We start from the raw sequence: 71,814 nt of genomic DNA on the forward strand, positions 1-71,814 counted from the left end.
GGACACTTGGTTGCAAGCAAATTTAGACAATGTTAATTTTGACCACGGCTTTGCTTGGAAGCACAATCGTCTCTATGTGCCTGATGCTTTGCGCAAAGACATTTTGGTCCGTTCCCATGATGACAAACTGGCTGGGCATTTTGGGCTTGTGAAAACACTCCATTTGGTTAGACGCCAATTCTGGTGGCCAACGCTAAGGCGTGATGTTAAAGACTATGTTGCATCCTGCCCTGTGTGCACTGGCTCCAAACGGAAGGTTGGTAAGCCCCAAGGGCTGCTGCAACCAGTGGCCAGTCCCTCTCACCCCTGGGAGGAGACCTCTATGGATTTTATCATGGATTTGCCTCCAAGCCAAAGAAAAACTGTAATTTGGGTTGTCAAAGACTATTTCTCAAAACAAGCCCATTTCATCCCATGCACTTCTATTCCCTCTGCACAGCAGTTAGCCCGCCTCTTTCTTGTACACGTGTACAGACTCCACGGGAGCCCCTCCCGTTTGGTGACTGACAGAGGCACACAGTTTACTTCGCAATTTTGGCGGGCTTTTATGAAATTGGTTGGCACTAAACAAGCGCTGTCCACTGCGTCGCATCCTGAGACTGACGGATCTACAGAGGCGCTTAATTCCACACTGGAGCAATATTTGCGTGCTTTTGTCAATTATCAGCAGGATAATTGGGTCGATCTACTACCCTTTGCTGAAGTCACCTACAACAATGCAGTGCATCAGAGCACTGGACAAGTGCCTTTTCGTACTGTCTTCGGTCGGGATTTTGTGCCCATTCCTGAACTGCCTCAACCAACTTCTCTGCCTTCCTCTTCTTCGGATTGGGCAGCGCATCTGGCTACCTCCTGGCCCAAAATACAACACGCTCTTACAGATGCCCAAGCTGCCTACAAACGCCACGCTGACACTAAACGTGCACCTCAGCCAACTTTCAAAGTTGGGGATAAAGTTTATCTCTCAACAAAGTTTATCAAATCCCCTCAACCCTCTAAGAAATTGGCACCTAAGTTCGTGGGTCCCTTTCCTATTGTGGCCCAAATTAATCCTGTTACTTTTAAGTTAGACTTGCCTCGTAATCTTAAACATTTGCATCCCATTTTTCATTGCAGCTTGCTCAAACCTTTCCACCAATCAGATCGCTGGCACCCACAACCATCACCTCCTGCACCCATTATGATTGATGGTCAGCAACACTTCAAAGTCAAGGAGATTCTTGACTCTCGACGCCTGCGTTCTACTCTTCAATACCTCGTTCGTTGGAAACATTTCCCTCATCCTGAGTGGGTCCCTGCCCATGTTCACTCATGTTCACTCCCATGTTCACTCCCCTGTTTTAGTTACCCATTTTCATGCTGCCTATCCTACTAAGCCTGCTCCTTAAATTCAGGTTTTTTAAGGGGGGCGGTATGTCATGTTCATCATTCCAATGTTCTGAATACATCGTAACATTTCGCATGTCACTTTCCTGATCCGTGTTTCACGGTTGTTGAGTGGAGATTTCCAGCTGTGCCAGGCTGTAATCTCCTTACTGTAACTGTGGAATGTATGTTTGGGTTATTGCCTGTGTTCAAGGTTACTTTCTCAGGCCGATGTGTGTGACGGTTGCCAACACCTGGGAGGGGGTGGTTGCTAAGTGGGAGCAAGGGCGGATCAGGTTTGAAGCGAGGGTTTTTAGTTTGTATTTGGTGCACTTTTGCTCATTCTCAGCTTTCTTCGTATTTGCACACTATTCTCTCAATAAATCAGTTTTCCTTAAGCACCTGCTTGTGAGACTGAGTCTGTCAGAATAGGCAACCATTACACACACACAGACAGATCTACAGAGATCCTAAACTCAACCCTTGAACAGTTCCTAAGGGCATTCATAAACTACCAACAGGACAACTGGGTGGACCTACTACCTTTTGCAGAGGTAGCCTACAACAATGCAGTACATCAGAGCACTGGCCACACCCCATTTAAGGTGGTCTACGGAAGGGACTTTGTACCAATACCAGAACTACCTCAACAAGATGCCCCACCCTGCTCACCAGACGACTGGGCGGTGCAGCTGGCGACAACCTGGCCAATCATCCAAACGGCCCTAGTGGACGCACAAACCACGTACAAGAAATTTGCGGACAATCACAGGGCGGAGACACCGAACTACAAAGTGGGAGATAGGGTCTACCTCTCCACTAAGTTCATAAAGACCCCACAACCCTCGAAGAAACTGGCACCGAAATTCATCGGACCCTTTAAAATCTCAGAAGTAATCAATCCGGTCACATTCAAACTGGAACTACCCCACAATTTATGACGGATCCACCCAGTATTCCACTGTGCCCTGCTGAAACCAACAAGCCCTTCCAAATGGCACACGGAAAACCCCCCGCCCCCACCCATCATGATAGACAAACAACAGCATTTTGAGGTACAGGAGTTACTGGACTCAAGAAAGCAAAGGGGCACACTACAATACCTCATCAAATGGAAGCATTTCCCACACCCAGAGTGTGTCCAGGCACAACATGTCTTAGCAAAACAACTGACTAGACGCTTCCACGAGGCATACCCAGGGAAACCAGCACCCTAAAGACATCTTCGGGGGGCAGCATGTCATGACCCCGTTGCAAGGCACACAGGAGCCTCACAACGTGGATCATGATCATCAGGAAAAGGAGGAAGGATATAATCAAATCAATGCTCAACTAAACACCCAAGCACCCACACCCATGAACTGATCTACAGCTTCATAGAAGGACATCACAAGGTAATTCAGATAAGCATCGATGACATAGAAGGACTCACGCCTTGTGTCCCAGAGGACGCACCTGCACCAATAGGACAAAGACGGCAGCCGGGAAAACACCCAAACAACCATCACAAATCCCATCAACATCTAAATCTCCCGTCCGGTCAGGAGAATGGGGACAATGGAGGGTGGAGGAGCACGGGGTCCGGCAAGGGGGTATAAACAGGACACCATGCCACCATGCCTCCATTCCCGTTTTTCTTTCTGTCGAGCATTCCGTTCCAATAAACCGGAAATCCTTAATCCCTATTAAGTGAGTCCGTGACTTATTTGGAGTGAGGCTGACCCTGACACCGCCTCACATTAGTCTGTCTCAAGTCTTCAGTTCTACCATCGATTCATCTTGTTAAATACTCAGATCACCAGATTCCTCTACCTCAGCTTCTGTGTTAATTCTACTCCCTCAGAACTGCCCTGTTTAACGCCTCAGAGTCAACGGCTTCTACAATCTTCAACCAATTGGTAAAACAGTTTTGTTGTTGTTTATTCGTTTAGTCGCTTCCGACTCTTCGTGACTTCATGGACCAGCCCACGCCAGAGCTTCCTGTCGGTCGTCAACACCCCCAGCTCCCCCAGGGACGAGTCCGTCACCTCTAGAATATCATCCATCCATCTTGCCCTTGGTCGGCCCCTCTTCCTTTTGCCTTCCACTCTCCCCAGCATCAGCATCTTCTCCAGGGTGTCCTGTCTTCTCATTATGTGGCCAAAGTATTTCAGTTTTGCCTTTAATATCATTCCCTCAAGTGAGCAGTCTGGCTTTATTTCCTGGAGGATGGACTGGTTGGATCTTCTTGCAGTCCAAGGCACTCTCAGAATTTTCCTCCAACACCACAGTTCAAAAGCATCAATCTTCCTTCGCTCAGCCTTCCTTATGGTCCAGCTCTCACAGCCATATGTTACTACAGGGAACACCATTGCTTTAACTATGCGGGCCTTTGTTGTCAGTGTGATGTCTCTGCTCTTAACTATTTTATCGAGATTTGTCATTGCTCTTCTCCCAAGGATTAAGCGTCTTCTGATTTCCTGACTGCAGTCAGCATCTGCAGTAATCTTTGCACCTAGGAATACAAAGTCTTTCACTGCTTCTACATTTTCTCCTTCTATTTGCCAGTTATCAATCAAGCTGGTTGCCATCATCTTGGTTTTTTTGAGGTTTAGCTGCAAGCCAGCTTTTGCACTTTCTTCTTTCACCTTCATCATAAGGCTCCTCAGTTCCTCTTCGCTTTCAGCCATCAAAGTGGTATCATCTGCGGTAAAACAGTACAGTGCAAATAATCCATTTATTCCTCAATTGTATTCTGTCTGTTGCCTATGACTTTCTTTGTTTATACCTTAACTTTAAGAATCAATTTTCCTCAGAGTTAATTACTTTGTACGTAAAATCCATTCTTTTCCTATTCAGAATTCTATACTGAATTCAGTTTCAAAAATGTAAATAATACATTTCTGTTAATTATTATTAGACATTCCACTGAGGTAAAATTAACTTAATAAAGAATTGTTATTAATTAATTCAGAGTCTATTGACTAAACAGGACAGATTGTCTCTGACCAGTAAACACTGCTTCATCAAGAAAAGTAAAAATGACAATGGAACAACTTGCATTAGAGAATGCCCAACTTTCCCAACAGGTTGCAGTATTAAGTGCACAACTAGCCCAATTACAAGCAACAGCAGTAGCTACTGCACCCTGGCCCAAATGTCTGGTGTCTGTACCTGAAAAATTTGATGGAACAGTGGCACAATTTCCAGCCTTCGTGTAGCAATGCCAGCTGTATATGAACCTTAGAGCAGGAGATTTTCCCTCCAATCGCCACAAGGTGGGTTTTATTATTAGCCTCCTTTCTGGTACTGCAGCCTGATGGGCCTCTCCACTAATCACCCAGCAGAGTCCTCTGCTGGATGATTTTGATGGGTTCTGTAGTCAAAATTTATGTATGAGGATCCGGTGAAGACCCAATCTGCCAGCAGACGGCTTCGTGCCTTGCGGCAAAGATGACAACCATTGGTTGATTACATTAGCACTTTTTGTGTATACTCCCAAGACCTAAATTGGGGAGAAGAGGCTTTAATTGTCCAATTCCAAGAAGGTTTGTCAGATAAAATACTAGACGAGTGTCTAGGACAGAATGCCCCCAGATGTTGCAAACACTGATGCACCTCTGTTTGAAATAGATGGGCGCCTGCAACAACAACATACCAGACGTCCCATTAATTCAGGGATTCCACACCACACCACGCAACTGGAAGTCATCAGAAGAACCCATGCAATTAGGGGGCGCTCAGTCCTGCCTAACACCAGAAGAGAAAGAACATAGACAACAGGAAGGCTTATGTTTATATTGTGCTGGTCCGGGACACATGGCCTTCAATTGTCCTGTTAAATCTCGATTGAACAAGGCATCGGGAAACAGGATTCGCCCAACCTAAAGGGGCACTTAGGTTGGGTAAAGCTGGCAAGAAGCCCGAATTCGGTGCCTCATCTAGTATCTCCTGAGCATTTTGCGGTACCAGTGAGCCTTCAAATTAAACAGTCTTCTTCGATGACAGTCCAGGCGATGGTAGACTCAGGGGCTTCCATGAGCTTCATGGATTCAAAATTCACTAGTAGGTGGAAAATTCCCCAAAATACAGTTGAGCCTCCTATGATGGTGGAGACAATTGATGGGAGACCACTACACTCTGGACCTGTGTCCATGGTCACCAAATGCTTAGCTATGAGGATTGGAGATCATTTTGAGTGGATTGAATTCTTTGTGGTGGATACACCTCGCTTCCCATTGGTCCTGGGATTAGATTGTCTGAGAATTCATGAAACTTGCATCACATGGTCCAGTGGAGAAATAGAATTTCCTAGCCCACAGTGTATTCAGCATGTAACTGGAAGTTTGTCTGCCAGTGAGGTAACTACGATGGAGTCGAACATTCCTATACACTACCAGGAATACATGGATGTCTTCAATGAGAAGGAAGTGGAACGGCTTCCTCCCCATCGAAGATATGATTGTCCTATTGACATAATACCTGGCACTAAACTTCCTGTGGGAAGGATCTATACAGTCTCTGAACCTGAAAGGTTGGTGCTTCGGATGTTTCTGGGCACTAATTTACAGGAAGGATTTATCAGACCTTCCACTTCACCTGTTGCAGCCCCTGTACTCTTCGTAAAAAAGAAAACAGGAGAATTACGACTCTGTTGTGACTATCATAAACTTAACGATATTACCATCAAGAACCGGTATCCCTTACCATTAATTTTGGAGTTGCTGGAAAAAGTTTGGGGTGCTCGGATGTTTACTAAATTGGACCTGAGAGGAGCTTATAACCTGATTCAAATTAGACGAGATGAGTGGGAGACAGCATTTTGCACATGTTATGGTCATTTTGAGTTCACTGTGATGCCGTTTGGTCTGACTAATGCCCCTGCAGTATTCATGCAATTCACGCATGAGATATTCTGAGATCTTTTAGATCAATTTTTGATCATTTACCTAAACGATATTCTGATTTATTCTACCTCTTTGAAAGAACATATTCAGCATGTGTGTATAGTACTACAACGGCTTTGTGAAAATCAACTTTACGACAAGTTGGAAAATGCCAATTTGATCAAATGATTATAGACTTTTTAGGACACCGAATTTTTGCCAATGGTATAGAGATGGAACCAGACGAAGTACAGGCAATCCAGTCTTGGCAACCACCACACAGAGCAAAGGATATTCAATGTCTACTGGGATTTGCAAACTATTATAGAAATTTCATACCACGATTTGCAGAAATTACAAACCCATTGACCAATTTATTAAGGAAACGGTCAACTTTCCATTGGGGAAAAGCAGAAAGTCATGCATTCGAGACGCTAAAAGAAGTCTTCATGTCCAAACCCACCTTGAAACATCCAAACCCCATGCAACCATTTGTAGTTGAGCCTGATGCTTCAGATGTAGCTGCTGGTGCAGTGCTGCTTCAAAAAGAACTTCATACTAATCAGCTGTGTCCATGTCCATATTATTCTAGGAAACTGACAGTAGCAGAACAAGCATATACTATATGGGATAAGGAGCTGTTAGCTATTAAAGTAGCCTTTGAAGTATGGAGACACCATCTAGAAGGAGCCCGACATACCATTGAAGTTAGAACAGAACATCGCAATTTAGAACATCTGAAAACAGCATGAAATCTAAATCAAAGAGAAATCCGATGGTCCTCATTCTTCTCTCATTTTGATTTTCGAATAACATATTCCAAGGGGCCAAAATCAATGGGAGGACGCCCTCTCAAGGAAACCAGAGTGTGATATATCAGCAACTACTTCCATGCTTAAATCTGTGATCCCCTTGGAACGTTTTGCAGACAACAGACAGGGAACATAATGCAACAATTGTGAAATCAACAACAATTAGATCCTTTTGCAATCAAAAAGAAGAAGGAAATGGCTCATATGGCAGACCAAGCAAAACAATGGAGTTGTAATCATGAGATACTATGTTTTAGAGGCCATTATTATGTACCACTGGGTGAACTGAGAGAACGAACTTTGAAGTTGTGTCATGACAATCCAGCAGCAGGGCATTTTGGATTTTTTAAAACCCTTAACCTGATATCCCAAGAATTCTGGTGACCATGCATCTTTAATGACACCAAACAATATGTGGCCTCTTGTGCAGAATGTCACAGAGCAAAAAGTCAAACCAGGAAACCTGCAGGACTATTATTGACATCACAGACTCCAGAACATCCTTGGGAAGCCATATCGATGGACTTCATCACAGAACTTCCTAGATCCAATGGAGCTACACTATATTAGTGGTTGTAGACACACTCACTAAAATGGCACATTTTATTGCTTGGTTTACCCACTTCACAAGAAACAGCAAGACTATATATCAAGTACATTTTTCGGATACATGGATTAGCCAAGAGAGTAATTTCAGATCACGGTTCTCAATTCTCTGCCAGGTTCTGGAGGGCGATATTAGAGAACTTAAAGATTCAAGGTCAATTATCATCATCACATCATCCACAGTCTGATGGCGAGACAGAAAGAGTTAACGCAATCTTAGAGCAATATTTGTGTTGTTACATCAATTAACAGGCAATTGGGCGGATCTGCTCGCAGTAGCAGTTTGCTTATAACAACTCACAGCACACCTCGATCAAAATGACACCATTTATGGCCAATTATGGATTCAATCCCAGAGCATTTCTGATGGATGTGCCCAACTCCATGGTTCCTGCCTTGGATCACTTTATACAAGAACTCAAAGCCTGTCACCATGTTCTTCGTGAGCAATTAGATAAGGCCAAAGAAGATTATAAGCATTATGCTGACCGTCATCGAAAGGAAGGATCACAATTATCAGTTTGGTTTGGCTATCCACTAAACATATGGTATTATCACATCCATCAAAAAAATTAGATTATTGTTACATAGGACCTTTTCCGATTGAGGCTATTATTAACCCAGTAGCATTTTGTCTAACTCTTCCAAAAAATATGCAAGTACACCCAGTTTTTCACCGTTCCCTGCTGATCCCTGCGGCTCCTGACAGTCCATTGAGACCTATTAAATCACCACCACCTCCAGTCATGGTGCAAGGCGAAAAACAATATGAAGTAGCGAGTATCCTTGATTCACATTTTCATCGCAGAAAATTGCAATATCTAATTGCTTGGAAAGGTTATAGACTGGAGGAAAACTCATGGGAAGATTCATCTTATGTACATGCACCCATAAAAATCTGACAGTTTCACCTATTGTACCCATTCAAACCTGGCCCTCAACTAAGGAGGAAGAGGGGTCCTGAGGAGGGGGATAGTGTTAATTTAGAGTCTATTGACTAAACAGGACATGGGGGCTCCTCTGTATCTGAGTACTTACCATCTTTGGTTCTGATTGGTGTTGCACTGCCCCAGACAGACCTGGTGCAGAACCTGGGGGTTCTCCTGGACTCATGACTCCTGCTGGAAGAGCAGGTGGCAGTCGTGGCTATGGGAGCCTTTGTACAACTTTGTGTTGTGTGCCAGCTACGCCCTTTCCTGGATCATGGGTCCCTCCGAATGGTCACTCATGCCCTGGTCATCTCCCGCATAGACTATTGCAATGTGTTCTACATGGGGTTACCCTTGAAGAGTATCCAGAAGCTACAGCTGGTGCAAAATGCGGCAGCGCGAGCAGTCTTAGAAGCCCCTAGAAGGGCATATATAACACTGTTGCTGCGTGAGCTGCATTGGGTGCCAGTTTGCTTTCAGGTCCAATTCAAGGTGTTGGTTATCATCTTTAAAGCCCTACATGGCATGGGTCCAAGTTACCTGAGGGACCACCTCACCCCCGTTACATCGACCTGTCCCACCCAGTCAGGCAGAGAGGGCATGTTACGGACCCTGTCTGTGAGGGATTGCCAATTGGCAGGGTTCAGGAAGAGGGCCTTCTCTGCTGTAGCACCTGCCCTTTGGGACAAGCTACCCCTGGGGTAAGACAGGCTCCCACTCTCCTGGCCTTTCAGAAGGGAGTAAAAACTTGGTTATGCCAGCTGGCCTGGGATGGGAGGGGGACAGTTATTCATGGGGGTGGTTGGCCCCATGAGGGTGCCAAGGTTAAGATCTTTCCATCTGGAATTTTATATTTTATATTTTATATTGTATATTGTATATTGTGTATTGTATATTTTATATTGTATACTTTGTATAGGGATGCGTTGGCGCTGCGGGTTAAACCGCTGAGCTGCTGAGCTTGCCGATTGGAAGGTTGGCGGTTCGAATCTGCATGACAGGGTGAGCTCCCGTTGCTAGTCCCAGCTCCTGCCAACCTAGCAGTTCGAAAACATGCCAATGTGAGTAGATTAATAGGTACCGCTTCGGCAGGCAGGTAACGGTGTTCCGTGTAGTCATGCTGGCCACATGACTACAGACGTGTCTACGGACAAACGCTGGCTCTTTGGCTTTGAAACAGAGATTAGCACCGCCCGCTAGAGTCGGACACAACTGGACTTAATGTCAAGGGAAACCTATACTTTGTATATGTATTTACATTTTTAGGTATTTATATGGTACTGTTTTGGGGTGAGCTCCCGTTGCTAGTCCCAGCTCCTGCCAACCTAGCAGTTCAAAAACATGCAAATGTGAGTAGATTAATAGGTACTGCTTTGGCAGGCAGGTAATGGTGTTCCATGTATTCATGCTGGCCACATGACCACGGAAGTGTCTATGGACAAACACTGGCTCTTCGGCTTTGAAACGGAGATGAGCACTGCCCCCTAGAGTTGGACATGACTGGACTTAATGTCAAGGGAAACCTTTACCTTTACCTATGGTACTGTTTTAGTGATTTGCTATTTTTACTATTTGTAAGCCGCCCAGAGTCATTGTACACAAGATGGGCAGCAAAGAAATTTAATAAATAAATAAATAAATAAATAAATAAATAAATAAATAATCTGGTACTGCAGAATGGGTGCAGCCAAATGCTGACTGGTGTCGAGAAGAGGCAGCACTGCAACTTCTATTTAGTCTCGTTCCTTTTGTAGACAAGATCTATAAGTAATAGTGTATACTAATGTTAACAATGGTCTCATTGAGTTGGTCATCTTGTACAGGTTTTCTGTATAGTCCTTCCATCTTTTTTCATGTTATGTTCCATCATTAAATCCTTTCCATATGCATTCCTTTTGACACTGATACAAGATTAGAATGTTCCTTGGTTACTCTAATTTTCCTAATTAGATCCCTTGTTCTTCCCATTTTGTTATGTTCTCTTATTTCTCTACTCTCTAAGTTCAGATATACCTACTTCTTTTCTCCTACTGTTGGAAGTTAGCATTAACTTAGTGTTCCCAGGATCTCCTCTGGCTTTCACCAACCTTCTTTCCTTAGCTGTTTCTATGGCTTTGTTTGATAGCCAGTGTGTCCTTCTTTCTGGCTCTTGTTATGCATGTTCTGTCTTCCTTTTTTACAATAACTTTAACTTCTTCCCACAAGTCCTCAGGCTGTCTGCCCGCAAGATCTAGGCATTTGAATCTCTTTTTAACTTCAGTCTCATATTCTTTAGCAGAGAGCTTGAAATTATATCTCCTTGGAGTTGGATCCTTTCTAGCCTGATGCATATTTCTGGGATTAGTAGCTGATGATCTGATCTGCAATCTGCACCCAGCAGTGTTTGCAATTCAACAGAGAGCTTTTTTCCATTTGTTTCTACATAAGAAGTAATCTACTTGATTATGGTGTCATCCATTTGGAGACTTCCAGGTATATAGACATCTTTTGTATGGTTGAAATAATGTATTAGCAACCAAAACCCCATTTTCTACACATAAGACTATCAGATGTTGTCCTGCATCATTGGGGGTTTCTAATCCAAATTTTGCAATTGTTTTCAATAAAGGTTCCTCTCCAACATTTGCCTTAAAGTCACCAAAAATTATTAGTATATTCTTCTTCAGTGTAGGAATCTTCCACAGGTTTCATCCACTTGTTCTTCAGTGTCTGTTATATAATTGTGAACTTGAGTGGCTGCCCTTGAATCCTGATGGAAATTATTCTATTGACAGGGTTATATCCCATTACACATGCAGCAATATGTTTTGAAACTATAATTGCCCTTTCTGTGAGTATAATTTCCAGAACAGAATATTTTGAATTCGTCTGATTTGACTATGTAGTCTATAAACCCTGGATATATAGGAATATACAGATTATAGGAATATATAGGATATATAGGATTCATACAGATTAATTCATCTGATCAGACAATATGATGTCAGTAATGCATCTCAAAAACAAACCAATGGATCATTGAACAAATCAACCTAGAAATGTCACTCACAGCACAAATGACCAGGCTTAAATTATCCTACTTCAGACACATTGTGCAAAGACCCAGCTCTCTGGAAAAGGATCTAATGCTGGGAAAGATAAAAGGAAAGGAAAGAAGATGACCAGCAGCAAGGTGGATGGACTCAGTTGCAGTCATGATGATTGCACCATTGGGAGACCTGAAAGAACAGGTTAGGGATAGATTGTCAGGGAGAAGATCTATCTATGTGGTTGCTAGGAGTTGAAAATGACTTGATGACAATCAATCAATCAATCAATCAATCCATGCACCTCAAGACAGCATTTGCCTTTTTCAGTAGTTGCATTGCACTAGTGGTTTATGTTTAATTTGTGATAATCAAGGACATCTAAATTCCCTTTACATATTCTACTACCAATCCAGGTGTCTCCCAGGTACACTTTACACTGTGAGAGTATACGTACATTGTAAAAATAGAGAAGTCCTCCCTCCCCTCCAAGAGGGGGGATGGAAGTCATGTAAAAACCCCATACATGGGAGCATGGCATAATGTAATATCTGTATTTCTCTGCTGTGAGAGCTTAAGGGAAAACAGAGTGAATATACCATTCAGATAGCTTCTAGAGATCTCTTCCTGCAAACTGCTGGGTGTCAGGCCCTGAATAGCTCCTAAAGCTAATGTACCGTATCACATAGTAATCTAAATTGCAAAGGTCTGTGAGTTCAATTCCTGGTAGAAGGTTTTTTTTTTAATAAGAATTTTATTAAGTTTCAAGACAAAGATAAAAGCTATGAAAAAAACAAAAAACTACCAAAAATAGAGAAGAAAAACTAAAAAGGTGTGAAAATACAAGAGAAATTACAGAAAGATGTGACTTCTGACTTTTAACAGCAAGGATATACAAAAATTTTCCATAATCAATCTCTTACCCTACATTAAACCAAAAAACACATTATTTCTATAAATCATTACACTTTTGGCACATTATAAAAATCACTAAGTACAGTTACTCCCTCCCCTTATATTAAAATACATATAAACCTCTTAAACAACCCCCCCTGCAAAGATAACATTTATTTAATTATTCCCTTCCTTTTTTTGTTGTTTATTCATTCAGTCGCTTCCGACTCTTCGTGACTTCATGGACCAGACCACGCCACAGCTTCCTGTCGGTCGTCAACACCCCCAGCTCCCCCAGGGACGAGTCCGTCATCTCTAGAATATCATCCATCCACCTTGCCCTTGGTCGGCCCCTCTTCCTTTTGCCCTCCACTCTTCCTAGCATCAGCATCTTCTCCAGGGTGTCCTGTCTTCTCATTGTGTGGCCAAAGTATTTCAGTTTTGCCTTGAATATCATTCCCTCAAGTGAGCAGTCTGGCTTTATTTCCTGGAGGATGGACTGGTTTGATCTTCTGGCAGTCCAAGGCACTCTCAGAATTTTCCTCCAACACCACAGTTCAAAAGCATCGATCTTCCTTCTCTCAGCCTTCCTTATGGTCCAGCTCTCGCAGCCATATGTTACTACGGGGAACACCATTGCTTTAACAATGCAGACCTTTGTTGTCAGTGTGATGTCTCTGCTCTTAACTGTTTTATCGAGATTTGTCATTGCTCTTCTCCCAAGGATTAAGCGTCTTCTGATTTCCTGACTGCAGTCAGCATCTGCAGTAAATTCCCTTCCTACTACTATTCTATACATTTCTGTCTACTAATTCCTGGTAGAAGATTTGAATCCCAACAACATCCAGCTACCAACATTTGAGGAGTCCCAATAAGGATGAAACTGGTCACATGATGTCCCTGATGGTTAATGTAACCAAGTGCATAACGTCTACAGCATTCCCCTGCTCTAGCTAGTAGCTCTATTAAGGGAGCTAAGATTGTTTGGCACAATTTGTGACAAACATTCCTGTTAATTGTATGGACAGTCCTCAGCTTACGATGACAATTGGGACTGGAATTTCCATCACTAAGCGATGCAGTCATAACTTCTTCTCAGAATGTAACAACTTTTGGACATTGCAAAAAACATTTTAATAAACTTTTATCCTCACTGCATCTCCAAAAACACAATTATTTACCCTTTTTAAAAGATTTTTTATCCTGCTTTTGTTATAAATAACTTAAGGCGATGAACATACCTAGAACTCCTTCCTCCTCCTACTTTCCCCACAACAACCACACTATGAGGTGAGTTGGCTGAGAGTGGCTGGCCCAAAGTCACCCAGATGGCCTTCATGCCTAAGGCGGGACTAGAACTCAGCCTCCTGGTTCCTGACCTGATGCCACTAGATTAAAGAGTCCAGTAAGTCCAAAATACTATTTTTCATTGGATAAACGATAGCCTAAGATCCTTTAAATTTTTTTGATACAGATTTTAAGAGACTTTCCCACTGCTGAGACAAAATGGGGGGGTCTCCAATTCCTTGTCCCAGTCTTTCAAATCTGAGTGTCAAATTGCATTTTCAACAAGTATTTATTTAAAAAAATGACTTTTATCTTCTAGGATTTAGTGATTACTTCTCATAATTTAGGTGTCTGAAGCTGAAAATACCACTGATCCAAGAAGAGATGTCTATAGATATTATAGTTGTAAATACTGCTAGTGAGTGGCAATAGAAAAATGATATTTATCCTTTAACACAGAAAATCACAAAAACTCATCTTACTCTAGTAACTGATCTAAAGAAAAGAATCCTAACATTTATCTAAATCTTCCATATAAGATTTTTTTTGAACAATTTTAAAATCTAGATTACTCTATAGCATCATTCTAGCATGAGAAAAAGGAGTAATATGCTATTTTTCAAAACCACAATTTTCAAATCGGTTTGTGGTTTCTCTTCATGCGGTATAAATCTTTCACCTTTTAGCTTTTCTCAGATTGTGAAGTCATTCAGACCAGGTGTTTCCCTCTAAGGGTCTCTTGGTTATTACTACAATTTCCATGTTTTGCTTTGCTCTGCAATTTATTCTTTATAATCTTACTTACTTTCAAAAACTTTAATGAATTTCCAGTTGTTTCTTTTTTTTTTTGCAACTATTTCTTGGCCAGTTCTGGTTACTACTACTCAGTTTATGTTTCCCACTCGGCCTCCCCCTCCCCCTCCCCCTCCTCCTTTTTCTGTTTCATGACTTTTTTCTCTGCATTATCCCCATGTTCTGTAAGTACAATTCCCTCAAGTGGGTGTTTTCTTTCATTTCTCCTTGGCCGATCTTGAACCAATGCCCTTGGAGCCAGTATGCAATGTGAGTCCTTTCCTCTTGTGCTGCCTCTACCTCCCTGACATCCATTACCTCTGTGTGAAACACACCCACCTCTGTCTGGGCGATGCAGGGCAGGAGCTGCTGGCAACCAGGACCTGCATCACCTCTCTTTGATCCCATCCCAAGGAGGCAAGCATTGCACAGGCTGCCTCAGCATGATTTCATGTGCATGGAAAAATAGCCTGTGTGGTCAGCGTGGAAAGAGTGCCTGGCCCAGACAGGAAATCTCATAGTTGGAGGCAAGCAACTGGAGGTTCTGGGACTACACTACTCAAACCTTCACCAGGTAATAGTCTGCTTAACGTCTGGTATCTTTGGTCACATTGCTTGTTGCCTGCCAACTACTTGACACATAGATGTAAATTGAAATTATCTTAATTACATTTCTGAAGATTTTATATTCTTAAATTTGCATGCTTAATGGCAGTGTTTTATCAACACAATTGTAAAAGGGCCACAAGCCAATGCAAAATTTGAGATAGTTTTTTGCTGTTAAGTTTCCACGTGTCTATTGTAGAAGTGCATGAGAGAATAATGCTGTCCATGTACTGGAAGGATCAATTTCTACCGTTTGTTTCAGATGTACATTCAATATAAATGTAAACATACAGGTCCATTACAGGTTCTCTCATGGTGCAATTCTTTGCTTCTCTACATGAGTATCACTGAGTTCAGTGGGTCTTACCTTATGTGCATGAGTATAAAACTGAATTGGAAGTAATCCATTGTAAAGTCTATTGCTTATTAGATACCATAATATAAGCATAAAGAACGAGGAGGTTGTGATTCTGACGTAGAACATTTAAAGTTAGACACAGAAAGTTTACAAGCAGGAATGAAATCTCAAATATGCTTTTATTCATAGGCAAAGTACTTACAATGACCTTTAAAATTTTAATGTATTTAAATCTAGGATACCTTAAGGATGCCTCCTCCCACTCCCCAAGATCTGATGGAGAAATTCCTCTTTATGTCTCAACCGTGATACAGGTGTATTGGTTAACTGATGATAGCCTTGGCTGCACCTAAACAATGAGAATTCATGTTGCAGGAGGTTCCACACCACAGGATCAAGGCCTTTGTTTTTAAGGTGGCATTCATCCCTTACGCAATGTATATTTTAGAAGGCATTATGCTCTGCTTCTTCTTACTTTATAATTTTTATTAGATATTTCTGTGACAACTGTAGTTTTGCCTTTTGTTTAACTGTTGTAAGCTGTCCTGGGTGATACATGTGCATCAGAAAGCTGCAACAGAAATGCATAAAGAAAAGAATCCCAAGCAATCAGTTCTTTTTAACACCACCAACTCTGACCTGAGGCACCTTAAAAAGAGCCCAAGGGCTGGGTGAAGCTCAGATGTCATGCTTCTCTTTAACCCAGGCTTTTAAAAAGCACACTTTTAAGGCTGAAACAAGGTGATCCTACAGCCTTGCTTCAGTCTGCTGTGGAGCTCCTCTCACACAGAACATGGGACTATGGGAAAAGGCTGGCAGGAGAAGCCTTCTCTTGCAATGCCCTCCGAGGGAGCCACCCAAGCTGGGTGGCCTTCTGCATCAGAGTGACAGTCCTGGCAGTGAACAAAGTCTCACAGAGTCAGTGCAATGTTAGGCTCATGACATATCTCAGCAGCTACTAAATACCAACTTTTAAGCCATGTTGTCATGTTCACTGTTTCAATGTGCTTGGTACATCGTAACGTTTCGCATGTCATTTGCCGGATACGTGTTTGATCTCAGGAGGGAGGAAGATTCCTCTTCGGGGAGTTCTTATCTGTTGGCTGCTGGGTTGGAATGTATTTGGGTTATCTCATGTATTCAAGGTTGCTTTCCCAGGATGTGTGGAAAATGGTTACCAGCACCTGGGAGGGGGGTGGTTGCTATGGCTGGTAGTGGGGAGGGATTACGTTTGGAGCCGAGGGTTTTTAGTTTGTATTTGGCGCGCTTTTAGTCATTCTCAGCTTTCTCTGTATCTGTCATAAATTCCCTAATAGATTTCATTTAAGTAACCTCTTGTGAGTCTGTTTGGGATAGGCAACCATTACATAAAGCTGAGAATCCAAAACTTCAAATCCCGCTGGCCCCTATCCAGGAAAAGACAAGTTCGTCCGATCCTGTGAGGGAGAGTGCTGGCGATGACCGATCCAGATGTGCTACTCGTGGAGAGTGAGGGGTCGAGTGAGGGAGAGCCCGATTCTACCATGATGCGCCCCGACAGAGCCCCCCTGGGAGAACTCTCAGCGATTCAGGAGGAGGCGAGTTCGGGGTCTGACGGCGAAGCCACGGGCATGAAGACCGCACCAGAGACCACGGTCACGGCCCCGGGCGAACTGGTCACCTGGGACGACAGTCGGAGGGACTTCTTGGAGGCGAGGGGCTCGTCCTGGAGGCAGAGATACCCGCTGTCACCAACGGTGGTACAGGTGCCGCCGAGAGGGGACTCCCCCACTCCAGACCGAATCCAGGTGCTAGAGTCGAAGATGGACTCCCTGGTGCTCATTCTACAGAAGATGAGCATGGACCTGAGTTCGCAGAAAGAGGTGCGGGAGGGGTCAAGCCAGCGGCATTCAACCCCTTCCTCCCAGGCACAGTCCTCGGAATGGAGAAGGGGAGCTTGCCCAAGAGAGGGGGATCAGGCTCCCAGGGTGGAACTAGCGTCGCCGCCTGTCCCTGAGCGGAGGCGGGCGGGAGCTGTCAGAGCAGCTGAACCGCCAGTGGGGGGACGCAGCCCGTTGGGCGGAGGATTGAGGGACTTCTCTGTCAAGTTCGACGGAGACCCGACAAAACCCTCGTTCTTCCTGACGAATGCCAAGGCGTACATGGAAGAGTGGGGGTCGCTTTTTCGATCGGAAAAAGCGAAAATCATCACCATTGCCACCAAGCTTAAGGGGAGGGCAGTGGACTGGTATGTACAGATGTGCCAGTTGGAAGCCCCTGAACTGGAGAAATTCGACAAATTCCTCTGGGCTCTACAGCATCATTTCGAAGATCCACTAGCGAAGAAGCGGGCGAAGTGTGCCTTGAAAGAACTCAAGCAGGGATCAAGAACTGTGGCTGACTACGCGCTGGAATTTAAAGCGCTAGTGGGGAAGGTGGAAGATTGGTCGCAGGCAACTGTCATAGAGCTGTTCAAAGATGGTTTAAACACCAAAGTGCTGCGCTGGTCGCTGGGGTGAGATGACCCTGACAGTTTGTACGGGTGGATCCAGCTCGCTGGAAAGGCTGAGCATGCCCATGAGATGTTTGCGCAGAGACGAGCAATGAAGTCGGGGCAAGATGGCAAGCCCACCTGCCCCTCGGGCTCCTTTGGACAATCCGGACAACGTTCCTGGGAAGAGGAGAAGGAGCGCCGTTACGCGAAGGGGCAGTGCCTGCGCTGTGGCAAGGAGGGGCACCGCGTGGCGGCGCGCCCGAGGGCGAAGGGTGAGGACCGGCAGGGGAAATCGACTGCGAGTCCCCTTCTCTACCGAGGAAAATGAAAGCAGCTGTGGCCGACAGCGAGCTGGAACGCGTGCCGTTCTACGGGGACGAGGGTGAACCAGAATTGCTACAGCCGGCGGGAAACGCCAGCCACCTGCTCTAAAGGGCGCCACAGGGCAGGTGGTAGAAGAGGGGCGCGAGCCGGTGTCGGTGAGTGGCAACTATCGCATTCTCACTGTGAAAGTAAAATTGGGATCCCGTTCGAAGACGATAGAAGTGTGGGCGATGATCGATTCTGGGTGCTCACGGTGCTTAATGCATCCCGACGTGGTAGCTGCCTTGGAGTTACCCACCTTTCCATTGCAACGACCCATTGCTTTCACCCAATTGGACGGGTCCATGGCCAGGGGCAAACCAGTCACGCATTTCACCGGTTTGGTAGCCTTGCAAATGGGTAGCCACCGGGAAGGGTTGTCATTTGTAGTGGCTCCGGTGGGGGGTCCTTTGGTGGTTTTGGGTGTCCCATGGTTGGTCCAGCAGAATCCTCAGATAAATTGGGTCTATCGAACTGTAACCTTTAGGGACGGATTTTATCAAGCACCAGAGGGAAATGAAGCCCCAGAGGAGGTGGTGGGGGTAGCGGCAGCTGTGACTCTGCAGTACCCAACCCCTCCTCTTGAGGGTCTACCGGAGGAGTACCAGGTATTTGCTGATGTGTTTGGGGAAAAAGAAGCGGATCAACTGCCTCCTCATCGGAAAACTGATTGTGCCATTGAGCTGGTGCCTAACACCCAATTGCCTAAGCCAAAGATTTACTCAATGACTCAGAAGGAACTAACTTTGCTACGGGAGTTTGTGGACAAAAACTTGGCAAGAGGGTTCATTGAACCAGCTAGCTCGCCAGTGGGGGCACCGGTTCTTTTCCGCCTGAAGAAAGATGGGACATTAAGACTCTGTACCGATTTCCGTGGGCTCAATGTAGTCTCAATATCAAATAAATATCCCCTGCCTTTGATAAAAGATATCTTATCACATCTGGCTAAGGGAAAAATCTTCTCAAAACTAGATTTAAGGGAAGCCTATTACCGTGTGAGGATCCGGGAGGGGAATGAATGGAAAACGGCATTCAATTGCCCGTTGGGAGCTTTTCAATATAAGGTTTTACCCTTTGGTTTGGCTGGGGCTCCTGGGGTGTTTATGCAATTGATCAATGAAGTACTACATGAACATCTGTTTAAAGGGGTATTGGTCTACTTGGATGATGTATTGATTTATACTGAAACTCTGGAAGAACATGTACATTTGGTTAAGCAGGTGCTTCGCAAACTAAGGAAAGCTGAGTTGTATGCCAAACTGTCAAAATGTGCCTTCCATCAAACACAAATTGATTATCTGGGGTACAGGATCTCAGATAAAGGCATAGAAATGGATCCTGCTAAAATCCAGGCTATCTTAGAATGGGAAAGACCCCGCACCCGTAGGCAACTTCAAAGTTTCCTGGGGTTCAGCAATTACTACAGGTTGTTCATAAAGGGATTCGCTGAAATAACCTTACCCCTGACTGATTTGCTTCGGACAAAGGGGGTGGGAGAAACCCACCGGGTTAAAAACCCAGGCGCGCTGCTTAGATGGACTCCCGCTTGTCAGGCGGCGTTCGATAAGCTGAAGGAGTCTTTTACCCAGGAGCCTATTTTACAACATCCTGACCCCTCCAAGCCTTTTGTTGTTCAGGTGGATGCCTCTGATTATTCTATTGGAGCCCTGTTGTTGCAAGCCGATGGGGTGGGGTGCTTAAAACCATGTGTCTACCTGTCCCATAAATTCTCTGAGACAGAGAGACGTTGGCATGTGTGGGAAAAGGAGGCTTTTGCAGTCAAAGCGGCTTTGGACTCTTGGCGCCATTTGCTGGAAGGGGCTAATCATCCATTTGAGATGTGGACTGACCATAAGAACTTGGAAGCCCTTAGTACCCCTCGCAAGCTGAGCCCTAAACAAGTTCGCTGGGCTCAGTTCTTTAACCGGTTCAACTTCAAACTGAAGTTTATCCCAGGGAAAAAGAACTTTTTAGCAGATGCGCTGTCCCAGCAACCCCAGGACTTCAGCTCAGCGCCAGAGGTGGTCAGCACACTGTGGACACAGCCACAACTGGGAATGCCTGCTGTGACCCGCAGCCAAGCCCGTGCGCAGCAGCCAGCCGGCAGTGATTCGGCACCGCAAGGCACCTTGTCCATTTCGTCTCAATTGCAACAAAAGTTGCTAAAGGAGCAAAAAACTGACACTTGGTTGCTAGCCAATAGAGACAATGTTACTTTTGACTGGGGATTTGCTTGGAAATCCAACTGTCTCTATGTCCCTGACAGCTTGCGAAAGGAGGTTTTACTCCGTTTGCACGATGATAAGGTTGCTGGGCATTTTGGTTTTGTGAAAACGTTGCACCTGGCTCGCAGACAGTTTTGGTGGCCCACATTGCACAAAGATGTGAAGGATTATGTGGCGTCTTGTTCTGTGTGTGCTATGTCTAAACGTAAGGTGGGAAAGCCTCAAGGTTTGTTACAACCAGTGGCCAGTCCCGCTTGCCCCTGGGAGGAGGTTTCCATGGATTTCATAGTGGAGTTGCCTCCTAGCCAACGAAAAACTGATTTGGGTCGTAAAAGACTATTTCTCCAAGCAAGCGCATTTTATCCCATGTGTCTCCATTCCTTCCGCACAATTGGCCCGCCTATTCCTTGTACACGTGTACCGGCTACATGGATGTCCCTCCCGCTTGATTTCGGACAGGGGCACACAATTCACCTCTCAATTTTGGCGGGCATTCTTAAAACTTTTGGGCACTAAACAGGCATTGTCCACGGCGTGGCATCCTGAGACTGACGGGGCCACAGAGGCGCTAAATTCAACTCTGGAGCAATATCTGCGTGCTTTCGTGAATTATCAACAAGACTGGGTTGACCTCCTTCCCTTTGCTGAGGTTGCCTACAACAATGCCATTCATCAAAGCACTGGTCAACCCCCTTTTCGGACCGTACATGGCAGGGATTTTGTCCCTATCCCTGACTTGCCACAGCCATCCATCCCGCCTGCCTCACCGTCCGAATGGGCAACACAGCTGGCAGACTCTTGGCCAGTCATCCAGCAGGCACTAGCGGACGCCCAGTCTGCTTACAAACAGCAAGCTGATAAAAAGCGTGCCCCTCACCCTGCGTTTCAAGTGGGTGACATGGTATATCTGTCTACCAAGTTCATCAAGTCCTCTCAACCTTCGAAAAAATTAGCTCCTAAGTTTGCGGGTCCATTTCCTATTGTCGCACAAATTAACCCTGTGACTTTTAAACTTGATTTGCCGCATAACTTGAAACGCTTACACCGTTTTTCATCGCAGTTTGCTCAAACCCCTTGCTCGCTCTGACCGCTGGCATGATCAACCTCCGCTGCCTCCTCCCATCATGACTGATGGGCAACAACACTTTGAAGTAAAAGACATTCTTGACTCTCGCCGGCTTCGCAACACGCTGCAGTACCTAGTTCGCTGGAAACATTTCCCCCACCCGGAATGGGTGGCCGCTCACGATGTGGCTTCCCCTGTGCTTGTTACTCGATTCCATAATGCTTACCCCTTCAAACTGGGTCCTTAGCTATTTTGGGGGGGGGGGGGGCGGTATGTCATGTTCACCGTTTCAATGTGCTTGGTACATCGTAACGTTTCGCATGTCATTTGCCGGATACGTGTTTGATCTCAGGAGGGAGGAAGATTCCTCTTCGGGGAGTTCTTATCTGTTGGCTGCTGGGTTGGAATGTATTTGGGTTATCTCATGTATTCAAGGTTGCTTTCCCAGGATGTGTGGAAAACGGTTACCAGCACCTGGGAGGGGGGTGGTTGCTATGGCTGGTAGGGGGGAGGGATTACGTTTGGAGCCGAGGGTTTTTAGCTTGTATTTGGCACGCTTTTAGTCATTCTCAGCTTTCTCTGTATCTGTCATAAATTCCCTAATAAATCAGATTTCATTTAAGTAACCTCTTGTGAGTCTGAGTGTTTGGGATAGACAACCATTACACATGTTGAGGCAAACTGGAATTGAACAGAAGAGAAGAAAGATAAGAAAATATTATCGTGTTTAATATTTTAAGCCCACCAGTAAAATATAAGGAAGAAAATGGCAACTGCCTCTTTGTCATTTTAGTTGCAAAGAACGTCTCAAAGCGTTGACAACTATCTTCAGCACATGTAGTTTAAGACTCTAGTTAAAAAGATTTAAGCCCACATTAGATGACTGCAGGAGGAATTAAGGTTGGGAAATCTCTTCCCACTTCAGCTCAAAGGGTACTTCAAGAATCAGGACAGTGATGAATGGGGCAAAAAGGGAGAGGGAATATATTTTTCTGTAATGAATATCTAGAATTTCTTTCTTTTAGAATTCAAGAATGGATAATACCCAAACTCAAAACATAGGACTTTTAGGAGTTAACAGATAGCAGAAGACACACTGAAGAGTGTTAACTTTTGGTCCAGGACTCTTCTCATTAACCATCTTTATACCTTCACTGAAGCAAAAACAGAAGCATGTCCAATAAGCTGTAGACATCTGCTGTAGTGCATAAAAGTCACAAATATTGCAAAATATTCAGCATTAATTTCTCTGCTGGCACAATATTGTCATGCAATACATAGTATCCCCAAGCAGAAGGAGTGACAAAAGATAACTTCTAAAAGAACCCCCATGATTGGAGTGCTTCATACATGACTCCTTCACCTCTTATTATAGCTAAGCAAAATACCCACCAACATTATCTGATTTCTCCCTTTATCTGAGTTACTGCAACAGAAGGCTGAAAATCTGACCATGTGAGTGAGTTTTTTACTGCAGATTTCAAATTAGGTGCTTCAGGATAATCAAAGTAAGAAAAATGGTTCAAAATACAATAGTGCTTCCTGTCCTTCCTTGAAGAGTGGTAGCCTTGTGAAGAGTGACGGTTGTTGCAGAATGAGAATTGGAGGTGGTCACCGAACAACAAAGCATATGTATATGAGCCTGACGTTATGAATGCTGATTCCCACAAATAATGGCAGAAGAAGATCAGGTCAAGTGGAAACACTGCCCTTTGTGCTCAAGCAATTCCATGATCTACCAGTCCTGCTGACATCACTTCAGAAAACAGGTATGAAGAACAGAGTCTTTCTACTGGAACCTCTTGCTTCCTTAGAGTATCACCATCCAGACCATTTCACATAGTCTAAATTTACAGGATTCAGACCTCATATCTCAACATCACTTTCTTTATCATTATCATGGTCACCATCATAGAATTCACTGGAAGCTTCCGGCCTGCAAGATATAATAACTTAAGGTCACATAGGGCAAGGAGATGATGTAGTAAAAATTAAAGATAAATATGGAATCTGCTTACCAAAAAGTACAACAAACACATACCTCTGAAAAGGAACACTATGGATGGTAATAAGAGATTAATTGGCATAATTGATCAAATTGTGATTGGGACAAAGGAGTCCCAATCAACACATATTGATTCCAGGAGGTAGCTGCTATAGTTCCTTTAGTGTAACTGAGGTCAAAATAATAAGTGGTTTTTATCTGAGGGACAAATAGAAAAACATGCCTGCTGTAATTATCTTCCGAACTTCTCTCTTCTGGATCAGGCTCATCTGTGCGATCATAACTCAGAAGATCAGAAGGGACATCATGGATCTGGACACTGGGTGCATGATTCAGCATCTTCAAATTCTCAAATATTGTCTGCCGTATTTGATCTAAATACTTGACAAAAAACAGGAAATGCAGCAAAATCCTATCAGGCCAATCAGTTCAAAAAGGTTATCAAGTTCGTGTCATCATTTTTTCTGCCATCAAAATAAGCATAGTAATGAAATTAATCTATTAGGAATGGGGTTTAGTAAAGAGAAGCACCAATAATGCATCTTTTGAAACTGGTAATTAAAGGAGATGTTATGGGAAAGGGGGCAAGTAAAGGGCCAACTGGTCTTCATATGGCAGGAGATACTTACCTGCCTTGAGTTCTGATTTTCAATTCTAGTACTGACATCAGGGTGGAGAGTAAAGTCTGGAGCAAAGTACTCAAAGTATTCTTTATGGATTAAAAAAAAAAAGAAAAGCTTATACACATTAAAGAGAAGAAATCCATATATAGCACACACCAAAGCACAGCAACTGAAAAGATGTTCCTCTGAGGGAATAATGTATTCTTAACCCTTTCACTCTTTTCACTAGACACATAATTTATTGTGACTCTTTATATCATAAAGTGTAAGCCCACAACTACCTGCCAAAATTTTCTCATAACTAGCTACTCTACAATTAGAAAGAAAATCCAAAAGAAAATCTGATTTTCCTGCTGCTTTCTATTCTTAGTATCAGTTGCACATCCTGCTTCATCTAGAATATTAACATGCAGTTTTTTCCAACTGGGTGCCCAACAGATGTGTGGGAATACCATCATTGGACAAACTGACAGTAGAGAATGGGATTACCATTTCCTTTTTTAAAAAACTAGTTTTGTACCAAGAATTGCCTGAGTCTTAGGGAGGTTTTACTCAAACAGAGCTGCAGGATGAAGGTTACTTAAGGTTATGGGTTGTAATCTACCACACTGGTCCAGTCGTGGATAAGTAGATAAAAAGTTTTTGATTTCCCTGTCTAGGGCTAAGAGAGAATGGCCTGAAGTCACCCAGCTGACTTCTATACCAATGGGAGGACTAAAACTCCCAGTCTCCCTGTTCCTAGTCCAGCCTCTAACCACTATACCATACTGGCTCTCCCTCACACTATGTTGGCAATGCCAAAACAGTGATATATTTGCTCATGCCTATTAAAACAAAATACCTTTCTTTACAAATAAAGGAAACATAATCTAATGCATTAAATATGTGGTTGGATATAAACCCTCTGATTATACCCCTGCACCATTTTTGTTCCCAGGCAAAAAGGAAATAGAAGAAATTGGTTCCTAATACATTATCATAAGATGCAATTATTTTAAAACTGTTTATGTCTTTTGAGAGTTGACTGTTTTAAATGTTATATGTGAATTGCCTTGAGCTTTTTCACTCCCATAGACCAATAGGTGAAAAATACATCTGTTATATACCACTCCACAACTAGGGTTCTCTGGGCAGAATATCTCAGAAAATACGATTTAAAAAAAATATGAGAAAAATAGTATAGCACAGAAAAAACTAGTCAATGCCATAAATAACTTAGCAGAGCTTAGCAGAGACAATACCAAAATAATAGAATTACAGAAATCCTTACAAAACTTACTAAAAGCCCTGACAATTTTGCAAAAAAAGCTTTGCCTTACAAAAAAAGGCTATTTATTCAGTTTCTTTGGGGCCCTCTCCTCCCTTGACTGGCCACCTGCTGAATCTCATTAGTAAGGATATGAAAACCATAACCTTGAACATTAACAAATCATTGTAGATACATGTGTAAAGAGCCATTCTTTAGAAAATCTGGCTACAAGCCACTTTAGGAGTCGAAAAAGTAAAAGCAGCACTTTGAAACAGGCCTAGAAATTGCTTAGAAGCCAGCAAAAGGATGGTGCATTGATGTTAAAACTTCCGTTTTAAGATTTACTGATATTCCCAGACTGTCTTTAAAGGCAACTCTGGCTATGCTATTTCACTACAGTATCCAGACATTCTGCTTTAACGAACTTATATTTCATAAATATAATAAACCAATATTGTACTTCTGGGAAATTAAATATAATATGGAGGAGGATTTTTTTGCATTTCTCAATTGCATTATGAAATTGTTCACTTCTGAACAGATGTAAAATGAGTCATTATTATAACTGCATATCATTGCATAAAATATAAACTATTGCACAAATATAGAAAAGTTACTGTGTGGTATATACTAAAACATAGTAAAATTTATAGTATACTATTGTTTATATATCTGGCTAAGAAAAGGCTAAAAAGTGATAGCAAAGATTATATTTTAACATGGAAGAACCTGACTTACCACTATATGGAAGCTCCTCGCTAATTGCTTCATCTACAAGCAAAGATGTTTCATAAGTCCTGAAAGGAACGGCAGACCATTTCCATCAAGGCCACAGGACAGGTATCTATGCCACTTATCGCCATGAAAGACAAAGCCCCAACCTATCATCAACGCTCTTAGGAGACTCACCAGCATCGGGCCACATTGCGAACTGTATAGCCACCACCTCCTAATACCAGAAGAGGAATGTTGAAACTTTTTACATATTCCACACATTCCCTAGAATCCAAAGTTAGAATGTTTAGAAGTGACCTGTTACATTTGCATATACCTGGCATACACACATAAATAAAAGTCACACGTGTTTGTGTATATACATAAACCTAGCAAATTACTGTAAATGATTGCTGTTAAAATGATCTGAAAGATGTTTAAATTGTTATCAAAACAATTTCACTGAAGCTATTGAAATAGCTGTTGAGCTATTAGGGGTTGGCCAAAAAACCCCCACATTTGAACAAAGACCATATTAATTCAGGGTTAATCTGTTGGGGGCTGTGCAGAAGGAAAGGCAGAGAGCTGAATGTGTAGGTCCAAAGTCAGAAGGTGACTGAGAGAGCCATCCTTTTTCTGACGCTTTCTTTCCTGTCTCCAAAGCAGCAGCCTGTGAGGAAGAGTGACAGCCCTTTCCAAGAGTCTGAACTAACTGACTGCAGAGGTCTTTGAAAGGAGCCACACTCTCAATTTTAAGTGAAAACAAGATGCAATGAGGAGGTTGCAGTAATGTTTCTTGACAGCTAATATTAAAACTGGGAGAACAGATGCGGTGCAAGGACTAAATATAACCTCTTCATACTCCCAAACACTGACATGGATTGGAATTATACACAATAACTTGTTCTGACTTATACGGTGACTTCTCCCTTTCAAGTAAGCTTAGCACTGAAAATGAGTAACAGCTCTTAAGCAATTATAAAGCCAGCAGTGTCCTAAGGGGTGTGCATGTGTGCAAAAGAAGGCAAAATGGCAGTCACATACATTTATGAAGAGGCAGGGCTTCAATTGCGCTGCCACCACTGTCATCACTGTGGACAGCCCTGGCAGCGTATGATAATATCGAGATTTGAAAATATCCAAAACTTGTGAATAAAGGAGTTACCGCTTCTGCTTAATTTGTTAGTGTGGAAAACAGAACATGCTCAGCTAAAAAACAAGCAAACCACAATTTGATTAAGTATAATGTATAAACCCAGCCATTGTGTAGCCTAGCTTTAGAAAGGGAACCTGCTAAAAAAGACTGATAATATTTCCCAATTAAATTAAGGGCAAGAACAATCCTGACACTATACTATTGCATAGGTAATATAAAATGTCTCTTGGTATCTTTTGGACTACAACTATTAAAGGCAAAAAACAAAAAGAGCCATGATGTGTGACTGGATCTTCCAAAGTTTTGATTGTCCTGCCATCTGGAGCTTCAAGTTGGATCAGCAGAACACTACTCTTTTCCCAATATAAATCACACCCCATTCAAATTCCTATCTAGCCTGCAATAGGGAAAAAACCCAATACAGGTATGTATATTTTTCGATTGGGATGCAAATAAAGCTGTGCAGTGATCTGGAGTTGAAGGGGAAAAGATTACACAGACAGACCAGGGGTGCTCCATTGTATCTGCTAGCAACTGTTTGAAGAAGCTGTGCTTCTTCCTGGGCTCACAGATGCATATGATTTAAGGAGATGCCCAAAGAAGATCCAAACCACATTTTCCCCTTCAAATCCCAGTCAGCTCACTGGAAGATGTATTTAAATACAATTGAACAGCAGTTCAAATATATGTCTTTTTTTTCTGCAGGAAGGTTGGCAGCAGCTTTGCAAAAGTTTTATAATGGAAAAGGGGTACAGGGGAAGCTGGGAGGGATTTTAACTCCGACAAAACCAGAGCTTCAACAACTACTTTAAAAGGAGAAAAAAAACACAGCCATATCCTTATTAGCCTAATTTTCCTTTTGATTCTTGTTCAATTTTTAGGTGGACTTACCCATGTCCTCTTATACTGAGGTTAAAGCAGCCCAGGCGATCACAGCCTAAGGAGTCAGCACCACACTTATGGGGGGGAAGAGATGAAAAATGAGGAATCTGTGACAATTAAAGTTTCCTACCCATCATAACTGTAGCCCCTCTAGTAACCTTCGTATGACCGCAAGCAGCGGCCATCAAAAAATTCTCACCTGCAGCACTATGCAAGTTGGCTGATAGAACTCTACCACTTGATTAATGACTGGCTGGAAGAGGTGTTTATAACCTTCAAACAAAAAGACAAAGAAACCACAGCCATAAGTTCTCTGCTGAAATATGCCCTGAAGATGGATAATATGGCAAGGCCCAGTGGAAGGCCTTCACTCACTTTGGTCATCAATGCCATCCCGCAAAGGTACATTGAGGCAGTAATAGCGGCCACTCTCAGCTCCAACTTCATACATGTCACCTACAAGGGGAGTGCAGGACAGTGCAGAATTCAAATAGGGATACGTATCTGAAAACGTAATATCCATCTTCCGTAAGTGTTGTGACTCAGAACTTAAAATTCTTTCACATACTTATTAGTTGGCTAACAGAGTTCTGGTTCTTAAAAGCTGACAAAGAACAATAAAAGATTTTGTACCTGTACCAGGGAAAAAGTAATTCCCATATTTGTGAAAAGATACTGTCATGACACGGTCTGTCAAGTAAAAAGCTTCCTGAACACCATCTCCATGGTGGATGTCTATATCAATGTAAAGCACACGTGGGTGGTACCTGTCAGAGAAAAGAAACCTCTCTGTGGGATAGAACAAAGAGTATCTCCTCACACTGGTAAATCTTAAAGCTACATGGATGAAAAACCTGTACTTATAACTAGCACCCCAGCAGCTTATCCTCAGAGCTGCTGCAATTCTGACAGCTCTGACATAGATTGTCAGCACTTTAAAGTTACACTGAAGAAAAGAAAGAAAAATCTCTCCAGGGTCACTTTCCCATAAATTGCAGAGCCAAAAGTGGACAAAGGTGCTCATTTTCTATTTCATGATTTTTCTCAATCATGCATCACCTTTATTTCTTCTGCTGTTATAATGCCCTCTTGTCTTTGTCACCCACCTCTTACCGTTGGTTAAGAATTTACTAAGTCTGAAGTGATGGTGTGCAGAGGACTTCTGAAGTTATACCCAAAGTTATACTCACTCCCTCAAAACTCACTGAGGAAGCAAAAATACCCCACTCCTTCTGCTAGGAATGCAGCATAGCTCAGGATTTCAGCTAATTGCAGCTCATCATAATAAACTATGACTAGCATATGAACCCCAGGCAAAAAGGTCACTTCTCAGATCAAGGCAGGCAATCTAGCACCCATCCAGATGTTTGGGAAAACAACTCTCACCATCCCTAATCATATCATATATGCTCCTTTACATGAGCCCCAGCCTAAATAATTTGGGGAGTCTACACCTGTTCCAGACAAAAAAATATGAAAAAGAACTGTCCACAACACTCCCAAGAGAGCTAGTTTGGTGTAGTGGTTAAGGGATCAGCCTGGAAACTGGGAGGCCATGAATTTTAGTCCTGCCTTGGGCACAAAGCCAACTGGGTGACCTTTGGCCAGTCACTCTCTCTCAACCCTAGGAAGGAGGCAAGGGCAAACCACTTCTGAAAATCTTGTCAAGAGGCTTCCAGAGGAAGAAATGGTGGACTGAAGATGGCTCCGAGAAAAATGGAGCTGATGACTGTGGCAAAGAAAGAAGACCTGGTGAGCAGACCAGCTCTTCGAACTTCTCCGGACAAAGAGAGGACAGATCACCCACAAGTGCTCCAGACAATTGCTCCTCATGAGGAGACCATAAGACAGCAGTCTCTGGCGGGCTTTGAGCACTGGGAGATGAGGGAATAGCCATCTTGTTCAACTACGGTCGGCACCTTTAAAGGATACTAAGTTTGCATACTTCCTTTTCTAATCACATTTGGAAATCGCTTGTTAACTACTTTTCAGCTATTAAGAGACCTTTGGATCAACAAGTCTGAAAACACAAGTCTGCCTTCAATCCTTAATGAAAGAAAATTCTAACAAGCTTAAGAACTTTAAAAAAATTGAAAAAAATAATTAAGACTTTGATTTTAGAAGGTTAAAAATGGATTAAGCGTCCAGATAAATTAGAAATAAGATTTTGGAATTAATTATAAAGTATCTTTCCCAGGGAAAGTGGACTTGTTTTGATTTTTTTCTAAGACATAATAGAGATAAGCAATTTTGAAAATTGGACTCTAGAGGGAACTAAAGATTTTAACTAAAGGAGAAGAATACATAAACTTGATTAACAGCTACAGAATGACACAAAATATAACATTGGAAATACTTTTGAAAAATGGAATTTGAAGTTAATATCAACAATGTCAATAGCAATGTTTGTTTCTATGGATAGATTGTGTTCAAAAGATGTTATGGAAGAAATGGCAGAAGAGGAACAAGTTTTATCTGATAAGACAGAGGCAGAGTTAACACTGAAAGTGGATCTACAAAAGACAGGCTATAAGAATGGCATGGAAAAAGATGTCTCATTGGATGTACAAAAGAAATCAGTTTAAGCCTTTAAAATCAAAAGGGAATTACAAATAATAAACCAAGAGAATGACATGGATAACTCTTTTATATTGGATTTACAAAAGAGGTTTGTTAAAGCTTGGATGAATCTTGTAAGAAGGGGCAAAAAAGAAGAAAAGAAATCAAGTTCTACGATATTACTTGAATGGATTAAGACTGTTAGAAGTAAAAGGAAGGAATATAAAATTGGTTTATTTCATCAAGGTTAAAATAGGTATGTTGTTATTTCTGGCAACCTTACTGGACTTTTGCTGACACCAGGACTGAAATGACAATGCTTTATGGATTTGTTTATAGGTAAGAGATGGGACATGGGATGAAGAGATAATTGGATGTAAATTAAGGGGAGGTGAAAAGTTACTAAAATTGTTTATACTTCTTGTGATGAAGGTTGGAACTTCCTCCCTCCCTCCCTCCCTCCCTCTACATTTTTTGCACTTTTTACTCTTTCTTTCTACCTTTCTGTCTGTCTGTCTGTCAGTATTAGTTTTTACTATTGCAATTATAATCTTTCATAAAATTATTTTTAAAAAATTGAAAATCTTGCCAAGAAAACTGTAGGGACTTGTCCAGGTAGTTGCCAGGAGTCAACATTGACTGGAAGGCACCAAAAACAAAACAAAACAAAACAAAACAAACCCAAAACCACTCCCAGATAGTGCCCAGTGAATCCTAAAATTAAATTTAAAAAATTAAAACTTTTTTAATGGCTGAAATTTTGCAAGGTTTCATTCTTTTGCCTAAAATCTTACTGGATTTCACAGGATTTTGGGGTGAGTTTTCCAACATTTTGTAAATTTTCAGCCATTTTTAAACTTTGGCACCTGGAACTTGAAAACAGGATAGGTGCCTCAATTACTCTTGGCCTCACATGCCTATATTCAGAATCCCCAGAGGAACGCTGTGGTAAAAGAGCACTTTATACTGTGGTCAACTATTCATGTAAACACCTTACTTGAGAAGCTCCAAAATGCCAATCACGATGTCATTGACGTAACAAAACCCAGAAGCCTGGAGCATGAAAATAAAGAAATTATGTCAGTAAAAAGGAACCACTAAGCCTCCCCAACAAATAAAGCAGACTTGACTATTACCTCAAACTTCTTGGCATGATGCAGGCCTCCAGCCCAGTTAATTGCAATATCACAAATCTAAGAATGGAAGAGAAATATTAACTCAAAGAAAGAACTCTGTTGTAAAATGAAATATCTAATGAAAGATCATTAAAAGCTATACTTTAAATTATTTCCCCAGTCTGTTTATCCTCTTTTAACAAACTGCTAGGAACGTATGCACTAGTATTAGAGCATCATTGTTATCATCCTTTACAACACTATGTCAAGCACTGGGTAAGCCTTTGCATAAATTATCATCAGGGACCAAAAAAATATTTTTTTTTAATTAAAAAGGTTTTAAAAACCTTTTAGACTAAAAAATTTAGTCTCATGCATTCATTCCACTCTAGTTATGATCATATTTCAATAAAACCACAAATTATGAATGCCATTTAGCTGCACAGTTGAAAACAGTAATTAGGAAATTGCTGTACTTGTAAAGACAGTCAATATATCTAAGGTTTGAAAAGGGTGAACACTACTTTGCTTCTGTACCTTATTATTCAGTTGTGTTGCTCCTTGCAAGGAAGCTCCAGTGTATCGAGAACAAAATTCAAATAGTCCCGGAAACACAGGGCTGAGGAAGAAAAAGGATCAGACAATTACATGGGATTGAAGGTAACATAACAGATCTGTATCATTTCGCTTCCTGGTACTTCCATATTACAAGTTGAGAAAAGCAAACAGGCAAACCAATTTTGGGGGAGTGATAATGCACAAGACTTCCAATTACACTTGCGTGGAAAGTTTTTTTCAATATGGCAAATTGCCCTGAGCAAACATGACAGGTCCCCTTACGGTCATGGAGAGAATGGGGCATTATCCTTTTCTTGGAAATGCCTACAACAGAATACAACAAATATTATTCTACTTGCCAAGCAAAATAAGTGATCATCCCAATTATGCTATCTTTCAAAGATGCTCCAAAATACGACTGCCTATCCAATTCAACTTTCAGAGGTTTGCACATTTTGTACTACATTTCTCAAGTGTTTGATGCATCTCAGAAATGAATAATTACTCCCCACAAAGGTGTTCTCACATTAAAATCTTGCAAGATTTAATTTAAAAAATATTTTGGGTGGTTAACGGCTTATTCCTTTGCTGCTGAGTTTGTTCAAGTGCTTTTGAAGTCTCCCCAGGCAGTTTTCTGCTTTGAAAAAAAAAAAAAATCTGTTGTTGATCTCTTACTATTATTTGCTCTTCAAAAGTTTATTTGCAATCTTTATTGTGTGCTTGCATTTCTTCTGCTGAGTTTTGTCTTTCAATCTGCTCTCCTAATTTGAGTTTTAATCTTTTTTTTTTTAAAGATGTCTTTTTTGCTTCTCTGATCCTGTTTGTTGATCATCTTCTACCCCTCGGATTGGGTAGAACCTTTAATGATTGAATATGTTCTAACTGATAAGCTATTCCTGCATTTTTTTAAATACATGTGCGAACTCCTGGAGAGACTGGACTCTCTTAATTGTATCTTGCAACTTTCACTTCCTGGCAAGGACCAACAGCTACTATGAGGGAAAGATTGAAAATAAAGCATCACATACAGTTCTGGTCATTGCATCTCAAAAGGATATTACAGAGAAAATCACTGAAAATGTGTAAAGTACTAGAGCAGGCATACAGTAGTTAAGGTGGTAAGGTAATAGGATAGTTCCTGGCTGGAATTCAGATTCCAGGATTTGAAATGCTTGAGTGCGTTGCTTAAGTCATTTGGATGTTTTGTATCCAAAATGTATTGCCTAAGGATCTCTTTAGCCCTGTCATAGCTCAACAATAGTCAAACTCTGGTGGAAGTCCATTATGTCAGCACTTTTCTTAGAAGTGCCATCATCCAGGTCAAGTGAAAATTACCATTAAATACCAGATGAGCAAGGATTAAATTTAAGAGAGACAAGTGCAAAGTTCTTCACTTAGGAATCAAACATTAAATGCACAGGTATATGATAGGAGATATGACTGCACTCTTCAAATACCTGAAAGGACATCATACAAGAGAAAGTCAGGAGCTGTTGTCCCAGGGTATATGGAATATGGAATAATGTATCTGGCTTACAGGAGGGAGATGCCTATTAGATGTTAAAAAAAAGCAAAACCTTCCTAACTGGAAGAACGGTTTGACAATGGAACCACTCACCCAGGAGAATGTTGGGCTCTGGTTCAAGGCAGATAACAAATTACATCTGTCTGGGATGCTTTTATCCTGATTCCTGCACTGAGTAGGGGACTGATAGCTTAAACAGCCTCTTCCAACTCTGTGATTCTATGGTTTATGTAGGAAACTCATATAAAAATTAAAAGGTGCTAATATGGTTTAACTTCTTTCTGTAATAGAACCAGATTGGCTTTGCAGATTACATCTAATTGTTGGGTTTGCAATTTCATGTTACTTATAAATGAGCAGGAGGAATCACCTACCAAGTGATAAGGACTTACATTTTTCCCATAGAATTTCTCTTGAGATTGAATCAAAACAAATGCCTCATCGAATGAAATCTTAGGCTTGGTCACACATTTCCCATATTTGCAACACAAATCACTGACAGTAGATCAACAGACTCTGAATCCAGCTTTCCTCCTCTATATAAGTATTTTTCTGATCCATCCAATTGTGAAGATAGTGGGTTCAGATATCCCAATAGTAAGAAATCTCTCTGGAACCATTCAGGTCTCAGTAAAGTATTTCTTTATTGTAAGATACAGTTCCATCTCCATCTAAAGACTCAAGTGAATAAGATTCCCCGTTCCCTCCTTTTACTTGCCCCAGTTTCCCGCCTTCGTTTGAAATTGAATATTTACAACTGCTATTGGCTTTACAACATGATTCCCAGCAGCATTCTTCACTGTCCATTTGCTGATATTAGCCACAACAGTCTGGCATCAGCTTGCTGGGTCAGTTGGTGATGCTCCGTTTCTCACACAGCAATCAATCCTCCACCTCCCTCCTTTACAGCCCATGACAGAGGAGAAGGACCAGAAGGGATTTTTATGGCTTCTGGGCCAAACCTCTGACACCAATCCTGAACTTTTCCACATACATGTATTTCATATAGCTTGTTAATTTTATTCAGGAATCTAATAGTGTACATATATCATGGTTAGCCCTATATATATATATATATATATATATATATATATATATTCTTTAAAGAGTGTAACAATCACTTTATCTCAGTCACTAAAGAAATGGCAGATTTGTATATGTATAAAGACATGCAAGATAACCCTCCCACACCTGCTAATCAACATAACTAATTCTGCTAGGATATAATCACTGCCTGAGGCTTTATCCCCTTTCAGTTGATGAATTTCAGAGACTGAGGCTGCTGGCCAATTAGTCAGTAGTAAAATCAAACAGGCAAACTAATTGCCATTATTATGGCAAAGTGAATGTAGGCTCCTACAGGGATTCTCAGACCATTCCAAATATATCTGAGCTAAGATGAACTGCAATAATTCACTAACAACTGGTTGTATTCCTTGACTTCAAGGAAAAAAATAACTGCTTATATAGGTGCTGCATAACAGCCTTCTCTTTGCCTTCAAGAGTGTCATGACCTCGTTGCAAGGCACAAAAGAGCCTCACAACGTGGATCATGATCATTAAGGAAAAGGGGAAGGAGATAATCAAACCAGGGATTAACACAAGCACCCAAAGGCACCCACACCCATGGACCCATAAGCAACTGAAAGGAGAGACGTCAGAGGAATGAAGATAAGAAGCACATGGTGCCCCGGAGGACACAACCGTCGCAGGGAGACAAAGAAGACACCGGGGAAAACGCCCAGGCAGCCATCAAGGGTCCCATCAAGAGGGATCGCGGCATTGAGGGGTAGGGAAGCCCGGGGCAACACAGGAGGGTATAAAAGGGGCACCCTCACACTACCTACCCCGTTCCCGTTTTTCGTTCTGTCAGCTATCATTCCAATAAACCAGAAATCCTTAATACCCATTAAGTGAGTCTGTGTCTTATTGCGAAGCGAGGCTGGCCCTGACATAAAAACGGGAACCCCCCAAAATTTTTTTCCACCTGGTACCTATCCAACAAGCTTGTGAGGGACCCAGCCAGGCATGGAGAACCAGGAACCAAGGAGGCGCAACCCTTCGGCGCCCGGCGACGAAGCCCCGCTCTCACAGGGCGGGATGCAGCTGAGGTCCGGGTGATGCAACGCCCCGGTAAGTATGGGACCCAGCTGGGGGGAAGCGGCGGGGGAGGGACCCACCCCGGCGCCCCGGAGCCCGCGAGGCACCGGGGGCGAGACGAGGGGACCCTCTCCAGGCCCGCAGACAACCCCGGAGGAAGCGCGAGGCGAACCGCCACCCTGGGCGCCCGAAGGCGAGGGCGCACCTGGCACCGCGGAGGGAACGAGGAACGATCCGTCCTCCACCACGACCAACGGCGAGGGCGAGCGGAGCAGCGAACACCTCGGCAGGAAGCCAGGGACGGCGCAGAGGCTCGACGCGCTGGAGGAAGGGATGCAGGCGGTGCGGCTGATGCTCCAACAGCTGACGCGGCGCAGGGACTCCGCAGCGGAGGCGGCGCAGAGGCACCCCCGGACGAACGGCGGCGGGGCGAGCGGGGCGGCAGTGACGGCGGAACCCGGCCCAAGGAGCCCACCCGACGATCGGAGGCGCACCGGGACGAGAGACGGGGCGGAGACCCAGCGGACGGCGGCGACTACAGCGGAACCCGACCCCAGGAGGCCACCCACCAATCGGAGGCGCGCCCGGACGTGAGACAGCGGGACAACCTCGGCGGCGGCGCCTGGTCCCAGGAACCCACCCCACGACGGGAGACGCGCCAGGCTGAGAGGCGGAGGGACGACCCGGCGGGCGGCGACGGCGGGGCCTGGATCCAGGAGCCCGACCGAGGGAGGACACCCCGCCCTCCCCCCCGAGCGACGGGACGACGACCTTGCAAGGAGACCCAGAGAGAGGCACCAATGCCGCAAGAGAACTGGAGACAACCCGACCCGCAGCAGCTCCCACAGAGCCCGAGGCACGAAGTAGAGGGCGCCAGGAGCCAGACCAGGACACCTGCCAAGGACTTTGGCATAAAGTTTGACGGGGACCCCTCTAAACTCTTTTTTCTGACCAACGCGAGGTACTACCTCGAAGAATGGGGTCCCTGCTTCAGAACTGAACGGGGCAAAATCAATGCCCTGGCCATAAAACTAAAAGGGCGGGCTGCCGATTGGTACGTCCAATTGTGCCAATCAGGCGCCCGGGCGCTGCAGGACAGCACAGAATTCCTGCAGGCGCTGGAACGGCATTTCAGGGACCCCCTGGAGCAAGAAAAGGCGAAAAGGGCGCTAGAGACACTCAGACAAAGCCCGCGCTCCGTGGCAGAGTATGCCATGGAGTTCCAAGCCCTAGCCGGGAAAGTGGACACTTGGTCTCAATCGACACTGATTGAGAAGTTCAAACACGGCCTCAACTTAAACGTCCTCCGGTGGGCACTCGGCCGCGACAACCCCAGCTCCCTCACGGGTTGGATCCAGCTGGCAGCAGAAGCGGAGAACGCTCACGACACGTTCCGCCACGCAAGGAGGGAAACGCAGCAGATGGAGACAGCGAGATCCCCACACACCAGCGCAAGGCAGGTGAGGGCGAGACCCCAACCCTGGAAGGAGGAACGGGACAGACGCTTCGCAAAAGGGCAATGCTTCACGTGCGGCAGGGAAGATCACAAAGCAGCTGCATGCCCCAAAACGACACCCAGAGAGAGCCCGAGGAAGGCACAAACAGCACCAACCCCAGCGCCAAGAAAGCGACCAGCGGCGAAGGGGGAGTACCGACGCAGACACGTCCCCTACAGTTCAGAGGAGGAGGAAAGCAACCCCAATGAGCCGACGGGAAACGACAACCACCTGGCCTAAGGGGCGCCGAAGGACAGGTGGAGGACACTGACAGGCGCTACGACAAAGGGGTGAGTGAGGAATGCCCCACCCTCTACGTCCGTGTCACCCTCACCCATCGAAATAAAACCGAAAAGGTCTGGGCACTCATTGATTCGGGTTGCTCCAAAAGCCTGATGCACCCTGACCTGGCAGCCGCACTCAACCTCCGCTGCTATCCACTTCAGCACCACCTGGTGTTCTCGCAGCTCGATGGATCTGCAGCGGGAGGGGGCCCAGTCACCCAATACACCGGAGAAACCGCGCTACGGCTCGGCAGCCACGAGGAAAAATTGGCTTTCATCGTGGCACCGGTGGGGCAACCCCGACTCATACTGGGGATCCCATGGCTCGTGCAGCAAAACCCAGTCATCAACTGGAGAACCAGAGAGATTAAGTTTGCTGACGGGCGTTACCAAGCACCTTCAGGGAACAGGGTTCCCCGAGCAGCCATGGGGGGGGGGGGGCGACGACGACTGCGGAACACAGAGAGACAGCACTGCCAGAGGGACTGCCAACCAAATACGGGGATTTCGCCGACGTTTTCGGCGAGAAAGAGGCGGACAAACTCCCCCCCCACAGAAAGACGGACTGCACCATTGAACTGGTCCCGGGGGTACCCCTACCCAAACCAAAAATATATGCTATGACCCAGCGAGAGCTAGCAGCATTAAGGGACTTCATAGATAAAAACTTGGCGAGAGGTTTTATCGAGCCAGCAAACTCTCCAGTGGGAGCGCCAGTCCTCTTTCGCGAGAAAAAGGACGGGTCATTGCGGCTCTGTACAGACTACCGCGGATTAAACGCAGCAAGCATTTCAAATAAATACCCCTTACCCTTAATAAAGGACATTTTGTCCCACCTGGTAAAGGGTAAGGTATTCTCCAAACTGGACATAAGGGAAGCCTACTACCGCATACGGATACGGGAGGGGGATGAGTGGAAGACTGCTTTCAACTGCCCATTGGGGGCGTTTCAATATAAAGTACTCCCATTCGGACTGGCAGGAGCACCGGGGGTATTCATGCAGTTAATTAATGAGGTCCTGCGTGACCACCTTTTTAAGGGGGGTTTGGTTTACCTGGATGATGTATTGATCTACACAGAAACAGAACGTGAGCACAAACGCTTGGTAAAAGACGTGCTCAAGAAACTTCGCAAGGCAGAGCTGTTCGTTAAGCTCTCCAAGTGCGAGTTTCACAAAAAACAAATTGACTACCTAGGGTATAGGATTTCAGCTAAAGGGATAGAAATGGACCCCAGCAAGGTCCAAGCCATCCTGGCGTGGAAACGCCCACGCACGAGGAGACAACTGCAAAGCCTCCTTGGATTCACTAATTTCTACAGGGGGTTCACGCCCAGGCTGGCAGAGACTATTTTGCCCCTAACTAACCTGCTAAAGACTAAGGGCTTGGGGGACACGTGCAAATCGAGAAACCCGGGGGCGCTACTGAATTGGACAGCTGACTGTCAAACGGCATTCGAGAGACTGAAAACCCTCTTCACAGCTGAGCCAGTGCTACAACACCCCGACCCCACCAAGCCTTTTGTGGTGCAGGCAGATGCCTCCGACTTTTCCATCGGAGCCATCCTGCTCCAAAAGGACTCCGACAACCACCTAAAGCCCTGCGCCTACCTTTCCCGCAAATTCTCCGAAACGGAGTGGAGATGGCACATATGGGAAAAGGAGGCGTTTGCAGTAAAGACAGCCTTGGAAACATGGCGGCACCTGCTGGAGGGGGCCTCCTGCCCCTTCGAGGTCTGGACGGACCACAAGAACCTGGAGGCACTCAGCACGCCAAAACGGCTCAGCCCGAAGCAGGTGCGATGGGCTCAGTTTTTCAGCCGGTTCAATTTCACGCTGAAATTCATACCGGGCAAGAAAAACTTCTTGGCAGACGCCCTTTCCCGACGACCACAGGACGACACGCAAGCCTCCGACATCGTGGGGACAGTATGGACCGAGAAACAGCTCGGCTGCCCAGCTGTCACATGTAGCCAGACAAAGAATCAGCGCACGCCAGCACGAACGGCGGGGAGCGATCGGAGCCGGCGCTCAATTTCACCGAACTGGCAACAAAGACTCACACAAGCACTACAGCAAGATACATGGTTGCAAAATAACCAACAACATGTATCTTTCAAAGACAACATCGCCTGGAAAGAGAAAGCCTTGTACGTGCCCGAATCACTGCGGGGGGAGATCTTACATAGAGCGCACGATGACAAATCTGCAGGGCATTTTGGGTTTGTAAAAACCCTCCACCTAACGAGGAGGCAATTTTGGTGGCCAAACCTCAGAAAGGACGTAAAAGACTACATGGCCAACTGCCCCATATGTGCCACCACCAAACGGAAAGGAGGGAAACCCCACGGGCTGCTACAGCTGGTAGCCAGCCCCTCCCGCCCATGGGAAGAAATCTCCATGGATTTCATTGTGGACCTCCCACCCAGCCAAAGAAAAACTGTGATATGGGTGGTAAAAGACTATTTCTCGAAACAGGCACACTTCATCCCGTGCGCAACTATCCCCTCCGCACAACAGCTGGCACGTTTGTTCCTAACACACATATACAGGATCCACGGTGCCCCCTACAGATTGGTGACCGACAGAGGAACACAATTCACGTCAAAGTTTTGGCGGGAATTTTTAAAACTAATCGGAACCAAACAAGCATTGTCTACTGCGTGGCATCCACACACGGACGGATCCACAGAGATCCTAAACTCAACACTTGAGCAATTTCTGAGGGCATTCATAAATTATCAACAGGACAACTGGGTAGACCTACTACCTTTTGCAGAGGTGGCTTATAATAACGCGGTACACCAGAGCACTGGCCACACCCCATTTAAGGTGGTCTACGGAAGGGACTTTGTACCGATACCAGAATTACCGCAACCTGAAACCCTGCCCTGCTCACCAGACGATTGGGCGGCACAGCTGGCAACAACCTGGCCAATCATCCAAACGGCCCTAGCAGACGCACAAACAACGTACAAAAAATATGCAGACAACCACAGGGCGGAGGCACCGAACTACAAAGTGGGAGATAGGGTCTACCTCTCCACTAAGTTCATAAAGACCTCGCAACCCTCAAAGAAATTGGCACCGAAATTCATTGGACCTTTTAAAATCATACAGGTAATCAACCCAGTTACTTTCAAACTGGAACTGCCTTACAATTTGAGACGGGTCCACCCAGTGTTTCACTGTGCACTACTGAAGCCAATGAGCACATCCAAATGGCATACGGAAGAACCTCCACCCCCACCCATAATGATAGACAACCAACAACATTTTGAAGTAAAAGAAATACTGGACTCAAGAAAACAAAGAGGAACACTACAATACCTCATGAAATGGAAACATCTCTCACACCCAGAGTGGGTTCAGGCACGACACGTCATGGCTAGACAACTAACAAGACAGTTCCATGAGGCATACCCGGAGAAACCAGCACCATAAGAACATCTTTGGGGGGGCAGCATGTCATGACCTCGTTGCAAGGCACAAAAGAGCCTCACAACGTGGATCATGATCATTAAGGAAAAGGGGAAGGAGATAATCAAACCAGGGATTAACACAAGCACCCAAAGGCACCCACACCCATGGACCCATAAGCAACTGAAAGGAGAGACGTCAGAGGAATGAAGATAAGAAGCACATGGTGCCCCGGAGGACACAACCGTCACAGGGAGACAAAGAAGACACCGGGGAAAACGCCCAGGCAGCCACCAAGGGTCCCATCAAGAGGGATCGAGGCATTGAGGGGTGGGGAAGCCCGGGGCAACACAGGAGGGTATAAAAGGGGCACCCTCACACTACCTACCCCGTTCCCGTTTTTCGTTCTGTCAGCTATCATTCCAATAAACCAGAAATTCTTAATACCCATTAAGTGAGTCTGTGTCTTATTGCGAAGCGAGGCTGGCCCTGACAAAGAGAGAGTTACAGCTTTGTGTCATACCTAATAACATACAAGTGGTGCTAGAAGGGGGTCTAGCATTACAGTATGGATCTTAAAGAGCCTTAGAAGAGCTTTTTGGGCTTCTATACATACCTGGTCATACCAAACCTTAGAGAATGGAATGCCTGAGTGCTTGGTTGGCAACAAAAATTGGTAGTTCTTGAATTAGAATGTTATCGTGATCAATCATAGACTTGTTTGAAAAACCAGTGTCTGCCTGGAAAATTGTGGTGCCTCTTGAGTGACCAAATTAAGCCACTCTGTGGTAGTACCATACACCTGCATTTAATTCAAGCAGATCCACCATCATCCACCATAGTAGCTGGTAAATCATCTCTCTCCTTAGGAGCCTTTTAGACACTGACAATGTACAGTCAAAGAAAAATAGTTGTATCAACTCTGAAGGCTTAATTTGAAGTGTGTAACATGATTAACCAAACAATGAGAGATCAGCACATAATCAAGAATTTCAATCTGGACCAGAATTTAAACCGTCTCAGACAACTGCCTTTCACAGCACCATTCACTAGCTAAGTTGACTTCTTTACAGATAGTACCTGGTCACTTACTTTTGGTTTCCTAAAGGATCACAATATAACTTGAAGCACGTATGGGTGCTCATGTCCCACCTGTCAACACCTCAAACATTTCATTTCCTGTGATTGCAGTGGCCACTATATGAGATCAAGAAGTGATGTGGCTTTTTAAAAGAGTTGTTGGCAGGTCTGATGTGAGTGTTCCCTGTCAAATCTGCACTATTGCACAATGTTAATTAATTATACCAGCAGTTATACTGATAAACACTGAAAATATAAACACAGATCAAATCCCCATTCTGACATTTAGATAACCCATATATTACATAAACAGAAGGTTATCATTCTTAGCTGTTGGCAATATATATTTCCAGTTTATCCCATAATCCGAGAATGCAAGCATGCCATTCCAGTGGTAGTTCAAAGACACTTCCCCATTTCCAAATGAGATGGACAGGCATAGTTGCAGAGAATAACAAGATGTTCTGGCATTCCTGAGAATAGTATGTTTTGCATGTGTCTATTCATGTGTTTAAATGAAATGTTTAAACTTCAGTAGTGCTGCTAGCACTCAGTGATATGAAATAAGATTTCAATAATCTCCACTTGAAGATGAGTAAAGAACCCATCATCCCTGGGTTCTCCCCCTTTCTCACCAGGGAAACATTATTCAAACACAGGTGGAAACAATCTATTTGCAACCTTCCTAGCTGCCAAGTTTCCTGCAGAAATCAAACATCAAATTTGATTAAAGTACGAATTTGTATTTAGTCAAGACTTGATTTCTGTCAGTAGACCACCTGCTGCACTTTTCACTATTGTCTAATAGTGAAAATATTGATCACAGAACAGTTTCTTTCAAATTAGAAAGCCATGCTGAATTATACTTGTAGATGCTAACTGAAAATTTCGGAACTTGTAATTCAACACATTAGAAGGATGTCTTGGTGGAGAATGGTATCATTCTGGCTAGATCTACTTTGTACCAGAAGTGTGCCAGAACACCTAATTATTGCCTCTAGCCCCCATCTTTGACATAAATACCAGCTCAATAGTCTCTCTATATGCCTATTTAGATTTTGAAGCTTCTTTTTAAACATCAGTCCGTTAACCTCGTTCTACTCATTAGTTTCCTGCCCTACTCACTTCCGCATTAAACTTTATTTCCTTATTAACCAAACAAATTTTCTCTAATAATTAGATTTCCATTTTATATTCAATGGGTGTGGGACAGGGGTTTCACCAGGTTCTTGCTGCTTTCATTTTGAAGAAGAGAATACCTTGCTGGATCAAGCCAAAGCATTTTATTACTTACAGTCACCCACCAGTTGATTCTGGGATGCTCACTGTTGCTCCCCTTGCAACTAGTTTTTGCAGTCATGATTCCCCTAACCAGGAGGTAACAGTGAGTGTTCAAGATCAATAGCTCTTGATAGTCCCTCCTAAAAGATTACCTCTATCTATACAAATGCATTTGTGTAGAAACACGGAATATGGAGATTTAAAACTTTGTACCTCTCCTTAAGATTCCAAAGATCTAACATTTTGGGGCCAGTGGATATATTTCGTATTTTGAGAGCATGTCATGCTATGGTTGTTTGGGGGGAGAACGTGCCCATTCAAAAATGCCTGCCCAAAATAAAAAAAATGGGGCAGAGAGCCCTGAGGACATGGAGGTGTCTGTTGCTATGGAGATCACACTAGGATCCCAGGTCTAGCAGGATCAAGACTACTATAAGGCAGAATGAAGCAACAGCTTCATGTAGCAGATCTGAGAGGAGAAGAAGTGGCTGCTGCCCAGCTGTTCCTTCTGCACTTCTCAGCATTCTTTTCACTTGGAGAACTGAACAGTGTGTATCACACAACCTGTCTTGCATACCCTAAACTATCCTACGGCCTTCACGTGCGGTTGAGGATTCAGTCTCGTTACCAGTTGAATAATCAATTGTTTGTTCAGCTGGTTCCTGTAAATGGAATGAGGAAAGCACTACCTTGTCCTTGGTGTGGCATCCAAATGGCAGGGAGAGGAATTGTTAAATCTCCTAATTAGCTGGATAAATGGTTTAGATGTTGGGTACCAAGTTTGTAGTGTATCCTAAATATACCAAATTATACGGATTTCATCCGTCCAGAGATGTTTCTTATGCAGTCTCAAAAACATGTAATCTTTGCACCCCTCTCACCCATCTTATTCATCTAAATAGTGTGCAATACTAACCAGTCATCTCCTACATTGAAAGCATTGAGGCTTTTGGTGAATCCTTGCATGTTGTTAGGACTGACTCTCTGAAGGAAGTCAATATAATCTTCTGAATGAAAGCGACACATGTCATGCTGAGAAGCTTGATATGGCTTAAATACCTGCAGAGAAAAATGCTTCCATTCATAGCTGAATTCAAATAGTAGTGAAAGAGAGTTGTCAAACTGCAAACTCCCAGTTTATGCTAAGTTCTAGTCACAATTTCTAAATAAATATTTTTTTTAAAGAAGTGTTACGCAGCATCTTAAATAATAACCATTTTACTACTGAACAAGCTTATGGGGCTAGAATTCACTTCCTCAGGTACACATGATAGGTTACCTTGAGCTGGCAAGAATAACTACATTTATGTATACACATCCATCTACATGCAATTGGGGAGGAAAGGATGGAGAAGACTTCAATCAGAGAAGGAAGAAATGTAAACTGGACAGTGTTAAATATATAAAAAAACAGATAATAATAATAATATTTAAGACAGTTATTCAAGTGTAACAATAGAATAAATAACAGCAGCCCAAACATGGGGACCAGAATGTGCACACCGAGTGTCATGACTATCAAATAATCAGCCCTAGTATGTGACCTGGAGGTGTTTCTGGACTCACAGCTCCTGTCAGAAAAGCAGGTGGAAGTTGTGACTAGGGGTCTTTGCCCATCTTTGGCTGGTGCACCAGTTGTCTGGAAGATTTGATCACCTCCTGATTGGACTACTCCAATGTGCTTTAAGTGGGACTGCCCTTGGAGATGGCTCAGAAACTGTCACTGGTGCAGACCAGTTGGATGATCTGCTATTGCAAGATCACACCTATTCAAAGGTTGCTGCACTGGCTGCCAGTAAACTTCCAAACCCCGTAAAAAGTGCAGTACTGGGTTATAACAGGGACCACTTTACCAAGCCTGATTCTACCTGTCTGGTCTGAACATCAAGATAATTCTCCCTCCACGTGAGGTGAGTAGGGTGTGGACCAGAAGGTAGGTCTTCTCACCCACACTATGGGACATGCTGCCCCAAAGGGAACCTTGCCTCCAATCCTCCTTGTATTCCCAAAGGCCCTAAAAATTGTTTTATTTCAATGAATCTTTGGCTCATAGGGTAATTGCAGGCTGCCATCTGAGTATAATATTATATATCATATATCATATCAATCACATCATATATGTGGTTGATTAATTATGTTATTTTCCTTGTGCACCATTCAAAGTCTTTTTATTGGGGCAATCTATGAACATCATAAAATAAAAAATAAGCAAACATTTAGCAAACATCCATTCATGTGCACATTTTCAATATGCTATATTCTATCATTGCTTTGCCAGCAATGCCTTCATACATTTACATAGGACAAATTGGGCAATACTGAGAAAATTATGAAACCATTTTTCAACCTTCCAAAACATTGTGTAAGTTATCTTAATATGCTATCCTTTACTTTAAAGAATATAAAATGACTAAATTGTTATTTATCAAGAAATTACACCCTACAGCTGTAACTGGAAAGTGGATAGCATGTTTTAATAACAATACATACATTCCATATGTTAGCATCTATACTACCTTGCTAATGGCCACTTATTTTGTTTTTAAGAATTGTCACTGCAATTGTCAGGCTTTTTTCATTTCCCTCTCATCCTTTCACCTTCTATATTTACTGTATATATTGTTTATACTGTGCTTTTATTATCTATCAATGCTTATGACAATTTATAAATGTAGTGCAATATAAAACAGTAATTTATTTTAAATAAAAATCCACTGACATTAAAATAGAGTAAAATGTGAAGGCAGAGACCACAGATAAAGCACAGCTTAAATAAAACACATTTTGCAAACAAACAAACTCCTCTAACCAGCAAAAGAAAAAATGAGTCCACTTGTACTTCACAAGACAGAAACAACCCCAAGAAAGGCAGACCCTCTTCTTATCACTGATGATGCCTCCACCACAGTTGGGACAAAGACATTTATGTATGAAACTGTATGAAACTAAGGCTATTATATCTAGGCTGCAGTTGTCTTTTACAGAAGGGGGATTTGGTTTTCCAAATTTCAAACTATATCGTTTTGCATATCTGTTGGCTAGTACCAAATTTTGGACAATTCCCCATCATGAATATTTTCCTTCTTGGGCCCCCTGAGAATATTCATAATTTTAGTTAGTTGGATTTTCTTGGGAATAAACATAATAGATTTGAAAAAGTTCCTCTTATTATTATACTGACTTGAAGATTGCGGTACATTATTTTTAGGAAACTGCATTTTCTTATGCTAAGTTAACACTATGGATAATTCAGGTCTCAGAATTAGTAGGGCTCAATAGCAGAAGTTACAGTTACAAATATCTATTGACGTCCCAGTTTGGACCAGCAGCATTTTCAGGCTCAGAAACATCTACTGTATTCTACTACAAGCAATTAATAAATCCTATGCAAAAAACCCTACAATTACTATTTTGCTTCAACAATGGGAAGAAGTATTGTCCTCAATGCCCAAAATTTCAACAGATCTTAAATTACATCTTATTCAACAAAAGTACTATTGCAGACTTATTGAACTCCATCACGTTTATATAGAAAAGGCTTGACTAAATTGTCAGGTTGTTAGATATGTAATAAGATAAATGCTTCATTTAAATATATGTCTCTATACTATCCTAAAACTCTTCCACTTTGAGAGAAAGTTACAAACTATATTGACTCAATTTTCAGGCAATAATTTCATATGTTCATATTCTTTTGAATTATACCCTATTGCCAGGACTCTGATACCTGGACAAATAAAGTGGATTTTCCACCCCCCATTTAAAGCTGTAAGACATTCTTTAATACTGGAAAGATAAACATGTAGCCCCAACTACTCAATGATCTGCAGAGTTATAAATAAATGATTTAACAGTGGGGATTAGCTATGGATAATAACACTGAAAAAAACTGAAATGCTTATTTGGAACTTTTATATATGTATATGTTTCACTGAATGTTTTTGTTTTTTGTTTATTAGTCTTTCTTAAATAATCTCATTTATTGCTCATTATGGGGGGGGTCATTGGAATTCAAAAAAAATAAGGAAGTATTTTAAATAATATCTGGGCTGCAAAAATTCCAGATGACCACTAGATGGCTGCAAAGGGCTAGCATTTTCAATACCTTTTTGCTGTTATTGAGTGGTCATCCAAGTTTTTGCACAACAGATATGGTGGTCCTATTAGAAGCAATTTGGCAACCTTTACAGACATTGCAACAAAGGTGCATATCCACCAATATCCTTCCTGCTGCAAGCTAGAAGAAACTGCAGTTTCTAAAGATTCTTCAAAAGGCAGTTCCAAGTAAGTCAGATTATAACAATCCAATTTGGATCTAATTAAGTTAGATCCAAATTAAGGGTCTGATCTACTCAGCACTGCTAGTAGACTTGACTGTGACTTGATTATCCAGATGCAAAACTAAGCCAAAAGGCACCCAAAACTGGAAACCTGATTTTTAAAGTTGTACAATCCAAAATAGACTTTGGATTCAGCCTATTATCTATCCTTTGCTTGGAAATTTCAATATGTTCTTTCATCTAGACTATTATCACCTTAGACACTGCTCCAGAATCTTAGCAACTCTGTGGAATTAGGGAAGAAAAGAAATAAAGCGGTGAGATCATTGGCAACAATATTCCTGAGACTCTTAATTACTTCTTCCAGGAGTTCTAAACATATTTTAGACACTGCAGATCTACAGTGGGATTATAATTCATATGTTTAACAAACTAGATTCTTATTCACAAAAGTCAATGCCATAATATATGGCAAAGGGACTTGTCTTTAATTCATAGACACCTCTATTTTAACCACCCATAACAAGAGAGCTGTAACAGTCAATGCAATGTAATGAGCTGAACCTTCTTCCCTGTGTTAGAGCTGCAGAGGTAAACAGGTGATCAGGGACTGTTCTGGCAGAATGTATGACTGGGAAATATAACTACCTGCAGCAGTGAACTTTGGCATTTGTGCCAGTCAGCAGGCAGGCACTGAACCTTCTTTCCCCATGGGAAAGGGAGGTGGGGTAAGATCTTCCTTAGCTGAAACTGACAGAAACACAGGAGGTCATGGATATCGTAACTTTGGATTAGGTGAACAATGTCAGTCCAAACTATGGATTCCTGCTTTGAGATATTCTCTTCTGTGTAATAATAGGGACGTTTTACTACAGTTAAAAGCAAATTATATGGAACATACTGGCAAACAAATGTGTATCAGTTCCTTAAAATTAGTAATAATAACTTAAAATTAAACTTGTGTGCAGTCCAGCACATGAAGCACTTACAATCATCTTCTTATAGAGTCCATAATGTAGCACCAGACTGTGCGTTAATGCCAACCGATGTGGCTTCATGGGATGTCCTGCTCCTAAAATGAAAAGAAAGAAGAAAAAAGAAAGAGAAAACAATCAAACACACCTAACATAATTAACATCTCCACATCAGAAGCACAGGAAACTACCTGATCGCTACCACAAGTCCTCAGAGAAAGATGAACAATACTATGAAATTAAAAGTGGGAGACCTTTCAAAATAAGATGGGGATATCTTAACTCCTCTGGAGCACAAAGATCATCAACTCATTGACTGGGATCTAGGCAGCTAAGAAACATTTATCTTGTTTTGGAAATTTGCTTAACCTAGTTTAAGCTATCTAAGCAAGTCCCCCACGTAACCGCATATTGTCACAAAGTGATCTGCCAGTAATTTACAGGTACAGTATACATCCTGGAATGGACCCAAAACTCTGGACAACTGCAATAACCTTCATAAAGTAAAACCATGTAATACTTGATACAATTCTATACAATAATAAGAAATCAAGGGACTATGATTCTGCCCATACCTTCTAAAATCTCACAGATGAAGATACAGGCATTCTCACAGAGCAGTGCTTGAATTCTATCACATTTCATACATACAATACAATTATAATCCACCATGGATAAATGGTGTGCTACTACACTAGGCTACCAGATCTGGGCTGCAAAAATCCAGACACTCTTTGCTGCCACCTGGACCTTTGCAAACCACAAGCCGTAATCCACATCACCAGATGTGTTGTTCTGAAATAGGAGTTGGTTGGTTCATTGATGGTGTGTGAGTGTGTGTGTGCGTGCAATAGTAAGCACTGCCGGTACGAATTAAAGCAGCTTTTGAAGGGCACTAGACTCTGTTGCTTAAGTTCACGGTGGATATAACTGCAGTTATAATAATCAAGGAGAAGTTCAAACGCAATTATTAAGAGCATCTGGAAAGGCTTCTCCTTTCTGAAAACACGAAGTAGTGTAATATGATTCCCGCCAGCACTCCTACGCGCGCACAGAAGTGCAGCCTTTCAAATCAGGAAAGAAAATCGAAGTTTTTTTTTCAGAGTTGCCCCAAAAGCAGAGACAAGGACCACAACAAAACAGACGCCTTTCTAATAACGAGGAGGAACTGGAGCACATGGCTGTTCGGGAAAGTCCGCTCCTTTCCTCAACCAAGGAAAAGTCAGACGACAGCCTTCGCTCGACCGCACCCCCTCCAGAAAGCACGAGCATCCCAAGACTTCCCAATTACCGCTGCTACGCACACACCGTAATGAAAATTGCCCACATCGGGATCATAGAAATAAGCCACAGTCTTCGCCATGCCCTCCGCCCTCGGAAGGACTCGAGTGCAGAATGACCTCCCGGCTGCGTCTCTCCACCCACAGGCCTCACGTCACGGCGTCGCCTAGGCAACGCGCGGAAGCTCTGCCCGGAAGGAAAGTAAGGCCTTTCTTTCCCCGCGCAGAGAGCGTGGTGCGCGGGCACCAAGTCGTCGCCACCTGGGTTTGGTCTGGGGGTCAGAGTGAGGTGCTCGGTAGCAGAAAGAAATAGGGTCTTGAGGAGTCAGGTTGCTTCTTAGTAGGATAACATGCTTGGGATTCAGATTCGGTCTGGTTTGCTGTTTTTAGTTCTTATTTAAACAGGGCTGCCAAAAGCCGGACGATGGCTAAGCGGCAGTAACGAGTTTTCTTTACCTTTTCCTTTCCCCTAGGGTTCTCCTGGATTTTCGCGCCCAAATTCTAAACAATTAAATTTAAATATTTTAAATAGCCCTAATTTGAAATGGAATAAAAGGCTCGCTTCTACCAACTTTTTAAAATACTTCGAAAGGTACAGGAAAAGTGGGTACAATTCCATAAGATACAAAATGGACATACCAGAGCTCAGCAAGAAGATAATGTAGGTGGGAGGATGAGATGAGTCTTTAACTGAAGCTGGAAGTTTACAAGACTGAGGACCAACCCTATTAGGGTATTCCATGATCAGAGCGCTTGTAGCCAAAACACCCTGTCTTACATCACAGAACTTTGGGAAATGTCCCCAAGGTTTCTTTATATCCGCTACATGAATAGCAGAAAGGCCTTTCCTTGCTATTAGAATTGTATAGCTTATTGAAGTATTTAATAAAGATACAAAAACACTATACGCAGACCATTACAATATGGGTAAGATTTTTTTATCCATAAATTAACAAGCTGGAGGAAAAAAAGCTTTCTTTTTTTTTATGAGCAGTTTGATGGTGAAACTAATTATCCAAAGAGATGTTGAACTCCCTGTCATTGGATGTGTTCAAGTGGATACTTGACAGCTATCTGTGTTAAATGTAACAACCTTGATCTCATTCATTCAGATGTTGTAGGATTTGGTCTCTTTGGTTTTTCTTTTTCCCATGGCTCTTTTGTATCTTGTAATCCACACTTTTTTATTATCCAGTATTTCTGGTTCTAGGATTTCTGCATCAGATTTAACATCTTTTGGGCATAGTCTATCCATAGAAGGAGACATCATTGCTGATATTTTAGCTACTAATGTCTGGCCTCATTCTTCGAAAATCCCCTGAAGTATTTCTAAGGTTAGGTGTCATTTTGTAAATCCCCACACTAACCAAAAACCAAAGGCAAGTTTACACTTTTTTTTCCCTTTTCCTATTCTGCCTGAAATCTTTAGTCCCTTCTAATATCCAGTTTCTGAAATCATAAAGTCTCATGTTTCTGTTATGACTTAGGATAGAAAAAACAATCTGGTTCCCACAAAATACTGTTTATTGTATTTCGTATTTCCAAAAACTTATAGTAAAAAGTCTCAATGTTCCAAAGTTGCCTGGACCCTTAATTTGTTTATAACTTTCTTAGATCAAAATGTTACTTAGCTTTTTGCCATTTATTTCCAATTCTTTAAATTCTTAAACTTACACTTAATTTTTCTTTTGTTCAGGAAGGAAGGTAAATGCACCAGCTGCTTTTTAAACTTCATTCTGAAGATCTCTAATAGCCTTAGAATAGTAAATAAGCAATTTCTGAAAGTGATTAGAAAGTGAGGTTAGCACATTAGAAAGTGAGGTTAGCACACTCAGTGTCCTTTAAAAGGCTCCACTGCAGTTGTGAGCATGATGGCTGATCCTTTTGTCTTCCAGCGCTCAGACCTGTGAGAGACTACTTTCCTGTGGTCTCCTCACAAGGAGCAGATGTGTGAAGCACATGTGGGTGATTTCCTGTCCTCTCCTTATCCGGAGAGGTTCCAAAGAACCAGTCTAGTCTCTGCCAGTTCTTTGGTCTTTGCCACCCACCCTTTGGAACACCTTGCCCCCAGAGGTGAGATTAGCCCCATCACTCCTAGCCTTCCAGAGGAATTTGAAGACCTGGCTCTGCCACCGGGCTTGGGGCAGGGAGGAGAATAGTCATACTTGGGGTTGGCTAGTGCCTTGAAGTGCCCCTCCTATGCAATGACTGAATGAGACCACAGCCATCTGGATTTTATTATATTTGGTAGCTCTGTGAAATTGCTTTAGAGTGTTTTATATTGAAATTTTATTATATATTTATTGTTTTATATTGTAAACCACCCAGAGTCCCTCCGGTCGGAGGAGATGGGTGGTGACAAATGCAGTTATCAAAATGCAGTTATGCAAGCCTTATTTTCCCTTTTTGAAGACAGGAACTATATTTGTCCTTCTCTAGTCCTCTGCTGCTATGCTCATTCTCCATGATTTCTCAGAGATAACAGCAAAGGGCCCCAAGATGATGTTGAAAATCTCCTTCAGAATCCTTGGGTGTAACGGATATAGTCCTTGAGACTTAAACTTGCTCGAAGTAGCCAGATGTTCCCTATCAACTTGTCTTGGGTTCCCATTCCCTCCTTGTGGCAATTGTTTGGCTTAATTCCATTTGTACATCCTCCTGTTTGGAGACTACTTCAAAGAAGGAGTTGAGAAGCTCTGCCTTCTCCCCTGCACCTCTTATCATCTTACCATCTTCCCTGATGAGCGGTTTTCCTTTTTTTCCCTCTGACATGGCTAGAACAGTTCTTTTTGTTGCTTTTATCTTCCTTTGCAAGCCTAAGCTCCTTTTGCTCTTTAACTTTTCAGACTTCTTTCCTGCAGATACTAGCTACTTGCTGATACACTTCTGATTATACTCATCTTCCAATCCCTATATATGTTCCTTTTAATTATTAGCTCTGTTGAAAGCTCACAATGGTTTCTTAAGTCCCCCTATCATTTTTTCATCTCATTGGAATAACCTTATATGGTAACGCTAGTAATGTGTGGACATATTCTGCCTCTCAAAGAGTTCATTTCTTTACCAATTAATGGATATCTATAAATATGAGCACATCTGCATTCAGGGCAAAAACCCATGGAATAGAAGTATGATGCTTTTTGTGTATAGTTGCATGTTCTCTCAATAGATGAGATCAGTTTAACAATTCAAGATGTATGTCCCAGATCAGGAGTTCAGTCTGCTCTTAGTAAGCACAGATAAAGTATCAATTTAATTATAAATTATTATGTGACTAAAAGTGAATAATTACTTATGAAAGGCACCCTTTAGGAACATGGATAGTTTGAAGAGGTCTATGCAGAAAATATGGAACAGTGTCCGCCCTGGAGTTCTGGATGGCCCTGATCCTCCTGGCTGCATTAAAGACCTGGATGTTACTCCAGGCATTTGGATAGGGAGGTTTAACTAGTCTGCTAGCAAGTTTGTCTTCTTATCTGCATTTGGAAATTACCTAATTTTTAAACCCCTGCATGTGTTATATTGTTTTGAAAGTTTATTTTTAAAGTTATGTTACTGTTTTGATTTTAATCCTCTGTGTCACTCATGTGAGATTGATAGCTATATAAATTGTATAAATAAATAAATAAATGCCTGAACAATTAAAATTTGCAGTGACAAATTTTAAGCCTATGGCATAGAAAGATGGTGCATAGGAATCTGGAGAGTGTTCACAAATTAGAGAATTCAGCAAAAATGGCTCAGAATGCAGCCGTGTGCCTTCAGCTGAAGGGCCCCTATAGTATAATTGCAGAAGGGAGTTAGACCTTCATGTGCAGAAGGAAAAGAGATAAAGACAACCCTGGAACTGATCCATAGTGACATCTATGGGCCAATCCAAGTAATTATACAAGGTGGAAACCAATTTTCATTGACTTTTAGAGATGTTTACTCTAAGTTTCAGATCAAGTACTAAAAAAATGCAGTATGTGGTTTTGATGAGCAACAAGTTTGATAGAAAACCTGAAATAGTGCACACTGATAATAGGGTTACTGTAGGGCACATTATTTGAAAAAAAAAATACAATGGATTATACACTGGGAAGCCTTTCCTGTTACCTTGGCAGCCAGATGGAAATATAGAAGGATGGAAGTTATCTCTGTAGCCAAAAGCAAAAGATAAAAGATCTTCAGTGCCCAGGGTTGACTGAAGCCAAAAAGATAAGAAAACCAATAGAAACGGATTTGCCAAAGCAGATGTCAAAACAATAAGCTTAGTCTCACTTAGTTGTGAGACTAACAAGAACTGAACTACAATTGGAAAGCTCCTGTACATGGTCAGAATGACAAGGTCAAACACTGATGCCAAAGTTGGAATCCTGTAAGAGGATGAGTGCCCCAACCAAAGAGGACTGTATTGGAGTCAAGATGCTGGGCAGATACGAAAGGAGGAATGCACACTTACTGTAGATCTCCAGACTGCAAGCCAACAGCAATTCCAACCTGGTGGTCCCCATGGATACAGCCTGGGCAGAAGATAGGACAGATAGTAAGACTACAAGTGGACAGTGTTTCTGCATGGAGGTGGAATGTCAGTTGGGCAAGCAGAAAGCAGTTCCCAAGGTTCTGCCCTATTGTCTACTACTGTAACAGTATTCATCCACACTACAAGAATGCCAGGAGACTGTCTGGCTACAGTAATTATTGATGAAAGTTGGGATAAATAAGCCAAAATCAACAGTAATGTTTGAAGCCAATCAGTGATGTGTCAAGCTCTTCCAGATGGAGAAAACAACATACAAGATAGATACTATATGTGTGCGAGACACACAGTGCACTAAGGTACTTCCCAGCAGAACAGGGAATGCACCTATAATTTTCATTAGCATATCTGTCCAGTCACTGGCCATATTTCTGTGGCAGAATATGGATCAGCAGCGAGGATAGCACATTTTATTCTATCATACCTTTCTGCTGGCTCAAGGACTGGAGAAAGCACTTTGATGTGGCCTTCTGCTTTTGCCCATATGGTTAAGATTTGTGCTCTGGGAACAATGGGATTATATTGAGTAATTCCAAATAGTTTAGACTGGGCTAAGTAGTTTAGACTGGGGTACAGGTACAAGGTAGAGAGCCAGTTTGGTGGTGTGGTTAAAGCACCAGACTAGAAACTGGGAGTGTGTGTGTTCTAGTTCTGCTTTAGGCACAAAGCCAGCTGGGTGACCTTGGGCCACTCTCTCAGCCTTTGGAAGAAGGCAACGGCAAGCCATTTCCAAAAATATTGCAAAGAAAACGGCAGTGCCTAGTCCAGGCAGTCACCATGGGTCAAGACTGACTAAGAGGTGCATGCACACAGTGCCCCCCCCCCGAAATTCATTGTTACAACATTTAGAAAAGGCCAAATTGAAGCTATGATTGTTATTTTTCAAGTCATCTCTCATTTAGGTTACATTGTTCCAAAAGAAAAACCTTTTTTTTCCCTTTTTTAATGCCCAGGACAATTGTTTTTAGCTGCAGTTGTCAAATTTGAAGTTCAAATATTCAACTGATTTGTGAATTGAAATTATGTCTAATAATCTAGCTCATTCTTTTTGTTCACTAATGTTCAATAGCAGAAGCGGGCATCTAAATCCAGGACAACATGCACCATCCTCCAGACCCTCTTCTGGTCAGTTTTTTTCCCCTGTCCTGCAGGAGAAAGCACATAAAACCATACTACAAGCCTTCTAGAATGTTTAGCATTGTTAAATTAGAAAAGACCACCTGATCCTACTCCACCCCAAGAAGCAGAGGACAGGTGGAAACCTACAGCTTCACCAATCTCATCAAGTGATGTGCCCTTTGCACCATCACCCCATCTCACTGCAGAACCAAATTTGCTGAAATGTTATCTACCCCAGTGTATAAATGCTGTTGGTCTCTGCCGCTTTATAGTACACTTTTCCGTATCATTATTTCCTTCAGCTTAGCATATTGGAGCCTTTTATTCAGGGTACTTAGGTCTTGTTTTCATCATGACCCAATAGCTATGGTTGCATATGGGCTTTCTTTAAATTACAGTATTAGAGGAAAGAAGAATATGAGTTCTACTTTTAATCAAGTTGGAGCTGAAGTCTCATGCATATGACTACTGATCCATGTTTTGCAACTGGGTGTATGGATTGCCTATTCTAATGTACACCAGACTCATAAGCAGGGTGTCATGCGCTGCCTACCTCTGAATAACGTTCAGACACTGGGTTGCAAAGCAGGCTCTGGTTTATTTCAGGATAGGTACAACGTTGTTAGAAAAAGCTGAGAGTGACAGGAGCGCGCCGGTGCGGGGTTTAAATACCCCGCGCCGGTCAGCGCCCCCTCGCTCTCGGTCACGTCACCCCCCTTTGTCCCATGCGTTGCCCTGCCATTGGTTGAGGGTTTCTAGGATCGCCCATCCTCAGGTTTTCATTCTTCTGCTGATTGCTTTCAGCTGGGCGATCCCCGTGGTATTGCTGCTGATGGCTTGGGTGGCTCCGTGATCCGTTTATCTATTGTTTGTTAGCCGTTAGTCGTTGTGGGTTGATGGCTACTTAACTTGTACCCCTTCACCTATTTCCTTGTCATTGTCATGAGTGCCATTGCGCTGATTACTTTAGCTCAACGGCACTCATGACATACTGCCCCCTTTCCGAATAGTGTTCTCCCCCGGGTTTCTGGGTTTCCCCCATGGAGCTGTCAAAACGCCATTTTTTTTTTTTTTTTTTTTTTTTTTTCAAAGTTCCCGCCGGAGTAGTTGTCGCCCCTCCCTTTGCTCCTCCCTCTACCACGTGCCTTCCCAGGGTGTGTCCATGGTGCGCATGCTCGGGTTCTGACCTGGCGTGCGCATGCTCCAACCACACCCTGTTTGTTTGGCTCAGTTCGGCGAGGCGAGAGGCGTGGCTGGTCGGGTGCTGCTCAGCTCCAGGTAGGGCCCTTTTTGCTTATTTGGAGTGCGTCGCCTTTGTTGTGTCTCCTGGGCGTTGCCCCCAGGTTGCCCTGTTGACTTGCTTGCCACTCCCCCGCGGCCAGGGGGCGGGGGGAGGGTGCTGGCGATCGGGCGGGGGGAGGGTGCTGGCGATCGTTTGTCACCACCCCGTGGGCCCGGGGCGGGGGGAGTGAGTCCCGGGGGGGGGAAGGTCCACCCAAGTCGCGGGCTTGGGGGGGGCCCCTTCCCTTGGGGCACGGGAGGCGGGGGGAGGCCTGCGGGGGGGGGGGTTGGTTTTGCTGACCTTGATTGCGGTTTGTCGGGGTATGCCCGGTGGAATGCTCTGGTCAGGTCAGGCGCTTTAACGTTGTGCGCCGCCACCCATTCCGGGTGGGGGAAGTGTTTCCACCTGACCAGATAGTGTAGGGTTCCTCGTTGCTTGCGTGAGTCGAGGATGTCCCTTATCTCGAAGTGGTGTTGCCCGTCGATCATAAGCGGTGCGGGCTGAGGCGTGCTTGGGTGCCATCGGGAGGTGGTTGCCGGTTTTAGGAGGCTGGTGTGGAACACCGGGTGGAGCCTCCGGAGGTTGTGTGGCAGGTCCAGGCGTATTGCTACCGGGTTCACTATTTGCGTGACTCGGAACGGCCCGATGTACTTAGGCCCCAGTTTTTTCGAGGGTTGGGTTGACTTTAGGAACTTGGTGGAGAGATAGGCCATGTCCCCCGCCTGGAACGTCGGTTGTTGGCGCCGGTGCTTGTCGGCCTGCTCTTTGTAAGCAGCCTGTGCCTCCTTCAGCGCCGCCGTGATTACTGGCCATGCTTCCGCGATCTTCCGTCCCCAGTCGCTGGCGTCCACCTGGGGTTCCGGGGGTTGAGGTAGCTCCGGTATGGGGACGAAGTCGCGCCCCGAGACTACTTCGAACGGGGTTTTTCCCGTGCTCGTGTGGACGGCGTTGTTGTATGCGACTTCGGCGAACGGGAGCAGTTCAGCCCAGTCGTCCTGGTGGTAGTTCGTATAGGATCGTATAAATTGCTCTAAGGTGGCATTAAGAACCTCAGTGGCTCCGTCCGTCTGCGGATGCCAAGCCGTAGACAGGGCCTGTTGGGTCCCCGTCAGCTTCAAGAAGGCCCGCCAGAATTTGGAGGTGAACTGTGTGCCCCTGTCGGTCACCACACGTGCGGGACATCCGTGTAGCCTGTACACGTGGATGAGGAAGAGTTTGGCTAGTTGTTGTGAGGATGGGACTGACGTGCAGGGGATGAAGTGGGCCTGCTTTGAGAAGTAGTCCTTCACCACCCAAATGGCCGTTTTCTTCTGGCTGGGTGGGAGGTCCACTATAAAATCCATAGAGATTTCCTCCCATGGGCGGGAGGGTTCTGCCACCCGTTGCAATAGCCCCGCGGGTTTGCCTGGTGCCCGTTTGGCCCGAGCGCACGTTGGGCAGGACGCCACGTAGGTTTTTACGTCTCGCCTGAGCGCGGGCCACCAGAATTGCCGCCGTGTTAGGTGTAGGGTCTTGAGGAACCCAAAGTGTCCCGCTTGCTTGGCGTCGTGTGACCTATGCAAGATCGCCTGGCGTTGCGAGTCCGGGACGTAGATTCTGCCTTCCCCCCATGCTAGGTCTTGCGCCATCGTTACCTTGTCGGGGTTTGCCAGGAACCAGGGGTCGGTTTTGAGGGCGGCGGCGAGGTCCGTGCGCATTCCCCCTGGTAGTTGCGGTTGCCTTCTTTCCGTCGCCGGTTGTCCCGCCGTCGGCTGCGCCGTAGCGTCGAGCTGCCTCCGTGCGCCGCTTCGGGTGGTCACGGCCATCCCCAGTTGCGAGGCGGATAGGACCGTCCCAATGGTGTCTGGGGCGGGCTCTTCGTCTTGGGGCAGCCGGGAGAGGGCGTCGGCCAGGAAGTTCTTCTTGCCCGGCATGAACTTCAACTGGAAATCAAAGCGGCTGAAGAATTGTGCCCATCGGACCTGTTTTGGGCTAAGGCGTCTAGGCGTTCGTAGGGCCTCGAGGTTCCGGTGGTCCGTCCAGACCTCGAATGGTTGGGTGGCTCCCTCGAGTAGGTGACGCCATGTTTCTAGTGCCGATTTCACCGCAAAGGCTTCCTTCTCCCAGACGTGCCATCGCCTCTCTGTCTCGGAGAACTTCCTTGACAGGTAGGCGCATGGTTTCAGGAGCCCCGTGGAGTCTTTTTGTAGGAGGATGGCTCCCAGGGAGAAGTCTGAGGCGTCGGCTTGGACCACGAACGGCCGTTCTGGGTCCGGGTGCGCGAGGATTGGCTCCGTCGTGAACAGCGCTTTCAGCTTGTCGAATGCGGTCTGGCACGCGGGAGTCCAATTCAGCACTGTGCCTGGGTTCTTGGCGCGTCTGGTGTCCCCCACCCCTTTGGTTTTGAGGAGGTCCGTTAAGGGTAGGGCTATCTCAGCGAACCCCCGGGCGAAGGACCTGTAGAAATTCGCGAATCCCAGGAAGCTCTGTAGTTGCCGTCTGTTGCGGGGCCGCTCCCAGTTTAGTACCGCTTCGACTTTTGCGGGGTCCATCTCGATGCCGTCCCCGGAGATTCGATACCCCAAATAGTCTAGGCGGTCTTTGTGAAACTCGCACTTTGTGGGCTTTGCATAGAGCTGCGCCCTTCTGAGCTTGTCGAGGACTTGCCTGACTAAGGTTACGTGTTCCTCGTATGTTTTTGTGTAAATAAGGACGTCGTCGATGTAGACCAGGACCCCTTTAAACAGATGTTCATGCAGTACCTCATTGATGAGCTGCATGAACACCCCAGGGGCCCCCGCGAGTCCGAAGGGCAGTACCTTGTACTGGAAAGCGCCTAGGGGGCAGTTGAACGCCGTCTTCCATTCGTCCCCCTCCCTGATTCGGATGCGATAGTACGCCTCGCGCAGGTCCAATTTGGAGAAGACTTTGCCCGTGGACAGGTGGGCGAGCATGTCCTTCACCAGGGGTAAGGGGTATTTGTTGGACAGGGAAGCCGCGTTTAGGCCCCGGTAGTCGGTACAGAGCCGTAGGGTCCCGTCTTTCTTCTCCCGGAATAGGACGGGGGCTCCGACCGGTGAGCATGCTGGCTCTATAAATCCCCTGTCTAGGTTTTTATCGATGAACTCCCGGAGGGTTGCCATCTCCTTCGGGGTCATCGAATAGATCTTTGGTCTAGGTAGGGGGACGTCGGGCAGTAGGTCGATTCGGCAATCCGTCTTGCGGTGGGGGGGTAGTTGGTCTGCCTCTGCTTCTCCGAAGACCTCGGAGAAGTCGGCATATTGTTCCGGTAGGTCTGCAGTGGTAGCGGCGTTGTCTTGTGTGGTCGCCTCCGCTCGTCCTACCGTGGGGTTGCTTTTGCCAGCTGGTACTGGTGCTCGATACTCGCCGTCGCCGAATGTGAAGGTGCGGGTCGCCCAGTTGATCCGCGGGTTGTTTTTCGCGAGCCATGGCATCCCCAGGACTGCAATGGGCCGTCCGATGGGCGTGACTACGAACGATGTGCGCTCGGTGTGAGTGCCCATTTGCAGGGTGACCGGCTCGGTTTGTAGCGTGGCTGGTTTCCCCCCCGCTGTGGAGCCGTCCAGCTGGTGGAATGCCAGCGGCGTGGGGAGGGGGAAGCAGCGGAGTTCGAGTTTGGCGACTAGGTCGGGGTGGATAAGGTTTTTTGAGCACCCCGAGTCCACTAGTGCCGCGGCCGTGGTGGCTCCGTTGCCGGCAGAGAGTTGAATTGCTGCCAATATTACGGAGCTTTTGTCGTTTCGTTGAGGTGGTTCGCGTTGCTGTCCCGCCGCCTGCCTCGCCACGCGTTTCAGGGCAAGCGGGGAGCATTTCCCGCCGGCTGGTCGGGGTCGGTATTGTCCTCTTCTCCCCAGTAAGCGTCCCAGCCCTCTTCCGGTGTCGCTGTGGCCACGGTCATTCGGCGGTGAGGGGGCGGCCCCGGGTTGGGTGGTTTGGGGCTAATTTTCGGGGCGGGCTTGGGCGCGCTGGTCGGCGGTCGGTTGGCGAAGCAGTCCGCCGTCTTGTGCCCTAATTTGCCACACCTCCCGCAGGGCTCCCGGTTGAACTTCTTTTTAGGGTATATGGGGCCGGCCATCCCCCCGTGTGGTGCGGGTACCTTTTTCCCGACGTAGTTTGTGTCTTCCGTGGTTGTCATAAGGAAGGTGCGGTGCGCGTGTTCGGCTTTCCCCGCGAGGTGGATCCACCCGTGTAACGTTTCTGGGTCGTCGCGGTAGAGGGCCCATTGGAGAACGTCGCGGTTGAGCCCCTTTTTGAAGATTTCCAGCAGGGTGGTCTCAGACCAGTCGCAGACCTTTCCCGCGAGGGCTTTGAACTCCAGGGCGTAGTCAGGGACCGTGCGTGCGCCCTGTTTAAGTCTCTGGAGTGCGCTTTTCGCCCGTACTTTGGCTAGGGGGTCTTCGAAATAGTTTTTCATCTCGTTGATGAAAGCAGGGAAGGTGGCGAGGGCGGGGGAGCTGGACTCGTACAGTTGGACGTACCAGTCCGCCGCCCTGTCTTGGAGTTTGATTGCCACGGCGCCGATCTTGTCGGCCTCGGAGTCATAGGAGTGTCCGTGCCTCCCCATGAACTCCCTAGCGTTGGTGACGAAAAACGAGAGTTTTGAGGGGGTCCCATCGAAGAAGATGGGGAAGTCCTTTGGGGCCCGGGCGTTTTGCGCGGCCCCGCCTCTCGCTTCCCGGGATGTGGTGTCGGCCGCCTGTGCCGTCTGCTGGCTTTCCGCTGGCTCGTGTGGGTTCGGTGCTTCGCTCGGGGTGTGGGCTTGTGCAGGGACGTCACTGGGTGGCGCGGGGGGCATAAGCGCCTGGAGCATGGTCCGGAGTTCCGTCAGCTGAGCCCGCATGGCCGCGAGTTCAGCTCGTGCCTCCTCGTCCACAGCCCGCACCGCCGCTGGGGCCGGTTCCGTTGGCGCGTCCTCGGGGGGGGGGGGTTCATCGTCCCTCCGCCGCGGGTCCGCTTCCTCCTCCGTCTGATGGGTGTCTCCGTCGTCCTCCTCCGTGTCGAGCACCGTGGGGCTGTCGCTCCACGCCCGTTGCTGGGGTGCGATGTGGGGCGCGGGGTCCTCCGCTGGTTTCGGAAGTCGTGCTGCTCCCTCCCGCGGTCGGGTTGCCTCCGTCGCCATCTCCCCTTGGGGTTGGAGCTGAGGCTCGGGTCGGGTGGGGCGGGCGTCCATGGCTCCGGGGGTCCGCGGTGCCTCTGGCCTCGGTCGGTCCTCCTCTGTCTCTTGCCGCGCGGCTCGCCCTCCTTGCCCGCGCCGTTCCGGCCTCATCTTGCTGGTCTTCTCGCCGTCTACTCCTCCCGCGGCTCGTTGTCGTCCGGTGGGGCTCGGCGAGGCTGAGTTTATGACTCTCAGCTTTATGTCATGCGCTGCCTACCTCTGAATAACGTTCAGACACTGGGTTGCAAAGCAGGCTCTGGTTTATTTCAGGATAGGTACAACGTTGTTAGAAAAAGCTGAGAGTGACAGGAGCGCGCCGGTGCGGGGTTTAAATACCCCGCGCCGGTCAGCGCCCCCTCGCTCTCGGTCACGTCACCCCCCTTTGTCCCATGCGTTGCCCTGCCATTGGTTGAGGGTTTCTAGGATCGCCCATCCTCAGGTTTTCATTCTTCTGCTGATTGCTTTCAGCTGGGCGATCCCCGTGGTATTGCTGCTGATGGCTTGGGTGGCTCCGTGATCCGTTTATCTATTGTTTGTTAGCCGTTAGTCGTTGTGGGTTGATGGCTACTTAACTTGTACCCCTTCACCTATTTCCTTGTCATTGTCATGAGTGCCATTGCGCTGATTACTTTAGCTCAACGGCACTCATGACACAGGGTTTCAAAGATATCTGATTTATTGAAGAATAGTATGCAGGATCACAAAGAAAGCTGAGAATGATGAAAGCGCGGCAAATTCAAACTAAAAAACCCTCGGTGCAAATGAAATCCCTCCCCCCTTAGAATCTTCTCAAGTCCACAATCCCAGGTGCTCCTAACGGTTTCTGATGGTCTGCAGGAAAAGTCCTTGAACAGAGAAAATAACCCAAACACATTCCATTGTCTTGATTTCACATACAGAGCTTGGTACAAGGTTTCACAGCAGCTCCCTCCCAAACAGAAATGCGCGTCAGTGCTATGGCATGGGAAACGTTACGATGTATGAACTACATTGAAACAGTGAACATGACACTGGGGTTGTAGAGGCACTAGAGTGTGGCCTGTTATTATGGATATTATATAAGGCATTTTTGGAGATCGATAAAAAATGACAAAACAATGATGTCTAGTAGAGTAAAAGGCATAGTTCCTACTGCCTGGATAGAATATTTTCAGTATATCAAGTGAGAAGAAGAATTTGCTAGTAGACTGCTGTTTGAATTATTAAAAGGACAGAAGATGCATTTTTCTAGCTCATTATCTGCTATCTCAAGAAACCTCCTTCCTAGGATTACTTCTTGTCAAACTGCATTAATGTAGGATTCACCTAAAAAGTGATGAACATTTGGTAACATATCAAAGCCAGTCTTAAAGTAACTTAACTGAGTCTACCAACCACAAAAATGTATTTTTCCTCTGACATTTTCAGGATTTGTGCTTCCTACAGGAAGCATATTTGCTATTACTGTACAGTAGAAACAACTCAGAATTTAGTTTTTGTAAGCACAATACTGTTCCTTTTTTCCATTGATCCCTTAATAAATATAATTGGTTTGTTTTGTATCAAGGAATATCTAGGAAGTCTTTTTTTTTTAACAAAATAGAAATGCATTTCCTTTTTACCTGTGACTCTAAGTCTTAAATGTTCAGAGATGTAATTTTGAAATCTCTAAAAGATCTAGCAGGCATGTGTAACTCATTGTACTTTTATTGATTAGATCAGGATAAATAAGCTTTCCTTCAACAGGTAAAGGACAGAATCAGACCCATAAACAGATGAGTTAACACAAGGTGTCCCTTTCTTCTTGGTTTCATTCCTTGAGGCTCTAAAATTTGGAAATGCATATTTTGGCCTGTTTAGTAAACCATCCTTTCTACACATAGGAAATTCAATGTAAAGGATAACAAAAATTGAGATAAGTACAAAAATACTAAATAAAATCTATTATCATAATTACAAATAAAATTAGTGTTTCAGAAAATCCATGTAAAGCCAAAGTAGGTACAGATTTGATTCATGATACCCCTTTAGTCAGAATGGGTCTCATCTTCTACTTGTTACTGGAAATGTTTAATTCCTTAATAGTATATATAGTGAAGATACATACTATTACTGAAGTTTAAACAAAGCGTTTACTTAGTAGATTGAAATGTTTGCTTAGTGAACTTAGTGAAAAGAACATCTTAAATACTGTACAGTGGTGAGGAAACACATTCTCTAATTTCTACCACAATGTAACAAGTACAAAAATGAACAGGTGCTAAAAATGGGAGGGGGAAGAGAAGAATTACATAGAAGACATTACTATACTAATACTCAATCCCAGTCTTTCCTACACATTACAATATCATTAATGGTAGCAATCCCTGGAATGTTGTGTGCATTCCATGTTTATTCCTTTTGCTCTGTTTCTGGATGATGATCTTACTCCCAACAGTTCTAAATAACCTTAAGGTGTTTTGTAGCTAAGAAAACAAAACATCTGCTGCTTGTGCGTACATAAGTACAGCAAGGGATTTGCCATGGTGTTTGATTAGCAGTTTAAATGGGTAATCCCAGTGGCATCAGGAGTGTGATTATATATGTGTTATATAATGCTTACACAATGCTGTCTTGTAACAAAGTTTGGAGTAGGATCATTGTGATTAAAGAATATTGTAATTTGGTGTGATATTTCCATAAGGTAATCAATATTCATCTGGGTAGACCACTATTTCAGCTCTAGAGTTCTGTGCATCTTTCTGTATCCTGTGGGATCACACTGCAAGCATTTAGAAAGCTTTCTCACAATAAATGTAGCCACATCACAAACACACATCCCAAATCCCAGAATATTTCTCCGATGCATTTGTGATGCATGTTTGAACGTCCTGGTCATTCAAGAGTAATTGTAGCTCAGTGGTGGAAAGGGATCATGTGTGATAGGCTAAACAGTTTCACAAATGTCCTCCAGTTCAGTTAATATTGCTGTGATTAATATTACTTCTAGCAAGGTAGATGCTTTTTCCAAGCCAGCTTCCTGGCCCATGGAAAGATTTTTGTGCAATTGTTGGCTTAGCAAAGATATTTCAGAAGCCGTGAGAAAAGTACTGAGTTTCATAGATTTCCTGCCTTTTGCTGCTTTCAGGCCTTCTTTCCTTATTTGGCCACAATGGAACCTTCTGGCTGTCTTCCAACTGGCAGGTATAGTATAGACATCTGTATTTGCCATTGATGTGGTTATTAGTTGTACAGTATCTCCATCTTTCTAAAAATTGCTTTAGAGAAATATGATCCTTTAGTGAACAAGGCCCTTTCTGTGAAATATATTTATTATACCTGAGCCTAGTCAGTCAATATTCTTTGGTTAGTTTAACTGAGTGATCCAAGGCAAAGGTTGAGAGAACATGTATCTGCGTGCAAAGCTTTACACATTATGATTCAATAGTTGAAATTAATCCTACAGAATTGGAGCAGGCAGAGAACTGGGCATTTCATTTTGAATTTGAATTGACTATAATGTCCAGTTGGCATAGAAGCAAGTGATATTTTCCCCTGAAGTACTTTGCAGAATAACTAATAAATCTTACTTCCTAGTTGGAAGTACTTAGATTATTCACAATGATCATTTTATGTGAAATCTGTTTTGGAGGATTATGCAAACAATTCTGTTTCATAATGATATTGGCTCAATACCAATTGTATATTTAAATCAAATATCCTTATTTGATGTAAACTATGAGTTATTAAATTTGAGTTAGATATGCATAAACTCATTGATTTCTATGGACCTAAAAGTACCTAATTCTGTATAAGATTGAGCTACACAAGTCAATTTGTATTTAGCTCTCTCTCTACTTTATTTTGCTGCCTGTTTGGACTTTGAGTGATGGCGACTTCAGATCAGCAAGGTGCAAGAGAGAGATAAAGTTAGCACATATTCTGAAAGTTAACTGTGCTTTGGGACTAGTTGGCAGAATCATCTTGCCAGAAAGAGAGGTAAGAAATATAGTTTCTTCTCAAATCCACAGATTTTCCTCTGTTAGTACTAAAATACTATAGAGTTTATTAATTATAAATAAAAACCCAAAAGTAAATTTGACATCCTTTTGGATCAGAATTATAGCAGATATTTGGTCTATTAGAACAAAAATCAACAAATGACAATAACTTAATAACCTAATTATGTCTAGGTAAAATTTTATAGAGTGGTAAGTAATCCCATAGATTTTTCTCAGGATTTTTCTTCAAATTGAATGTTGCTTGTTTTAAAATATGATGAGAAAAAAATGGACATAACAGAAAAAGGCAAAGTCTGTTTTAAAGCAGTCTTGAAAATTAAGTGCAGGAGGTGTTATATAAACGTGGCTTAACTGGATAGCCAACAGATTTCAGATTCACTAAGAGTTACTGGGACAGGGAAATACTGTACCAGTGATAGGTTACTTGGGGTCATTTCACACATTATAAGGAGTAATTACAAAGACTGTTTATGCAAAATGAGCTACAGCTAGTCAAGACTCCTTTACTGATCTACTGTCCCACTTAAAACTTGATGCACATTTATTTAGAAGCAAGTCAATATCTTCCATGGATCTTCTTCCTATGTGCATAAGATTTTGCTGAATATAAGCTCACAACATTTTAATGGAGAATTTCCTGGAAAAAACAGAAATAATGACAGGCAAGGTATACAAATATACCTTGCACTGATTCTTCATGCAAGCAAAGTTTTGGTTATGATCTTGCAAAGAATAATTAGAGGTATACATGGAGAGAGAAACGTCAAACAAACAAGCACGTGTTAGGAGAAACAGAGGGACAAGAGATTAGTTAGCTAATAGAAGATGGACAAAACAAAAGAATTCAGGGAGGAGGTTTACCTCTGCTTCACTGACTACATGAAGAATAACTGAATTGGCATCTAAACCTGGTTATTGGCAGCAATTGATCAGCAATAGTTCAATTGATCAGTAAAGAGCTTAATAATTATCAGCAGTGACAGGCACTGGAATTAGCCATATTAAAGTGCTAACATCCTTGGGAAAAACAAGAAAAGGTAAGAAAAAGGGGAAGAAAAGAATAAAAAGGGATCACGTAGCAAACTAAGTTGAAGTTGGATATTCATTGTGCAAGGATTCTTCAGTTGATATCCCTGACCTTAGTAGGGATTTGGATTTGATGATGTTCCTTAACTGTTTTTGATGAACCAAAGGTTACAGTGGGCAGAGTAATGATGCGAAGTGGACAGGGCTACATAATATAACATGCAACATAACATGCAAAGGATGAAAGTTTTCATGTTATTTTCTGGTTTGGGGAGTGACTTCTTAGGTTTTAAAATTTGTTACACCTTTTTAAATCTGAAAGTACAACTTTAATGTGTTTCACTCTTTGAAATGACAGGAACTGTGCTGTTATTTTTCAGCCATTATGCCACTGAAATTCAACATTGCAGTAGGAGAGGACTCAGGGGCTGGAAAAAATAGATTTGGAGTTCACATATGACCCTGAGGTTTCAGGTTATTCATCTCTGAAATAACAAAACATAAACTACTGCTCAGTTGTTCATCTCAACACATTTTCAGAATGTATGTAAAAAGTAGCAGTGACGCCCTCACACCATTTTCCCAATCCCTATTGCCTGCAGATTTCCAATCATCATGAATCTGAACACAGTGCTTTGAAGGTTTTTTTTTGCACACTTAGCTGAATGTATTTAAAATCCTTTATGCAGTTTTAAGTAGTACAGGCAAGAACATCAAAAGAAAGACTACCATTCTTCTTCTCACAGATTTAGATGATCCATGTAGCAAACACTAGAAGAGGACTAAAGAGCGTATCAGTTATATAAATTCTGATCTGTATATTATAATAGTTACTTTAAGGAAGGACAAAAAGACCAGTAAACAGTCTGCTTTGTGCAATTTGTGCTAGGGAAAAAAAAGTTGATTTAGGGTTTTGAAGAAGACTATTTAATGAAGAGAAGAGATAACTAATTCAAGTAATCACACTGAATGTGGAAAGCACAAGAATGCAGTTTTATGTGTATATTTCCCCAGAATTTCATAAAAGAATTATTGATAAGTAACTGTGGGTATCATTGTAGCTAGACTGGACAAAAGTATGGTGTAGTTCAATCATATCTGATTCTCAGAGACTGCCTGGACAAGTCCCTGCAGTTTTCTTGGCAAGGTTTTTCAGAAGTGGTTTGCTATTGCCTTCTTCCTGGGGCTGAAAGTGACTGGCCCAAGGTCACCCCGCTGGCTTTGTGCCCAAGGCGGGACTAGAACTCACGGTCTCCCGGTTTCTAGCCTGATGCCTTAACCACTACACCAAACTGGTTCTAATACTAATGTATTGGTACTAATACAATAATACTAATATTAATAATAATATAATTAATAATATGTAGTGTATAATATTAATAATAATATTTAATAATAATAATATAAATAATAATCTAGTACTAATGGTAACTGAGCCTAAAATTGGCACACATTATGCTATCATATAGCTTATAGCTTGGCAACATTAGGAGATACCTCAGTGGTGTAGCCCTGTTAGCACCCACCAATGACAGCGTTATTCATTAACAGCATCATTATATTAGCCATGCACCATTGATTGGTGAATCAGTGTTAGGTGATGGCTAAATGAAGTTATGATATTCCCCAGTGCTACCTAAAATAGCTAAATAGGCAACCATGAAGAAGCTATTATATTCTCTCCTAGTTCATAATGTATCAGTGCATATATTTGGATTACGTGCCTTCTACCTCTTGAACTTTCAAATGGCAAAACAAATGTGACTGATATTTGGTCAAATGTGGTATTTGAAAGCATTTTGGAAGTTAGTCTTGTAATTGCACAACTGGCAGCATGTTTGTGACCCAGATGGGGAGATAACTATTAATATCATACTTATGATTTTAGTTATGTATTGAATAATGAAATCATAGAATTAGAAGGGGCCGTTTAGGCCTTCAAGTCCAATCTCCTTTTCTGTGCAGGAATCAAAATCAAAGCATCTTCAACTGGTGACTCTCTACTTCTGCTTGAATACATCCAGAGAAGGAGAACCCACAAGTCCCTGGACAAATTACTCTTGCTATGAGGAAATTGTTTTTAATATTCATTTAGAATCTCTCTTCATGAAATTGAAATCCATATTCTGGGTCCTGTTTTCAGGAATGATGGAGACCTTTTTCCATTTGACATCCTTTCCAGGGATATCAAGAGTGCTATCTTATTTCCCTTCAGTCTTCACTTCATAAAGCTAAACCTCAATTACTCCACTCTCTCTTCATAGGACTACCCTGATTATATTCGGTTCCATTCTTCAAACCAGTTTGCCTGAATCCTTCTTAAATTGGGGACTTAGAACTGGACACAAAACTCAAAGCAGACTGTGACCAGCATAGAATAACGTGGAACTCCAATCACCCATGATTTCGAAATTATATTCCTGTTAATGCAGCCAAAAACTTCATTTGCCTTTTTTTAGCCACATCATGCTGCTGGATCGTATTTAATTTGCAGTCAATTTGGGGGTGGGGGGAAGGGAGATAAACCGGGAACCTAAATCTTTTGAGCTGTGTCCTAGATTTTTTGAGCTATTCCAATAGCAAAACTCACCTTTAAATTGTCTCTTTCTTCTGGGATCTAATCTTGCCCTTATTATGAGTTCTTCAAAACTCCCTTCCTCAGTGGTAGTACACTTCCTCAGTGGTAGTACACTAAGGCTACAGTAGATCACTGGGAGGCATACGGAAAATAATGATAATAATGTATTAAACTTGTATGCCGCCTAAGTCTCAATGATTCTGAGTGGCTCGCAACAATCAAACAAAGAAATTACAATCAAATCAATAAAACATAAAAGATAAAGTTAAAAGATGGCAAGCATGATGAATTGGGGGCGAGGTCTCACTCTTCCTTGCCAAAAGCTTGGGTGAAGAGCCAGGCCTCCATGGTTCTTCTAAACAACAGAAGAAAAAAAACCCAGTTATCATCATCATCATCTTTTATCTTTATTTTTTATTGATTTGCTTATAATTCCTGTGTTTGATTGTTGTGAGCTGCCCAGAGTCACTGAGAGTTGGGTAGTATACAAGTTTAATTATCATCATCATCATCATCATCACCATCACATCTCTATTTTTCATCATCACCTCATTCTTTGTAGAAACTAAAGTGAAAGTATAAGGAAAGTACATATAAAAGCTGTAGATTGAGCATCACTTAAGTTGTGATGATACCACAAAACATACTTTTCATATTTTTTGTTTAGTCTTCACAGCAGGTAGGTAAGCTTAGCAAAAAATATTATAATACATTGTATCTTGTCATTCTTCCTGAATATTCCATGTAAGTTCATAAGCATTATATTCTGTTAATCTTCATAGACTACTTCTTCTGCCTATCTTCAATGCTTTCTATAACTGCAGTAGATTATACAACATCTCTGTTGGGATGTTGGGGTACTGCCTCCCTGGTGCTGCCAGGAAATGTAAACCTTTTTAAAAAGCATTTTATAGGTTAACAATCAAGAAAAAAAGTTTTCTATCTTACCTCTTTTCTCTAGATGTTCTCTTGTAGTTATAAAATGAACTATTTTATAGTTCATTTTTTTCCGTTTTTCTGTCCAACCTTTCTACCACTTCTTTAATCTATCCAGAATTACCTTTTGGGTAGTTCCTAAGAAGACCATTAACTTCAGCATCTTAAATTATCTAACTGTACTGCTGGAGATCCTCATCATTCTGTAAATGTTCAGGGAAGTCAAATGCTATAATCATTCAGGGTGAGGGAAAGAAAATCCACATACTGTATTTTCAGATGAAATTGTATTGTTATTTTTGTTTACATTTGTGAAACTCTAAGATTCCATTGAGAGCCAGTTTGGTGTAGTGGTTAAAGGCACCAGGCTAGAAACTGGGAGACTACTGAGTTCTGGCTTAGGCAGAAAGCCATCTGGATAACCTTGGGCCAGTAACTCTTTCTCATCCCTAGGAAGAAGGCAATGGCAAACCATTTCTGAAAATCTTGCCAAGAAAGCCGCAGAGACTTCTCTATTTAGTTGCCAGAAGTCAAGACTGACTTGAAGGCACAAAACAAAAACAAAAACCTCCATTAATTCTTACACATATACATGAAATTAACACATCCGGTTTTATGAAAACTTGTGGGATATAGTCCTTCTCTTTTAAGTACTGTATCTAGCAATTCCTTGAGTTACACTGAAAGGGGCAGCAGAACTACAGTCATTAGCCTAACCTCCAATGTCTGTGCTTTCAATGCTAATTGTGAATGCTACACCCCAAGGATCCTGGTAGGGCTGGACACACAACCACATAGAGGTCCAGTTCCCATGGAGGCTTTATATATGTAGGCTGTCCTATATCTGATGTCCATATGGAACATGAATGGCTTCTTTATGTGAACACCAGGTAGAGGTTACAAAAGAGATGATATTAGGCCTTTCTAATAGGAAATCAGAACACACATATGCCTTTTATACTTAGGTGA

The 71,814-nt window shown here is 43.5% G+C and overlaps 1 protein-coding gene across 1 annotated transcript; it reads right to left on the reverse strand.

Moving 5' to 3' along the window:
- Positions 1 to 22,375: 22,375 nt before the first annotated feature.
- Positions 22,376 to 50,348, reverse strand: HDAC3 (histone deacetylase 3). The gene is made up of 15 exons (XM_063298630.1): positions 50,276 to 50,348; positions 48,983 to 49,065; positions 44,630 to 44,772; positions 32,508 to 32,589; positions 31,992 to 32,048; positions 31,853 to 31,908; positions 28,930 to 29,063; positions 28,672 to 28,752; positions 28,496 to 28,569; positions 28,306 to 28,370; positions 26,454 to 26,543; positions 26,283 to 26,341; positions 24,302 to 24,381; positions 23,896 to 24,053; positions 22,376 to 23,603 (listed from the first exon to the last, which is right to left on the reverse strand). The coding sequence occupies exons 1-15, from the start codon at positions 50,328 to 50,330 to the stop codon at positions 23,534 to 23,536; spliced, it is 1,287 nt and encodes a 428-aa protein (XP_063154700.1). The 5' UTR covers positions 50,331 to 50,348; the 3' UTR covers positions 22,376 to 23,533.
- Positions 50,349 to 71,814: the final 21,466 nt, after the last annotated feature.

The sequence above is a fragment of the Candoia aspera genome, chromosome 3, assembly GCF_035149785.1.
Source record: "Candoia aspera isolate rCanAsp1 chromosome 3, rCanAsp1.hap2, whole genome shotgun sequence".
Taxonomy (NCBI): domain Eukaryota; kingdom Metazoa; phylum Chordata; class Lepidosauria; order Squamata; family Boidae; genus Candoia; species Candoia aspera.

Coding starts and splice junctions, on each gene's coding strand:
- HDAC3 (XM_063298630.1), bottom strand. CDS start 50,330: ATGGCGAAGACTGTGGCTTATTTCTATGATCCCGATGTGGGCAATTTT. Junction 26,544..28,305: donor CTCAGTATAAGAGGACATGG/GTAAGTCCACCT, acceptor TTTGGATTCTAG/GGAATGTGTGGAATATGTAA. Junction 24,382..26,282: donor CGAGGAGCTTCCATATAGTG/GTAAGTCAGGTT, acceptor TAATCCATAAAG/AATACTTTGAGTACTTTGCT.